This window comes from Trifolium pratense, linkage group LG2 (genome assembly GCF_020283565.1).
Source record: "Trifolium pratense cultivar HEN17-A07 linkage group LG2, ARS_RC_1.1, whole genome shotgun sequence".
NCBI classification, from domain to species: domain Eukaryota; kingdom Viridiplantae; phylum Streptophyta; class Magnoliopsida; order Fabales; family Fabaceae; genus Trifolium; species Trifolium pratense.
In genome coordinates, this window is record NC_060060.1 from 46976890 (window position 1) to 47041625 (window position 64736).

Sequence of the window (64736 nt, forward strand, 5' to 3'; positions counted from 1 at the left end):
TCCCTTCAATTTGTCTCATCAATTGCAATGCGACCCCCATTTTGCACAAGCCATTGATCAAGGTGGCATAACTAACTTGATTCAAGTGAAATGCATGTGCAACCAATGGTCATGAAAGTGAAAGCTCTCTTGACCTTACCGTTAAGACACATACCTTTGACAAGTGTAGTCAATGTTATGGTATTCGGCTGATGATTCCAATTGGTTAGAAAGGTAAATAGCAGTGGGGTAATGTTTACTCTTAACAAGGGAAGTTAAAATCTTGCCAAACTCTACAATGGATGGGGATGGATTCATACGAAGCATGCAATTGAATGAAAAAACGGAATCATGAATAATAAAATGATGCATAGAATGAGAGAGAGGTTGTGAGAGTGAGTGAAAATTGGAGTAAGAATTGTAAACGACATTTTCTCAGATTTGGTTCTTCGCTTCTGAGATTTCAAGTGTGTTGTCTATAGTTGTCACATCACATGGTAACCTAGAAAAGCAACTAGTTACTTGTTAAAAAAAAAAAACAAAAGCAACTGGTTATTACGTAGTACTATATCTTAGTTTGAAGATGTGCGAAAACTAGGTTTGAGTTCGACCCTCAGCTCATTGTAAATAAAAAAAAAATTAATATGAGCTTAAGTCACTAGATTTGGTCTAGTGGTGAGGGATTTAGGTAGTATGCAAGAGGTTCTATGTTGGATCCTCGTTGCCAACATTGTAAACCAAAAAAAAATTAATAATTAGTATGAGCTTAGCTCAGTTGGTAGGGACATCGCATATATTATGCAGGAGCCGCTGAGGTTCGAATCCGGGACACTCCACTCCACTTATTCAATGTGGAAGTTCAAGTCACTAAGCTATTAGGAAAAAAAATTAGTATAAAGTTTTTACCAAAAAAAATAGTAAAGTTTATTAATTTGTTCTTATCAATTTTAATAATATTTTAATTAATAACTAGTTTAAAGATATGTGCATTTGCACAGGTCCATTGATTTTAATTCGATATTTAAGTTTATTATTATATTAATGTAGAAAATTTATTTAGAATAAAATATTTAAATCTACTACTAATCTATTATCTATTACTAATATATTTAAATCGATTACCACCAAAGTTACTAAATTATCCTTATTACTTTTAATCACGTTGCAAGTTTTATATTCTTCATTGTAATTTCACTAAAAGAATATATAAAAAAATATAGAAATATGATATGCTTAAAAATAGGAACAAAACATAGTATAGATAGTAACAAAACAGAACAATCTATACATAAAAATAGGAAGAAAAAAACAATAAAAAAATTATAGAAATTTTAGTCAATAAAAAAATTATGGAAAGTTTAGTCAAATAAAAAAAATTATAGAAAAAATAAGAAGAAACCGAATAAAAATAGGAATATAGAAATAAAAAAAAAATACTCTATAAAAAAAAACATAAACAATATTTTTCATCAAAAAAAGAAAAGAAACATAAACAATTACTACAAAGTTTACTACTTAACCATTAATGATAATGCAATAAAGTTAATTACTATCAAACTTACTAAATTACCCAAGATATATAATAAAATTTTTAATTTTTAATTAAAAATATACATTGGACCGTTATTTGTACTGAAACATAAAAAATTTAATAAATAAGTTTACAACAAATAATAAACACAATAATTCTACTTATATTTTAACAATATTATATAACAAATTTTAAATAAATTTTCTACATTAATATGGTGAGAAACTCAAATATTGAATAAAAGTCAACGGACTCGTGCATACCCGTGCGAATGCACGGGTCTTTATACTAGTTTGTTATAAAATACCGTTGGATAAAAGTGAAACTATTGTGTTATTTTTTCTAAAACTTATTTATCCGGTTTTTTATGTTTTAGTAACAAATAATGGTCCCGTATATATCTATTACTAATATATTAAAATCAATTATGTCAACAAAAAAAATATTAAAATCGATTACTACGAAAGTTACTAATTTATCCTTATTACTTTTAACCACGTTGCAAGTTTTATATTCTTATTTCACTAAAAAAAATATAGAAATAATATAAAATAAACACAAAAAAAAAATTGTATGCTTAAAAATAGAAACAAAACAGAACAATTTATACTCATAAAAATATCTTTTCTTTAAGTTTCAAGTTAAAAGTTTCAAGTTGGTCCCTTAAGTTTGGTCCTAGTCATGTTTCATGTCATTTTCTTTTAAGTAAAAAAAAAAACAAAATTAAATGATAAGAGACCAACATGAAACCTAAAATAAACATAAGAGACCAACATGAAACTTAAAATAAACATAAGAGACCAATTTAAAACCTAAAATAAACAGATGGACTAACTATTGCAACGGAAGAAAATATAAGGAACCAACTTAATTAAAATTTTTAAAAGATAAGGGACCAACTTAAAACATAAAATAAAGATAAGGGACCAAAGGTGTAACTAAACTTTTATATTAAACTTTTTATTTTTGACTTAATTACAATTTTATATTTTATATTAAACTTTTTATTTTTGACTTAATTACAATTTTGATCCCATTATTTTTTCATTCATAAAATTGATTTCCCTATTTTAAAATCACACACTTTTGGTCCCTTATACACTGTTCAAACTGTTATCCAATAAAATAATGTCTTATTCCACGTCACCCCATTAAACGGATTTACTGTTAACGCTCTTCCTTCTCCGTTAATCTCTAGACTAGATAAAAACACTGTTACCTTATCGTAAAAGTGTTAAAAACTTTAGCAATGTTGTGAATAATAATATGTAATGAATGTCCATTATTGTGTAGGTTTTCTTGTCCCCTAAATGTGTCCTATAAATAGGACCCCTTTGTTACAATGTAAAGCACACCTTGAATAGAATAATACAATACTCTATTCCTTTCTCCCCTTCATCTCTTTTCTCCTCTATTCTTGTTATTCTTTCTAATGTTTAGAAATAGTTCATAACACGTTATCAGCACGATAGTCTCTCCTCTTTCATGAAAGGTATAGCAACCATGGGAAGTGACAATTTTATTTTATGTATGATTTTTATTCTATTTTTCAGACCATATTTTTTTTCTTCTTTTTTTTATATTGATTTACAGCCTACGATCCAGAAGTATCGTGGTGAAATTTTTAAAATATGAATCCTGAAGATTCATAGTATGATGAAATTTTAAAATATGAATCCTGAAGATTCATAGATATAAGTAAAATGAACATCTGAAAGATTGGATAAATAACTGATTTGATATGTTATACAGTTCTTGAACAATTTAAAAATCAATTTGTATTTCCCACGAATTCCTGAAGAATTCATTATGGATACATCTTTGAAGGATCGTACAATTAGATCTATTATATATATTCTTGAAGAACTTAAAAATTCAAATTTTGTTCTCCATGAAATCTTGATGAATTCAATTGTGACACATCCCTGAAGGATGTAGAAAATATTTGATAAGATCTATTATAGAGTTCTTGAAAAACTCATGAAGAATTCAATGTTATATGCATCCCTGAAGGATTGCATAAATAATTAATTTTACATTATAACGATGCTATATAGTTCTTGAAGAAATTCCTCTATATTATTCTTTATGAATTCCAGAAGAATTCAATATACATGTTATCCCTGAAGGATAGCTTTATCATTTTTAGTACCAATTTTATATTTCTATAATTCATGTGTATTGCTCATGATCTATACATGAGATGTTGTTGATAAATAATTTGAATTTAGTGTTTATCATATTGAAAGGTATAAACAATCAAACATATAATCGTATGACTATTTATTTTTCATGTACGTTACCTATCAAATGACTATGTTGTTATGGTTTAGCATCATCATAAGCTATTATGGTTTTAACTTTCAAACTTCATGTATGTTACCTATAATTATTTTTCTTCAAGACCAATAATTTAATTCCTTTAAGAAATAATATAATAATATATTAATAGTTATATGTTGTAGCAATTCCTTTAAACAATTTCCTTATTAGTTTTGTCACCATCTAATGTATAAACATACTATAAGAAATTCTATTTAACTTTGTTAACTATGCTTATATCTAATTTGCTTGATTTTATTATTTGATGATATTATCAATAAAAAATGAATGAAAAATTATTTCCAGAAATGAATGAACTCCGACCCACTGATGTTACTCCGTTCCCAGAAGTGAATGTAGCAACACATAATTACCATGGACAAAATTGTGGTCATGGTCGTGGTAATAGTCATGGCTGTGTTAATTTTAAAAGTTCGGCTTCTCACTAGAAGTGAAAAAATGACAAGAATAAAAAAAAAAAGAGGCCGAAAAAGTGGGCAAATTAGCAAAACTAATGAAAATATATGTGATAGTTCCCGAAGAACTAAGAAGAAAAAGGGAAAACCTTAATATTGAAGTCTTTTTGAATGATTGCTCAAAGAATAAAATTTTCTTGAAGAAATTATGAAGATTATTGTGATCATTATATGAAGATCACTTGTGATATAGTTCTTGAAAAGCTAAAGCTTTAATATTAGCGCATCTTTGATGGATTGCTCAAAGAATATGGATTTTCTTAACCAATATTATGAAAGATTATAAAATTGTGTTTTTCTCTAGCCATTCTGAATAGAGATTTGTTGTTGAGTTCCTGAAGAACTAATTATTTTTACAACATGATTAAAGTCCATATGATCTATTTTATCTTAGTATAAATTTGACCAAAATTAAAAGAACAATTATGTATGTGTCTTGAATATGCTCCTGAAGTAGCAAACTTATGAAAATAATTTCAAAAATATTTGATGAATCATATTTTAGATTGGTACAATTTCAATAATTATCAATTGAAATGTGAAAGTTTTTACATGATAATTCGACTTTATTTCTCGATGTACAACTTAGTAAGATCTCTATCTATCTATTTAATATTTTACTATGAGGTATACTATTATTATTCCCTATGAAATATATGCCTAAGAAAAAAGTTACATTTAGCTTTTTATACATTAAATTTTGAATTTATTTTATGGTGATTATGTTTTCTTAAGCTTTGAATACAATTATTTTTTTAATTACTTATAATTACAATTCGGTTACAGTTTGTAAATATAAACTGATTTTAATTATTCCGGTTACATATTTAAATCAATTGATTGATTTTAATTTTAAAAATATTTTAATTCTTACTATATTTCAATTTCTAATTCTACTGAAATCCACATAAAATTTTTTTGTTAAACTTTATTTTTACTCTTTTAATTCTCATACAAATAAATTATTACTATTTTTTTATTGTGTTCCACCGAAAAGATTTTTTTGTAGAAACATATTTGTTTAGCTTGAAAATATTCATCGATACTACTATTCATGAAAAGTTAAATTTTATATTTGGTAGTACGAAAATTATTGAAGACTCCAGAAGAGTCAATGCATTGTTATATCGAGAAATAAAGTTACGCTTTGCCAATGTATAGTATATTTTTAAGTCTTAAAGAAATTTTTTATGTTTGAAGGATATTCGCATAAATGAATATCATATTGAAACAAGAAACGACGGAGATATTTTATCTCTATATTACGAGACATATTATCAATTTTTGTCTCTAGTTTGTGGTGTACTTATGATATTAGTGCAACTTAAGCACATGTTCAAGTAAACCAGAAGTTTACAAATAAATCATATTAATTTGGTCATTGGCAAGATCAGTTGGGTCATTTCTGGTCTATTATGATGCGAAAAATTTCTATGGATATGTATTGAATGGCCAGAAGTTCATTCAATCTAATAATTTTTATGTGTTACTAGTTCCCAAAGGAAGTTGATAAATTAAGTAAATGAGCATCTTTTATTTTTTAGAATATATATAAGGTGATATTTGTAAATCAATACACCGATCATGTGGACCAATTAGATTTCTAAAATTTGAATTGATGATCAACCAAATGGTCACATGTATGTTTGTTATAAACTCACAACCAAAAGTTTGTGAAATTATTTTTAAGAGATCATTTTATATATATTATTCTAGAAAGTATTTGATAAATATCACATATTAATTGAAATTTATACCGAACATCTTGTGAAATATGTTCATACAAACAAAAAAATAATGGACCTGAAGATCCATTCTAAGTTATAGTTGGGAACACTCAAACATGTATGTTGAGATATTGAATAGCATCATGCCAACAAATTATTATATACATAAGCTCTCCCCTAATTTATTTGAATTTTAGTTTATAAACCTAATTTCCCATAAAAACATTTTTGGATGTGTTGGGTACGTCTCAATTGCTCCAATATAATGCATTTAAATGGGTAGTAAAAGAATATTGGGAAAATAATTTTTATATGAATCTCTAAAGTGAGCCAATAATTGGAGATTTTTCACAGCTCTATAGGCTGATTATCAATTGGTGAATTAGTTTTCCCAATATTAGGGGGAGATAATAAGCAGCTAAAAATATGAACTAGAAGTTCAATTGAAATGTTTTGAAATAAATTAATAATTGTTATTTTGATCCTCTTAGAAATCAATATGAACCAGAAGTTCAAAAGATAACTCATTTGCAAAGTTTATGAAATCAAACAACAGCTGCTAATGCTCCAATAAAAATGAATGTCCCTGTTGGACAATCTAATATTGCAAATGATTCTTAACCACGCGTGAAGCATGGTAAGCAAATCGGTTCCAAAGATAAAAATCCTCAAATAAGAAAAGGAGCTAAAAACAAAGATGACCCGAGTGAGGATATGAAAATAGTATTTGACTACATAATTAATTTTCCAGTTCCGGAAGAACTTATCAGGTACCTGTAATTTACGAAAATATAGAGATCTCGACAAACTATGTCATGAATGGAATACGATGGAACCGAGATGAAGTCAACGTTGACAATATTTTTGCACATAATAAAGCGCTATATGTGATAGAAGACAATGAGGATCACGTATCAAAGTCTATTAAAGATTATAGACAATGAAATTATTGATAGACACGATTGATACAATATTAAAGTAGCTTTGCAAAGCGAAATGTTTTTGGACCAGTAGTCCATTTCATCTGCAGATGGAGATAAATCGACATGAATAAGTTTTCAAGAGAAAAATAATGAAAACAAAATATTTAGAGTTTGAATTGTTATTCAAGTATATTGATAAATGTCTATCATTGAGTTTCAAGAAGCATATTCACCTGAAGTGAATTCAAAAATTAATTAAGTTGAGTAGCATATGAAATACTCAATTCATGTGAAATATGTGTTTTAACGTATTTGACTGGCTCACTTGATAATGATGATCCTTGAAGGATTTAGTTATATTTGACAATGAATTTTTTATATCTGAGGCTTATATTAATGATAAAATATCATCTAGACTCCTGAAGAGCTTATGAGATATTCTCATTTAAATTTATAATTTAAGTAAGATTATATAGCAAAAGTGTTAAAATAGTTTGACATTGACAAATCTAATTTGTTGTATACTAAAAAATGGTTGCAATGTCATTTGATGTGCCATGTCTCAAGAAAATGATGAACAATTTAAATTGGTCTTGAAGTACCATATCTTAATTCAATTAAGCACACTAATATATTTGCTATAATTTCGTAGCATTTTTATTTTTGCCTATTCATCCAACCCAAATATTGAAGTAAAGCAAAACATACAATTATTTATACTTTAGAGAAACAACAATATCATCCAATCATGTGAAGATTTCAGCACTACATCAAGCAAAGTTGAGAAGACATTTTTGTCGAGGTCTGTAATTCAACATATACAAGAAACTTGATGTTTTTATTACAAAAGGATGGTTCATGCAACAATTCAATATGAAGATAATATCGGACACACTGCTAATTTGGAGAAGAACATAATAAAGAAAATATGTCAAATCTTTCAACAAAATCAACTTCAAGCAAATCTTTTGAGGAACTAGCACCGAAGATTATTTGGTTTTTTCATCTCATATATAACTGTTTTTATGAGGGGGAGACATAAATATATATGTTCTGCACTCTTTTTCCCTTCACCATGGTTTTGTCCCACTGGGTTTTCCTGGTAAGGTTTTTAACGAGGCAGTTCACATATAAAGGATGATATGTACTCTTTTTCCTTCACTAGGATTTTTTTTTTTTTCAATGGTTTTTTCTCTAGTAAGGTTTTAACGAGGCATATCCTTAATGAACATTCAAGGGGGAGTGTTGTGAATAATAATATGTAATGAATGTCCATTATTGTGTAGGTTTTCTTGTCCCCTAAATGTGTCCTATAAATAGGACCCCTTTGTTACAATGTAAAGCACACCTTGAATAGAATAATACAATACTCTATTCCTTTCTCCCCTTCATCTCTTTTCTCCTCTATTCTTGTTATTCTTTCTAATGTTTAGAAATAGTTCATAACAAGCAATACTTAATTATTAAATTGAAAGATCATCTGCAGAATTTAATAGGAAAACTACAACCACGTTGGTTGATTTCCTCTTGTATAACTAAAACAAGAGTTAATTTAGTATATAAATAAATGCAAGAAAAGTAAAAAAGGAACATAATCAATTTAAGCATGATAAGATCTAATTAGCTAAATCAATGGTTGGAAATAAAAAGAGAGCTTAAAGCCAACATATATGCAAAAGGGTCGATGGGTTATTTTGTGGTAATTCTAAAGGTTTTGATCAGTTGATGATTTATCATTAGAACAATAGACCTACGAGATTCGATGGTTCTCATTTAGACAAAAATATCCAATGGTTCACATTTAGACAAAAATAACCGTTGATGTTAAAAGTTAACAGCAGAGACTAACTTGACTAATCCAAAACATTTTTTTTTCTTTGAAACTTAAAATTTATTTAAAAGACCAAAATATTAATTAAGCTTAAATTAAATCACCATTTTTAAGTATAAAAATCTGATGGAGGGGACCAAAACTAAGTGACTTTAAAATAGGGGACCAATTTTATGAATAAGTAAAAATAGAGGGATCAAAACTGTAATTAAGCTTTTATTTTACTGCGTCCTTATAATTTTAACATTTAATAAAAAATAACAATTTGTAATTTGCATATTTAATAACCGATCCAAATTAAACTACACTAAACTAGATCAAATTTGATTAGTTTTTTTAAGTAGTCATATAAAACCGAACCACGAATAATTTTATTTTTTGATTGGACGAGTTTTTGCCTAAAAAATTATCCAACATGTACTGCTGACATGCCTAATTAATATATTCATGACAACTTAAAATAAGTTTCTCGATTTCATGCGAGATGCATGAATCGATTTCCACAAACTCAAAGTTTCATTTTTTTAGTGCATTACATCGTGCTTTTTCATTTAAACCCTTTTTTTATGTAAAGTCAGGGGCGGAGCTCCCTTAGAGCTAGGCAGGGCCGCGACTCATCCCAAAATTTCCGATTTTAATAGGTATATATGCTGAAATATTTTTGCCAGAGGCCATGGTTGTGTTATACTCCCTCTGTCTAAAAATATAAGAACTCAATCACCACTGCACACATGTCAATGCATAATTTTGATTACGAATATCTTTAATTCTCTATTAGTAAAAATTATAGAAATTTGATATTTTAAAAATATTCATCGAAACAAATCAAACAAGATCTTATATGATAATATTTATATTTATATATTTTTAGCAAAATAAGGTCAAAACAAAACATATGAATAGTACATTTAGTCAAATGAGTTCTTATAAAATGAGACATATTATATTATGTTCACTATAGACCCAAGCAATTTGCGCATTCTGGCGGTGGAAGCCGCTTATATATTCGTTGGGGTTAGGGGTTCGAATCCTCCTTTTAAAATTTCTTTTGCATTTTTGCTACATTAATTAATATCCTAAAGCATGTCATACCTGGTTTGTAAGCTTGAGTATGACACCAACCATTATTATCCATTATTATCCCACAATCAACATATAATATTTTTTTTCTTTTTAGTGTTGATCAAAATATAATTTTAATAGTCAAAATTTACTCTAAAATTAAAATTTTATTTATATTCTACATAAGTAAAATTTTAAAGTAATCTAAAATAATTTGATGTGATTGAGATCTATTAAAATTAACGGTATTTCAATAAAAATGCATAAACATTTAATCTTAGTGATTCTCAATAACATATTAAATTTGTGTAAAATTTAACACAAATGATTTATATAATATAAAATTTGTATTCATTAAAGCGCTATTGAGTAGTATAATATATTACACCATATATATATATATATATATATATATATATATATATGACTCCCATAAAAAAAATTCAAACTCGTAACGGCCCACCCCGAGATTTTTGCCTAGCTCCGCCACTGACGCAAAGCATTCTCGTAATAGTTTTCCTCGAAGATTCATTCGATGCATTTCATGTAAGAAGCTCATCTAGATCACACTTTTTTATACTCATTTCTTAGTGTGAGGTTGAAAAATGGGAACTGTGAACATTTTCTTCGTTGAATATTCATATGTAAAAGTGTGGATCTTTTCATTCCTAAAGTGAGGAAAATTTAGGGTTTAGTTGGTTTTCTCAATTTAAGAAGAGTTTTCTTCAACTTGAGGTATTAGGTTTTCGATCTGGAGATTGTTTTCTTAAGTTTTTTGGTTTTTGGGGTTTCTCTTGAAGATATGTTGTTCTTCAAAGTATAACAAGACCCTCGAGAATTTTTATTTTTCACATTGATTAATAGTGAAAGAAACTGTTACACAAACTGTGTGAGATTGAGAAAGGGAAACTTTTCTTCGTTGAGTATTCATATGAAAAAGTGTGGATCTTTTCATTCTTAAAACAAAGAAACGTTAAGGTTTAGTTGGTTATCTCAATTTAAGAGGGGTTTTTTCAATTTGAGGTTTTTGGTTTTCGACTTAAAGATTGTGTTCTCCAAATTTTAGATTTTTTAGGTTTCTCTTGAAAATAGGTTGTTCTTCAATAAGACTCTCGAGGATCCTTAATTTTCACATTAATTATTAGTGAATGAAACTATTAAACAAATTGTGTGAGATTGGGAAAGGGAAAGTGGAAATTGTTTCTTCGTTGAGTATTCATATGAAAGTGTGTGGATCTTTTCATTCCTAAAGCGAGAAAACTTTAGGGTTTAGTTGGTTTTCTCGATTTAAGAGGGGCGTTCTTCCATTTGTGGTTTTGAAATTTATTTATTCAAATATTTGGTTTTTCAGGTTTCTCTCGAAGATAGATTGTTCTTCAAAGTGTAATAAGACCCTCGATGATTCTTTATTTTTCACATTAATTAATAGTGAATGAAACTCTTACACAAATTGTGTGAGGACTGGATGCAGATTACACGAGAAGATATGTGATCGAATCAATATAAAAATACCGGTGTGATCTTCTTCAACCCCCCTCTCTTTAAATTTTTGCATTTTATAGTTTTCATGATGTCTTTATTTTGATATTTGTCTGAAGTGTGATCATTGATTTGTTACAAAAGTTCAATCATTCATAGTTGTATGATTCATGTTCAATGACATACTATAAATTAGATTAGCGGCTTTTATTTTTCTGTCACAATTTAAATTTCTCAATTGTATAATTAGATTTTAAAACTACATATCTCACTAGTATTTTTTTGATGCAACATATCACTCTACTCTAGTATGAATATCTCACTAGTATTTTTTTGATGCAACATATCACTCTAGTATGAAAACATATCATGTTATTAAAATCATGATACCGATATTTTTGGTAGGCAATCAAAGGAATGAAACATTACTTTCCCTAATGATTTGTTGGGGTTGGCTTATTTTTGAGCCGTGGGTCGGCTTGCTAGGGAATGAGAATGAATTCTGGAATTGGATCAATTATAGGATGTGAGAACTCATATTTGGGGAAAAATTATTCGGTTTGTTTCAAGTGTGAGTGATTAAGTTTCACATCGACCATGAATGAGAAAATATTGAATTTATAAGAGATGTGACTCATTAACCCAATGCCTTAAAGTTTTTGGTGGAAATGTGACGTCTCTCTTGGAACATTTGACCCGATATTTCTACGAGATCTCCAAACTCCTCCAACATATAACTTTCAAGTAATTATAGATCAACATGTAAATAATTATAGATGAAAATGTAAATATCCACCACCATTGTGTTAAATAGAAATATAAAATTATTGAAACTCATGTATATTGTAGTTATCGTTAGTATGACGTGTATATTCACTGTTGATCTGCAACTAATTAGAGAAGAAAAAGTATTTTTCAGGATCTTGATACAAGATGTATGACATATATTTACATGTTTTAATATATCTCATGAATAGAGAAAATAGAACATGCACTGACAATACAATATAGTTTTATATTATCATTTGAATTTTATCAGATATTTTCGAAATAACATAAAAAAACAAAACAGAATATAATTCGATGTAAAGAGTTTCTCCCCCTATGGAAAGGAAGAAGAAGAGTTTCTTTCTCCCCAACAAAAAATCTTCTTAAAATAGAAATAGAAATTAACACAAAAATCTAGCCTTCTTAAAATAGAATTAAACAAACCTAGCCCAATAGAAAACCGCCACGTACACAAAATCAATATCCTTAGCGTAAAACTTCGAATCTATCACCGACTAAGCTAACAGAGATTAACACTGTCGACACGTACCCTAATTTCAACCGGTCATAACCGGTTAACATGAAGTCATAAAACCGGTAAAAAACAGTCACATATGTTTTCATTACCAGTAACTACTATATATACCACTCTCTCTCATTACAATCACATTCTCTTTACTTTCTCTCACTGTTTTTCATTTTTAATTATTTTATTATTATTATTATTATTTGTTCATTTTGTTTTCAGAAAGCGACGTTTTTCGCTTTTTTCAGCTCAAGGTTTCGATGTAAGTAGCTAACAAATTTGGTTTCATTCTTATTTGTTTGTTCAATTTTACAATCATTGTGCTTGTTGATCGTGTTAAACATTTTTTGTTAAGTGAAATTGTTGATGTTGTTGGTTGGTTTATGAGTTTAAAGGTTGTTTTTTTAGTTGTTTGATGATGATTTGGGATTGAATTGGTTAGATTTTGGGATTATAAGTTTTGGAAATGGGAATTGGGGTTTTTGTTATTTGATTTTGGGTTTTAGGGTTTTGAATGTGTGTGTGAATAATTGAGATAGTTGGATTTCTGGTAATGGTTTTATTTTAATTTTGTTTGAGATTGTTGGCTTGAGAATTGTTGTAATTAGGGTTTGTTGAATGAAATTGTTTGATTGTGAATTTGTGATTTTCCTTTTGTTTCAAAGTGTTGTTAATTATTGTTCAATTTTGATGTTTTTGAAAAAATGGGTATATTGTTCAAAATCAGATATATATATGTTTGTATTTATTTATTTGAGTTTTAATTAGGGTTTGTTAAATGAAATTGTTTGATTGTGTGAATCAGTGATTTTCCTTCTGTTTCAAAGTGTTGTTATTTATTGTTCAATTTTGATGTGTATTTTTTTAAAAGATGTGTATATTGTTCTTAAGCAGATATATATGTTTGTATTTATTGATTAGAGTAAACTAGTTAGTTTTTGATAATTGGGTGAATTAGTTTTAGATCAACTGTGTATATTTCTCTGTTTTGTTTGATCTTTATTAATAGTTTGTACTGAGTTGAGGAGAAAATAACAATTTTGAGCATTTGGTTGCAAATGTGTTTGTAGGTTTGTGAGAAAGGTTGTAATACATCAGTGGATTTAATCCTCAATCTGCATGTTACGTTGAACTTGTCTATTGTTTGAGGATATTTTGAATACCAAGTCTGGCTTACGATAGCTACCTTGATTCCAATCACCAAGGGGGCATACCTCCCATGGCACCTTCTCGGGTAGCAGGAGGTTTAGCCCAATCATCATCAAGTTCTGGAATTTTCTTTCAAGGAGAGGGGCAGTCACATAATTTAGTCAACTCTCACTTGAGCTCATCTTTAGTCAACTCATCTAACACTGTTCCTGGAACTGGTCATTCCAACCTTGGTCCAGTTTCTGGGGATATGAATAACGCAATTTTGAATAGTGTGGCAAACTCAGCACCAAGTGTTGGAGCTAGTTCTTTAGTCACAGATGCAAATTCTGCACTCTCTGGTGACCGCCATATGCAAAGAAGTGCTAGCATTAATGGTGACTCATACTTAAGATTACCTGCATCACCTTTGTCATTCACATCAAATAATATTAGCATTTCTGGGTCACCTGCAATGGATGGTTCCTCTGTAGTACAGCAGAATTCTCATCAAGATCAGAATGCTCAACAATTGCAGCAGAATCAACAGAAGCTGCAGGGTGCTTCAAGTACTATGCATTTGCCTGCCTCTCAAACTGGCTCATCTTCGCACCAAATGGGTGCACAAGTAGCAGGATCTTTCATTCAAGATCCAAATAATATATCCCACTTGCTGAAAAAACGTAGGGTGGATATCAAACAAGAAGATATAATGCAACAACAGGTAATACAGCAGCTTCTTCAGAGACAAGACCCTACGCAATTCCAAAGTCGCAGTCCACAGTTACAGGCTATGTTTCAGCAACAGCATAGGCTTAAGCAACAACATATCTTTCAGTCATTGCCGCAGGCCCAGCGAATACAATTGCTGCAGCAGCAACAACAGCAGCAGCAGCAACAACAACAACAAATGCAGAGGCAGCAAATACAACAACAAATGATGCAGCCCTCAGCTGGTGTTAAGCGTCCACCTGATAGTGGTGTTGGAGGTGTATGTGCCCGTCGATTGATGCAGTACCTCTATCATCAAAGACAGCGACCAAGTGTGAGTTTTGTTTATTTGCTGCATGTGAACACTTGTTTGCACGATTTCTTTTGTCTATGCAGCACCAATGCTATATGATTTATAGATGTTCAAATCTGTTTTAGATGCTATATATCATGTGTTTATATGAAGTTTTGTTTCAAGCATCTGTCCTTCTATATGAGGCATTAGTATAATTTATCTTAACACATTTTTAATGTTTTGTTACTACTGAAATCTTGGTTAGGTACATAACTAAAATTCAATTGATCTGTTTTCTCAGGATAATAGTATTGCATATTGGAGGAAATTTGTGGCTGAATATTACTCTCCCCGTGCAAAGCAACGGTGGTGCTTGGCATTATATAGTAATGTTGGACACCATACAGCTGGCGTTTTACCGCAAGCAACTACGGTCAGTTTCTGCACTTCTGTTTAATCCCTTATACATTGTTCCTTGAATAGGATAATGCTGTAATGTTTGCTAATGGTAAATCTTGAATTCAAAGTTTTTATAGATTGGATTAGGTTATCATCATGTAATTGTTGGTAACTTCTAAGGATACCTGTATACGAGAGTTATGCCAAAAATTATGCTTAGTATTTTTGTTGTTTCTCGTTTTTGCTCTTTTCGTCTGTTGTGGTATTCCTGACTCCTTGACATGTTGATAATCTGATATTGATATTTATTTTTTCAGCATGCTTGGCAATGTGATATATGTGGAACTAAATCTGGAAGAAGGGGATTTGGTAAGGAACTGTACATATTATTTTTTTCTATCAACTGTGATTATGGATGTTTCTTTATTTCTGATAATGCTAGTCTAATAATATCTGCATTCTGGATTTGTTTAACAGAAGCGACTTATGATATACTACCCAGACTTAACGTAGTCAAATTTGGTGGTGGCGTGATCGATGAACTTCTGTTTTTGGACTTGCCGCGTGAAATAAGATTTTCTTCTGGTTTGATGATGTTAGAATATACAAAAGCAGTTCAAGAGTGTGTGTATGAGCAGCTCCGCGTTGTTCGTGAGGGTCAGCTTCGTATTGTATTTACTCAAGACCTGAAGGTTATAGATCTTAACTGTATCTAAACATATTTACTTTTTGATTCTTTTGTTTGTATTATTGACAACTGGGATTCTTGATAATTTGCAGATATTTTCTTGGGATTTCTGTGTAAGGCGCCATGAAGAACTTCTTCCTCGAAAGTTAGTTGCACCACAGGTATATGATTTTGCATGTTATGTTGGGTGTAAGATGGTGCAAGTTAACTGAATATATTTCTGTGAAGTAGCTCGCCATTTGCCACCACTTTCTCTGTCCTGTGCTATTAGATATATATTCTTGATGAAACATTGTGCTATGAGATTTAAAATGAACCAATAACCATAACCATTCATGATTGCTCCAAATATTTTGCCAAGCATCTATAACTATATTGGAAATCTCCCTGAGGTGGAAAGTGCTACCCACCTTAACCAGGAAGAACTATAAATGATGGAGCTTCTTCTGAAACTCTTGGAGGCACTGAGCACTCGTGTCATCTTTCTTTGTCACCTACTTTATGAAGATAATCTTACACTAACTACATAATTATATCTATTTAATTGGAATGATAGTGTAGAGGTATTATTTTTTAATATAGGTCTTATAATTTTAACTTTTTACAGGTCAACCAATTAGTTCAAGTAGCGCAAAAATGCCAAAGTACAATTTCTGAAAGTGGGTCAGATGGGGTTTCTCAGCATGACTTGCAAACAAACAGCAACATGTAAGTTAATTCATGGTTGTTCCTCACTGATTTACGTATTTAGGAAAGATTCTTGCTCAGGTTCACCATTTTTCTTAATTGCATGATTTATATGAAGATGTTGTCATCTATGTTTAATAATGCATTCTGTTTTTTTTTTGCAAGAGAATCGGATAAGTAGCCACCGAAAACTATTGTTTCTCCATTTTATAATTTGTTCTTTACAGAATTAATTTTGTTTTATAGTACATGCAAATGTGTTTGAAGTCATACAGGGTCAACTAATAGGAATAATGGATTTATTGTTACTTTTATTAATATATAGTTTGTGTTCTTGAGTCAGGTTTGTAGAGGTGAACTACTAAAATGTTACTGAACTAAGGTTTAAGATAATTTTTCTTTTGCATCAGGGTCCTAACTGCTGGGCGTCAGCTTGCAAAGAGTTTGGAGCTACAATCACTAAACGACTTGGGCTTTTCAAAAAGATTTGTGAGAACTTTGCAGGTAAACTGTTAAATTGTATTTCACCGGGAAACCTTGATATTTTTTTTGTTTATATAATATTTAATCAAAGCCTTCTTTTATGTTTTCACAGATTTCTGAGGTTTGCAATAGCATGAAAGATCTAATCGATATCTGTTTTGATCACAATGTCGGAGCAATTGGTAATTTTTGTTGTTTTTATTATTTGTTCTCAATTATATTAAGTTTTAGGTGTTTGGAAATTTGATGCTAATTAGCAATAGCCTTTGTTGCTTTCATGTTTATTAACATTACATTTTCCTGCAGAGAGTTTGAAAAATTATTCTCAATTTTCAACCTCGTCAAAGCACCAAATGCAAAAGATGCAGGAGATGGAACAGGCAGCAAATGCTCAAGGTCTCCCACCTGATCGAAACACACTTAATAAACTGATGACATTGAATCCTGGATCTAACAATCTTATAAACAACAATCACAATATGGGCAATCGTGGTACTTTGTCTGGGCCATCACAAGCTGCTATGGCAATGTCCAATTACCAGAATCTTCTCATGAGACAAAACTCGATGAATTCAAGCCCCAGTTCACTTCATCGAGAAGGGTCCCCTTTTAATAACTCGATCCAGAGTCCCTCATCAGCTTCTTTGCAAGGTGCTGGTGCTGCTGCTATAATCCCAGGCTCTATGCAGAATTCACCTCACAACAGTAGTGGTGGTTTCTCAAACCAACATCTAGCCTCACAACAGCAGCGGCAGCAGCAGCAGCAGCAGCAACAACACCACCTTCAACAGCGCTCGTTAAGTGCAAATAATTTACCTCAACAAAATCACTCGCAGGGACCTCAAGGAAATCAATCACTGCAACAACAGATGATCCAGCAACTACTGCAGGATATGTCAAATAACAACGGGGGAGTGCAACAACAGTCTCATAGTGGACCCATTGTAAGTGGGAATATGGCAAAGAATAATTTGGGTTTTGGGGGACAAACTCCACCCACAGCTGGAGGAGGCTCTGCCAGTGGTCCAGCAAATAATGGACCTGTTTCAAGGAGTAATAGCTTCAAAGCTTCTTCAAACAGCGACTCTTCTGCAGCAGCTGGTGGAGGCGGCAACAATGGATTCAACCAGAGAGCATCTGATATGCAGCAAAATCTTGCTTTGCAAGATGTGGCTTCGGAATTTGGCCATGAGTTTGCGGATAACCCCTTCTTTAACAGTGATCTTGACGATAACATGGGTTTTAACTGGAAGACATGACTGACTCGACTCGTCACTGTGATTGGTATTTCTTGTTCAATTGTTTTATCTTATCTTATTATATTATCTTTGTACAGAGGATACTTAGTTTCTGCCTTTTTTTGTGCTCATTTTCTTGATGGAACTTGTCATGACTGTTACTCCAGTAGGTGTTTTAGAGGGATTTTATTTGAGGGTTGTTTTTTCCTGGCCTGCAAGTGTAAACTATCAGTACTTTAACCCGTGCAACGCATGGAGAGATAATTGTTGTTTGGTTGTATACTTATTGCCTTTTCATATTGAAAAGTTGGTGATGTAGACATAAAATTTTGTGGAATACTATATAATTGTAACTGTCGTTATTTAAGAGCATTTGAATGTTAGCAACAAAAGGTAGCATTTTGATTTTAAATCATTAATGAATGATTTTGCTAATTGCATATATCATGAATGCTTGCATTCTAGCCTCTGCAAGTAATAAGGATGTGATAATAATATCCCTTTTGTGACTCAATCAATTCTCACCCTTGGCAGCCGCAGTCATACAAAGTATTTGGCAGATTCTTCAACTGATAACTTTTGATAATATAAATCTTTAGCATAGGCATGATAATAAAACCCATATCCGTGGGTACCTGCCTGTCCGCCCTGATTTTGACGGGGAAAATCCGAGTGACTAAGTTTGGGTTTTGGTTATTAACTCTCTAGTTCACGCCTTCTCGGGGAAGGGTCCTTGAATTACTAAGCTTATTGTGTATTTTGAATGGTTAGTTAGTCTATTACGTATATTGGTCCCTTTGGATTCCTCATGTGGCCTCCACATGCAACATATTTTTTTAGCAATGCTGATGATTTTGCTTTAACGTTGAGTCTTTTAAGTGGATTTAAGTGGGCCCCATGTGAATTTTTTTTTCTTTTCAAATTGGGACCATGTGTACAATTTAACATTTAAACATATATTTATTTAAGATTAAAATATTTTAAATTTGTTCACATAGATCTTTTACGAACAATGCTCACTTCTTTTTCAAACAAGACCGAAATGTACTGAAAACCATATATATATATGCTTACAAAAATTGGTGTCAATTTTCCTTTTACCTGAACTCTTTCAAAATATTTTTCATTTTTTTACTTCCACTTTTTGACAATATATAAATGAAAACCATATGTAAATGCACTTTTATCCTCTATTTTGTTTAAAATGTACTTTCAATCTCCTCATTTTTTTTTCATTACATTCAATCTCTTAATTTTTAAAAATATTTTTTCGGTCCCTCTATTATACAACTATTGGGATTTATTTTGTTCCCCACAAATTTTTGATGAAATGACACTCTCATTAACGACGTGGTGTTTAAGAGACATTAGTGACTGGATAAAATGTTTTCGTCATCACCACTTTATTTGCATGCCATTTATATTACTTAATAATTATGTTTGATATTTTTATTCTCTAAATGACTTTCTCATCAATTTGATTCTTAAACTATTAAAATCAACAAAAAGGTACATAAATTATTCTCCTCCAATTATATAGTCCTTATACTATTAAAATCAACTAAAATGTCCTTAAATTATTCTCTCATTTAACTATTTGGATTGTGCAAAAAACATCACAACAATTTATCACTTATTTGAAATAAAATGAGTTGTTTATCAAACATAAATAATATAAATGACATGAAAAGAAAGTGATAACCAAAATACTATTTCATTCAAGTCACCAATGTTAGTTAACTACCATGTCGTTAATGAGAGTGTCATCTCATAAAAAATGGCGGGGATAATAAAAAATGGCTGAATGCATGGAAGTTGCGAGTAGGTTCAAAATTGACATTGATGTATGTGACTTAATGGAAAGTGGGTGCGGGAAACATGTCTTAAATCAAAGTATATGTGCAACTGCAGATATTAATTCGGGAAGTAATTGAAATTTAAATGGTTAATCTTTCAAACATACTATGTTTTTTCCACATTAATCTTTCAACTGTGATTTCTTTTAAGTGCTTAATTTAGAGAGGGATGTCTCATACTTCCAAGGTCTTGTGTGACCATAATTTATTGATTTGTAATGTCAAGACTCTAAATGTTACGAGGCCATCATTTTTTTTGTTACTGAATTCTGCAAAATTCATATTTGTTGTGTTCAACTGTTAATTGATTAACTGCATATTTATAATCTATTAGTAGGTGTGTTTGTTATCATGTTTTCGTGACCCCAGATGTGCGGTGAAGCAGAAGCCAGATTTTCTAACTTCAGAAATTCCCGTTAGAGATACATTGGGACGCGATATTTTATATAAAAGCCAATCCAAACATAGGCTAGATCTTGACCAAAAAAAGATAGGTTCATGCTAACTAGTGCCCCGTGCCTCGGGGCACTAGTTAAGGATACAAAAGAGGTAACTTATAATCATGTAGGTGATTAGTTAATCAATTAGATTGGTAGATTAATTGATTAGACGTAGTAAGAAAAAACTTAAAGTGATACGAAGAATATGGAATTTTCCAGGGAAATCTTGAAATGAATTATAAAAAACTACAGTCTAGGATTAAAATTAAAAGGCATAACTCAAGAACTAAAATTCCAGAACTAGCAAAATTGGCGAGCTAGGAGATATTCAAAGAAAACATATAAAGTGAATAAAGAAAGTTAAAAATGGTTTATGATCATTGTAAGAGCAACATCAATCTTATTAAAAATACCTTTGTTTATTTTGTTCTCTAACTAATGTGTGTGGAGAAAATCTAATTGAGAAAGAAGAAATCACCTTGTGTGCAAAACAGGTTCTTCGACTAAGATTAACTACAACTAAATGGCGATCGGTACTTCTTACCTATATTAGGTTATATAAACTAATTGCCTTTATTTTATGACATTGGCTACTACTATTGACCAGATTTCATGAGCATCAAAGGTGAACAAATATAAGCCAAAGAAATCAACTGTTGGTGAATAATAATATCCATGGCATAACCCAAAAGTTGGTGTCATTAAGTATTAAATTTTATTTAAACAAATTCAAAATGTAATTGATGGTATAGTGAATCCAAATCAATAATGTTCACCAAAAAAGAGTCAATAGTAATCAATAATGCAATTTAAAATTATGTTCCCGAAGTACTAATTATTTGAGGCTCTCGGCTCCCCCAAAAACAAGCAATTACACTCCCGTTCCTCGTGCTCGTGAGGGAAATATAATAAGTTGTACCTTCCAAATTGATGAACCCTCACAGTAAATTCTGGAGAAATTACTGTCCGTGCAACAACTTCAACATGGGAGGCACTGCACCATAGTAATCAAATTTATCATTGTTGAAAAACATATAAGCAAACACGAAAAGTGTGATATGATACTAAGAGTGTGTTTGATACATAAAGTCCAGCAATATAATGCAAAGAACAACATTTGTTCCTGTATATTATTTAGCATACACACAAAGCAGAAGCAAAATAAAATGAAATTTACAACAATACCTTTTCTTCTATATAATATTATTGTGTAATTATGAGAATGAAGGAGGGAGAAGAAAGATATGAGAAAGAGTGTAGTTATCGAGTAAAACTCAATGTTGATATTTTTGTCTATGTAGTTAACTAGTTATCGAGTAAAAAATTTAGAGTTTTTCCTCTATCTCACCTATATAAGAATTATAGTTTTGTCCTATGAAGTCCCTCATTTCTTAAAAGAAAAACAAACTAACACTAAGAAACGTAGACAAGCCACTAAAAAAAATTAATTTGGATAAATTTCTCAACAAACACTTACAAGAAAAGAAAAATTGAAAATATCTTGCAATGACAATGAGTGTTTTAAATAATAGCTTCTCACAGTTCTCACGTAAGTTAAAATAGCTTTTTATCCAAACGGGCATTAGTTCAGTGTGTGCATGCGGGAGGAAGAGAGAGGATTTGTGAAACATACCAACTATACCACCATGTAATCCCTGAGTTGTAAAAATTATCCACTTTTTCTTTTTGACCTGTACCAAACAGCTCCACTAGCAAAACACCTCCAATACACAGAACAGGTTTAGGTAGCTTGAATGTTTGCAACTTATTTTCCTGTATAACGTCACCAATGCATTTCACATTTCATAAACACGCATAGAATACGTTATGCTAAAAAATGCAGTTCAAAATGGATAAATTTCAAATCCAAGCTTGTTATATTCAGAAGGTCCCACGAGGGTTCACCAAACCACACCTAAAGTACGTCTACATAGCATAGAAATTAGTCCCCGAGGGGAGTTTGGTGGAATAGAACAATTCTGTGTATGTGTGTGTATGTGCGCACCTGCGCAACAAATAAACTGTAAGGTTTAGTCTTTGAGTTTAATATTTAAATTATATATAGTGAGTACGAATGTTTGTGTATGTGCGCGCGCGCCTGTGTAGGGGGATTCTGTGTGTGTGTGTGCGCCTGTGTAGGGGGTTTCTGTGTCTGTACTAGGATACCTATCATGGATACTTTTGGCGGATACCTATAGATACTCTCAATGCTCTATTAAAACCAATTACCATTATCCAAAAAAACTGCATGTCAACTGTCAAGTCTCATTTTAGTATTAAAAAAACTAGATGATGATATTTAGAATGAAGGGAAAATAAATTCAACCCAAAACAAGAATTACATGTATAAATGGATAACGACTAGAAAGAAAAACAAATTAGATTAATCACAAACACTTTTTAAGTCATTTGAAATGATAAAAGGAGAATATGCAAAACATATATGTTCATAGTGCGACTCACCTGAGACATTGGAAATATCGGTGAAGTATATGTCCATCTGAATTTCTCACCAAAAGTCAACGACTTATCTAAGCCAGTAGTTTTTCTTTTACGAAGCATATCTAAGCCAGTCATTGATTCTATTTCCTTGCCACGTCTCCGATAACCCAATCTAAATCGGACAGCCTTAGTTGAATACAAGTGCAAGCCATTACCATAATATGCTGACAGCAATCACAAATTTTGTTAGCTGAAGAAAAAGTACAGGATCATCAACATCAATTATTTTTCAGTATAAATTGATATACAATTCACAGGGCTAACCTAGGAATGGTTGGACATTAATATCCGTAACAAGACATAAATTTGAACACAGCCGATACACTAAAGCCTCATATGATTGGCATAATAATGATACTTCCATGCAATGTGACATGCAATTGTTCTTCCTAGGAGTGAAACCAAAAGCTAGGTTCGCATAGAGTTTATGATTTTTCTTAAGACACCCCCATTTTGTATAATAATGGTAACGCATGTCCCTATCAGGTTCAATCACGAATCTTTCAATTCTAGGAACAACACCAGATACCTCAGGAATCATTTTCAAGCATAGTTGCTTGCAGAGGCCATTCTCAATAACTGCAAAATATTTAGATTTCATAATTTACCATTTGAACAGAAAATAAAGCTAAAGAACATTGAGCAAATCAACGGCTTGTAAATTATCAAATGAGAAAGAAACAAGTGAAATATTTTTACAGAACAAGCCAATAAAGCATTAGAGAAGTTTAACTTTTAGAAGTAAGCCATCACAATTCACAAACTTAATATAACATACATAAAAACTTTCCAAGTAAATAAGCGTTTAAAAAATAAAGAATCATATAATAAAATCATAGCACTGCAAGTAATAAAACTCAAATAGCTTACCAAAATGTTCCCAAGAACTACAAACAGCTGAGGCACGAACAAGGTCACCAGGATTATCCAAACAGGAGAAAACCTTTATTGACAAGTCAGGTCCGAGACATTGGATAAAATCCATGTTGGTTCTCAAGTATCAGAGACTGATTGCAAGCAAAAGTAGTCTTTTAATAACTGCTGAACAGCTACAGCTCAAAGCTGACTATTGTGATATAAAAAAACACAAACTAAAAAACTTGACAAACTTGACACTCCATAGATTAATTTTTTAGGATTTGAAGGAAAATTGCATATTACTGAGTTGAATTCAATTTCTTCTTTTTAAAAAAAAAGGAAATAGACTTCTTATGATTAAATGACCGAAAAATAAAAGATAACAAATGTTGAAAACTTTGGCAATCCCTAAAACATGATCAGAAGATATCACCAGAGGAAAATTATAAACCTAATAAAATTGCCACTTGAGAAATCATGAAACCAAAGAACGAAAAATAAAATAAGGGCAACGAATACGATCGTAGACGTAAAATGGTTGTCAAATACGGCTAATGTGGGTGCAAACCATGACATCATGGGTACAAACACAGTCACAGGCAGCATTTTAAATAAATATTTTGCATTGATGACCAAATCAATCTAAATCTAAATCCAAATACAGAGATACGGAAGAGAGACATTCAACGGAGAAGGAAATTCATGCTTGCATCCAGAAAACGTAAAGCTACAATGTTGCACACAGAAACTATGAACACACATATTGCTACGCATCGACAGGAAAAAGAGATGTGTACTTAAACGGATGAAAGATGAAAAGGAATTACCTTTAAGCAAAGAGAACCTGAATGATAAGAGAAGAAACCCTAGAAAGTGAGAGAGCAAACAGAAGCAGATGAATGACAAAGGATTTAGAACTATAGTGTCTTAAGGGCAAAGAATGCTTCTAGATGGATGACGTATCCCTCACAAATACAATTGGTGGTTTTTTTTCTTTACCTTTTTATGTAATTTATCTGAAAAGATGCAATGGACATAGATATGAGCAGCGTACAATGTACGCGGTGTACTACTTTTAATTTATATATTCCTTGAATGGGCAGCGTAAAATGTGTGCGATGTATCCATACAAAAATCTTGTAATTATCGTTGGATCTTAATTTTTACACGTTTTATTTACTGGCAGTTCATATATGTCTATCTCTTAATCATCGCCGGATAAAAATTTTGTTGAATTTTGTATCCATAGACGGTCCATATTCAATATATGCACTAGGAAATTAGGACCATATTGCCTTTCCCAACTCCTATATTCCGGCCACATCTCCTCCAAAAGTTTTGAACGCCCTTGTCTGCAGCGATTTGCACTCCATTTGTCACAACCTCTCAGTTATGTCTTGAACCTCTGACGGTCTTAATCCTCATTGCCTTAATCATAAAAAAAAATCATTTAACGTGTCGCAGCCTCTCTTTTTATCTACCTCCCATCTCCTCTGCCCTACCCTTTTTCAATCTAAACCGCTTCTTACCCCCATAACACACCCTTTTTTTGGTTGGAGAATTCATTTTTCGTCATTGTTTTGTATGAACTCTGGATTCAATAACCGCCATTGCTCAATATAGCCCCCATTCACCACTTACAATGTAGTGATCAGTATTATAATCTCTCTTCTTAGAAAACATTTTCATGACTGGTTCATTCTTTAAAATTTCATATTTTTTTAAATAACAAATTTATAAAGTGATCAAATTAATTTACTCAAAGAATGGAAACTTGATCTAGTAAGTAACTCCCTTATCAAACCCACCTACAAATGTACAACCGCAATCCGCATAGAAAATGTTTATCAAAACATTAATATTAGTATGTATGCTAGAAACCACAAGCCAGTAACCCTCAAGAACACTAAACTATTACAACAACCCTAGTCTCATGTTACCTTTAAAACGACAAGTAATCAGAACGGAAATACACTAATAAAACACTAACTAATTTAACCAAGACATTGGCGACGAATCGTTTGAGAGAACCCGAGTTCGATTCCTTGTGGCAACAATTCTTAGTCGGATTTTACTTACCTCATGGCCGAACTCTGAATTACTAAGGCTCCCTTTCCCCAAGAACTAGAGGGTTAATACCAAAAAAACAAAAACCCTAACTAATTCTCTCTCTTGAAGGATAAACTCATAAAATCCATAATAACAAACTTAATAACACACAAACACCTTTCATTTACTTTGTGTGGTAGTGATGGAGGTAGTATTAGTTTAATGCAATAGAAGCAACAAATTCTTAAAACAAAAATGAAAACAAATAAAAGCAGAATTTTTATGAATTTTATATCCATGCAAGCTAATAGATACAATGATACCTAAAATCAGTGGAAACGATCATCTTCCCTTCTCTGCTATGCTTTAGGCCATGCAATGCTTTATCTTTGTTACCCTTCTTCAATTCCAGTACTCTCATTTTGTTCCAATTTGCATTTCCTCGCATTGCTTACTCTTTCTGTTGTTTGAGATTCCTCTTTCTCCATGTCACGCGATCTCATTTCATCTCTATTCATTCACCCCTTGTCTCTCATTTGTGCTGTGTTGGGTGCGTTTAGATTACAAATAATAGTATAGGATTAGAGGATTATTTAAGTATATCTAAAGACATAAATATTGAATAAGCAATCGAAATATGATATGTTTAGATTGAATTATTTTTGAGCTTATTAAAGATAGTTCATGTAAACTAAGATATTGAGCTTAAGTGATCAATGAGTTCTTCCTAGAACCAATTGTTCGGAAGAATCCGAGTTTTGAGAATAATTTTTTGTCAAACTCTGCATTACCAGCCCCCTTGTCTGGGAAGCAAAGGTTAAAAAAAAAAAAAAAAGACGATAGTCTACGTAAATAAATAATATTTTATGTTATTTCATGAGTTCTCATTAACGAAAATTGTACACTCATATGCTGTATTTTTATAAACTATCTTGACAATCTTATAAATAATACATTAAGATTTAGTCTGATTTCTGTAAAACACTCTCAAATATGACTCTGACTTATAAATATTTTAAAAAGGTCTTTGACTCTATTAAAATCAAGTTGATACCTATATTAGCTACTTACTGTTAATTAAGTCTCTATATTTTACAACTTAGTATCAATTTGTTTAGAAAATAGAAGTTGTCTCAGCCAACCTCTGCTCTTAATCCAAATTTATATTCTTACTACTATCTTAAGACAAACCAAAAACTATCAATGCATGAACAACTTGACCTGCCTAACCGTGTCTTAGGCAAAAAATGATACATCAATTTCTTTTCTCTCCTAAATTGTCTCTTATTTCTTTCAAACAATGTAAAATTTCAGGCTCAATATATGCATGCCTATTCAGTTTCTAAAAAACACACTCAATAGTGAACACTAATGCAAAGCATTTAATATATTTTGTTAACCATAAAATTTAATAGAAATCTAATACTACCCACCATCAAATTTTGAAGAGATGAAGTTGTGATTTATTTTGCTCTAGGGTTACATGTAATTTAATCTAAAAGTGGTGTCATGTTTCAACTGATAATTGTATTCATCAATGCTACCATCACTAGAAGTCTTAAAAACTTACCATTAGCACAAAACAAGTTATCAGTTCAAGCTATCAGACAGTGTTTCAACAATCTTATCTCAATGATAACAGAGAACATGTCGACAAGTCAAGAATATAGAGATGTTTGGCACAAGGTTGAGGTGAATTGTTATCTACAAAAACCAGATCACAAGTTTTTTTTTTCCTTTACAAAACTCGGGATCCGGCCTAAGGACAAACTAATATGAGGGGACCAATCCCACCGTCCACTTGCGAGGGACCCATTTAAAGTCAGAGCTTTCTGTATACATTACGCCAAATGTCAATTGAGAATTGAAGCACTTGAGTTTACAGTTTAGCAAAAGGTTAACATTTTTATTTTACATTGTGTTGACTATTGTAATAGTTAAGATCAAATTCAATACAAAGGGTACTTGAGTAAAAAAAAAAAAACTTCAAATTCCTCCAATTTGGAGGGGAGTTAAAACTAAACATTGACTTGGGAGGGATTTTGCTTCCCTTTGTCTCGCTCCCCTCCAAATATTGACAATTTTAGTGCATGTTAGGATTGGCAGTGAGTTTGGCAGAATCACCATATGATTTTGGGAAAATTTACAATTTAGTGCTTCAACAAAACCAAAATGTTACCGTTATTTTGTCAAATTCACTGTGATTTCACTCACGCACTTAATATAACTTGCATAAATATTTTTAAATGAATAAGCATTTGAATACACATTTTGACATTATAGATTCCTAGAGAAGCGTGTAATAGAAATCAAATGGCTTACCAAATCGGTTCCAAGTTCTAGAAATATATGATGCTTTTATCCTCCTAAATTTTTTCATTTCATTTATAGTCTCTGATGTTAGTTCGACTAACAATTGACCAATAGAGTCCACGTTGCAGCTCCACTTGGACTAGAGTGTGACTTTGCTTCATATACTATCCTCCATTTTATGTACATTTATGCGAGAGATGATAGATTAACGAGATTCATTTAATAAGTGGATCCCACTAATGAGTCCCACTAGTCTTTTATTTGTGTCTAATTCTCTCATAAATAGACAACAAATGGAGGATAGTAAATAGAGCAAAGCCAAACTCCACGGACTATTTAAACCATTTTGGCCGTGCCCCCTAGACCATTTTAACATAAAATGGTCCAGATACATGGTTTATTCAATGAACCTAGAAAGTTGTTTTTTGCTTATATTTAGAACCAGAGTAGTATCAAACAAAGAAATCAACTGTTGGCGAATATCCATGGCATAACCCACAAATTGGTATCATCAGGTATCAAATTTTATTTAAACAAATTCAAAATGTAATTGATGGCATAGTGAATCCAAATCAATAATATTCACCAAAAGAGTTGATAATAACCATATAATGCCATTTAAAATTATGTTCCCAAAGTACTACTAATTCTTTGAAAGTTCAATTGTAAAAATAATTTAGTTCAACTACATTTTTCAGACACTTAATTAATGATGCTCCCCCAAAAACAAGCAATTACACTCCCATTCATCGTGCTCGTGAGGGATATATAATAAGCTGTACCTTCCAAATTGATGAATCCTCACAATAAATTCTGGAGAAACTGCTTTTCCAACAACTTCAAAAGGGGATAAACTGAATGTGATATCATACAAAGAGTCAGCAATAGAATGCAAAGAACAACATTTGCTCCTGTATATTATTTAGCAGACACACAAAGCAGAAGCAAAATAAAATGAAATATACAACAATACCTTTTCTTCTAATTCTATATAATATTATTGTATAAATACTATTGTGTAATTATGAGAGAGAGAGAGAGAGAGAGAGAATGAAGGAGGGAGAAGAAAGATATGAGAAAGAGCATAGTTATCGAGTAAAACTGAATGTTAAAATTTTTGTCTATGTAGTTATCGTGTAAAAAGTTTAGAGTTTTTCCTCTATCTCACCTATATATAAGATTTATAGTTTGTCCTATGAAGTCCCTCATTTCTTAAAAGAAAAACAAACTAACACTAAGAAACGTAGACAAGCCACTAAAAAAATAAATTAATTTGGATAAACTTCTCAACAAACTCTTACAAAATAAGAAAAATTGAAAATATCTTGAAATGACTACGAGTGTTTTAAATAATAGCTTCTCACAGTTGTCATGTAAGTTAAAATAGCTTTTACATCTCAATTGTTTAACAAACTTTCTCGTTGAAGTTGAACAAAAATGGCTATCAAATTATAAGGGCTTTTCTGTGAGTATAAAGAACCAAGTAATTCTCTTAACTGAAAAACCCTCATGAGTTATAAACTAGTGAGGACAGTAAATAAGTTGTGACATTGATATAAGAAAAAGAACTTCAAAAGAAAGAATGTCGAGAGTAGATTATGGAATATTATTAAACCATTATCTGTTCTTAAACTAGTTGTCATCTTTAAAAAGACTAATTGTCAAAAATAATATGTTGAACTTCAACCAAAACCCTTGATATGTCTCATGAGCGAACTGTCGACATAGTGGACTGATGAAAAGGAAAGTGAGTAACTTCTCAATTTCATTTAAATTGGCAGTAATGGTCTTCACTCTTCAGTCAATTTTTTTTATCCAAACGTCATTAGTTCAGTGTGTGCATGTGGGAGGAAGAGAGAGGATTTGAGAAAAATACCGATCAAACCATCTAATCCATGAGTAGAGAAAATTATCCACATTTTCTTGTTGACGTCTAACAAACAGCTCCACTAGCACCGCGCCTCCAATACACAGAACAGGTTCAGGTAGCTTGAATGTTTGCAACTTATTTTCCTGTATAATGTCACCAATGCATTTCAAATTTCATAAACACGCATAGAATACATTATACTAATAAATGCAGTTCAAAAGCGATAAATTTCAAATCCCAGCTTGTTATATTCAGAAGGTCGCGTGAGGTTTCACCAATTAACACCTAAAGTACGCCTACATAGCATTGAAATTAGTCCCTGAGGGGAGTTTGGTCGAATAGAACAATTCTGTGTATGTATGTATGTGCGCGTGCCTGCGCAACTAATAAACTGTAAGATATAGTCTTTGAGTTTAATATTTAAAATTATATATCGTGAATATGACTGTGTGTGTGTGTGTACTAGGATACCTACAGAGGGAAAATAAATTCAAACCAAAACAAGAATTGCATGTATAAATGGATAACACCTAGAAAGAAAGAAACAAATTAGATTAATCGCAAACACTTTTTAAGTCATTTGAAATGATAAAAGGAGAATATGCAAAACCTGTATGTTCATAGTCCAACTCACCTGAGACATTGGAAATATCGGTGAAGTATATCTCCATTCGTATTTCCTACAAAAAGTCAATGAATCATCAACAGCAGTCATTGATTCTATTTCCTCACCGCGTCTCCGATAACCCAATCTAATCCGGATAGCCTTAGTTGTATACATGGGCAAGCCACTATCATAATATGCTGACAGCAATCACAAATTTTGTTAGCTGAAGAAAAAGTACAGGATCATCAACATCAAATATTTTTCAGTTTAAATTGATATATAATTCACAGAGCTAACCTTGGAATGGTTGGACATTAATCTCCGTAACAAGACATAAATTTGAACACAGCCGATACACCAAAGTCTCGTGTGGTGGGTCATTTTCAGTTTCGTCCCTTGGCTCCAATGTATTTGCAATTCCTTTAATGAAGTGTTCGATGCAATTTTTCTTCATAGGAGTGAAACCAAAAGCTAGGTGCGCATAGAGTTTATGATTTCTCTTAAGACAGTCCCATTTTGTATAATAATGCTTACGCTTGTCGCTATCAGGTTCAATCATGTAGTACTCAATGCTAGGAACAACACCAGATACCTCAGGAATCATTTTCAAGCATAGTTGCTTGCAGAGGCCATTCTCAATAACTGCAAAATATTTAGATTTCATAATTTTATCATTTGAACAGAAAATAAAGCTAAAGAACATTGAGCAAATCAACGACTTGTATATTATCAAATGAGGAAGAAACAAATGACATATTTTTACAGGACAAGCCAATAAAGCATTAGAGAAGTTTAACTTTTAGAAGTAAGCCATCACAATTCACAAACTTAATATAACATACATAAAAACTTTCCAACTAAATAAGCCTTTAGAAAATAATCACATAATAAAATCATAGCACTGCAAGTAATAAAACTCAAATATCATACCAAAATGTTCCCAGGAGCTACAAACAGCTGAGACACGAACAAGGTCACCAGGATCATCCAAACAGGAGAACACCTTTATTGACAAGTCAGGTCCGAGCCATTGGATAAAATCCATGCTGGTTTTCATACTAGACATATTCTGAAGTATCAGAGCCTGATTGCAAGCAGACGTAGTCTATTAATAACTGCAGAACAGCTACAGCTCAAAGCTGACAATAGTGATATCAAAAAACACAAACTAAAAAACTTGACAAACTTGGCCATTTTGAAGATAAATTCTGCAAGCACTCCATAGATTAATTTTTTAGGATTTCAAGGAAAATTGCACATTAATGAATTGAAATCAGTTTCTTCTTTAAAAAGAAACGGAACGAAAAATAAAAAATAACAAAAGTTGAAAACTTTGGCAATCCCTAAAACAAGATTAGCAGATATCACCTGAGGAAAATTATAAACCTAATAAAATTGTGTCACTTGAGAAATCACGAAACCAAAGAACGAAAAATAAAATAAGGGCGGTCAAATACGGCTGATGTGGGTTCAAACCATGGCATCGTGGGTACAAACACAGTCACAAGCAGTATTTTCAATAAATATTTTGCATTGATGACCAAATCAACCTAAATCTAAATCCAAATACAAAGATACGGAAGAGAGACATTCAACGGAGAAGGAAATTCATGCATGCATCCAGAAAACGTAAAGCTACAATGTTGCACACAGAAACTATGAACACACATATTGCTACGCATCGACAGGAAAAAGAGATGTGTACATAAACAGATGAAAGATGAAAAGGAATTACCTTTCAGCAAAGAGAGTCTGAATGATAAGAGAAGAAACCCGAGAAAGTGAGAGAGCAAACGGAAGCAGATGAATGACAAAGGATTTAGAATTGTAGTGTCTTAAGGGCAACAAATTCTTCTAGATCGATGACGTATCCCTCACAAAAACAACTGGTGGTTTTTTTTCTCTACTTTTTTATGTACTTTATCAGAAAAAATGTAATGGACATAGATATGGGCAGCGTACATTGTACGCGGTGTACTACTTTTAATTTATATATTCCTTGAATGGGCAGCGTACAATGTACGCGATGTATCGATGCACAATCTTGTAATTATCATTGGATCTTAATTTTTCATTTTTTATTTAGTGGCGGTACATATATTTCTATCTCTTAATCATCGTCGCATAGAAATTTTGTTGAATTTGTATTCATAGACATATTCAATATATGGACTATGGAATTAGGACCATATCGCCTTTCCCAATTCCTCCTCTATTCACCTCTAATTCCGGCCACATCTTCTCCAAAAGTATTGAACACCCTTGTCTGCAGTGATTTATGCTCAGCCATTTGTCGCAATCTCTCAGTTATGTCTTGAACCTCTGACGATCTTGCCTTAATCATAAAAAATTTGCACTTAAAAACGTGTCGCATCCTCTCTTTATCTACCTCCCATCTCTTCTGCCCTACCCTATGTCAATCCAAACCACTTCTTACCGCATAAGACACACCCTTTTTTGGTTGGAGAATTCATTTTTCGTCATTGTTTTGTATGAACTTTGGATTCAATAACCGCCATTGCTCAATATAGCCCCCATTCACACTTACAATGTAGAGATCAGTATTATAATCTCTCTTCTTAGAAAACATTTTCATGATTGGTTCATTCTTTAAAATTTCATATATTTTTTTAAAATGACCAATTTATAACGTGATTAAATTAATTTACTCAAAGATGGAAACTTGATCTAGTAACTCCCTCATCAAACCTACCTACAAAAGTAGAACCCCAAACACACTTAACATTAATTAGACACCAAACATCCTCATAGAAAATGTTTATCAAAACAGCAATAATATTAGAATAAAGTCTGACTTTAATTGGGGCCTCCGCAAGTGGGCGGTGGGATTGGTCCCCTTGGATTAGTCGGTCCTAAGGCCGGATACCAAGTTTTCAAAAAAATAAAATAATATTAGAATGTATGTATGTTAGAAACCACAAGCCAGTAACCCTCAAGAACACTAAAATTTTACAACAACCCTAGTCTCATGTTATCTTAAAAACGACAAGTAATCAGAACAAAAATACACTAATAAAACACTAATTAATCCTCTCTCTTGAAGGATAAACTCATAAAATCAATACCAACTACTAACAAATTTAATAACACAAAAAACTTTCTTAGTTCCCTTGATTTACATAAAATGATCTTATATTACCCAAGAGCACTTAGATGAAATGGCGCAAGTCTCTTCTAGCTTAACCAAGGTCTTGGACTTGATCCCTGACTTGGGCATGCAGTAGTGTTAAAACTAATGTAAATGGGCATAAATTAAGGTACTCTCCCTCAAATGGAGTACTTGTGCATCATAGGTTAAAACTCTTAACGAGAGTTTGCCCCTCATTTGCCTCCCACTAAGGATTAGTCTCTGCCCAGAGGATACGCCGATTACACCAAAAAAAAATCCTATATTTAGGTAGGGAGGTAATATTAATTTAATGTAATAGAAGCAACAAATTCTCAAACAAACAACAAAATACTTAAAAAATGAAAACATATAGAAGGAAATTATATATATACAATGATACCTAAAATCAGTGGAATCGAAGGAGAATTTGTATGAATTATACCTAAAATCAGTGGAATCGATCATCTTCCCTTCTCTGATGTGCTTTGGGCACAGGCAATGCTTTATCTCTGTATCCCTTCTTCGATTCCAGTATTCTCATGTTTGTTCCAATATGCATTTCCTCGCATCGCTCACTCTTTCTGTTGGGCGATTCCTCTTTCGCCATTTTTGTTCCAAAAATATTCATTCACCCCTTGTCTCTCTCTTTTCTGCTGCATTTAGAACGGTGTGTCATGTCAACATTTCCTAACAAATTTCTAAAAACATAAATATTGAATAAGCAATTGAATTAGTATAAGGTTGGAATGATTTTTTTTGTCAGAAAATTAAATGTTACAAGTTCCGCATTGGCTAGAGATATGACATAGATAGCCTTTATAAGTGTAGTGCAAACCTCAACTCTCAAGATAGCTTTTGTGGTGAGTATAAGTCTCTCAAATTCTAATAAGGTACCGGAGCTTATCCTAGATCCATTTGTTGTTTTTTGCGGAGACCTCTTGTTCAGTTCTGGATGTGAGGAGTGTGTTAGAAGTATCACATTGGCTAGAGATATGGCATAGATAGTCTTTATAAGTGTAGTGCAAACATCAACTCTCAAGCTAGCTTTTGTGGTTGAGTATATGCCTCTCAAATTCTAATATTAAATATGATAACTTTTTTAACCAAACGATCTTAATTCATATCATTAACCAATAAATGTTTAATACATGAGGTAATAATCTCAAATTTATGGAAATTAGCCCAAACATTGGCCGCCCTAACAAAGTTAACCTCAAACATGACATAAGAAGATGACAAACATAACCTCAAAGTTTACGTAAGAAAATGTTATAAGAAGAATAATGTCGTTAACAATTAAACTAAATTTCGAATTTCCTCGTGTTCTCGAACGGATAGCATCAACCAACAACTTTGAGTCAGTTTTAAATTGAACTTGCTCAAATCCACGTTGGATAGCCTCTTTCATAGCATGTAATAGTGCACATTCTTCGTCTTTCACTATGGAATAAAAAGGTTGCTGTCATTGAGTCAAGTCGGCCACAAATTGAACTTGCTTCCATTAAATATGATAGTTTGAAATATGATTTTTTGTGTTTTTTTTTACATAAGTTTTATTGGAAAATGTAAAAATATATATATATATATATATATATATATATATATATATATATATATATATATATATATATATATATTGGTTATTGATTATAAGAAAAAGAAGAGAGAGTAAATTAAATGCAACACACAACATAAAAAAAAACATAACAATAATACCGGTAAAGGAAAGGAAAGAAAGTTGTGATGTAGCCTGGACTCGCGGTGGTGCAATCGACTAATTTAGAGTCGTGATGCCACCATCTAATGTCGGTGGTTCAACGGTTGTTCTGCCGATCGACCCCAACTAGGGTAGCTTCACCGTATGCCGTCAGTCAATGTCAATTCCGACGACGGAGGAACAAAGTGGAAACAACAAAAAGCGGCGAAAGTCGTGCTTGCATAACGGTGCAAAAGCATATATTCAATCTTCTGGTTTGTGGCCGCCACCAAAGCAGGGAAATGAAATGCCATGACTATTGGCTTCAATTGCCTTGCATTTAGATCCAAAATGGATTGTTGATCTCTGTGTTATGTATTGTTGAAAGTTTCCCACGATCCGGACTCACCAGGATCTGATTCGGTCTCCTATGTTCGACAGGATAAGTGCGTAGATACTTCGTGTTGACGGTAGTAGTCGTTTGTCATGCTAATGTGTTCGCGCTCGTGGTACTTAGTTCCGTTGATAGTGCCTCCCTCGATCTGGCTTTCAATTGGTTTTAGGTTGCTACCCGGACTCATCAAGATCTGATTCAGTCTGCTTATGTTCGATAGGGCTAGGTGCGTACTCCGTGTTGGCGGTAATAGTCGTTCGTTGTGCTAATGGGTTCGCGCTCATGTTGCTCAGTTCGATTGATTGAACATCCCTCGATCTGGCTTTCAATTTGTTCTGGGTTGTGGATTTTCAACAAGACTAGTTTTGTCAGAGGTTGATACTTTAATATTCGTATATCATTCATTGATTTCGGACAGTTTCGCTTGAAAAAGCTTCATCGCTTGCTGCTACAGCAGGGAGTAGTGGCACGTGGATCTATTTCGTGTTGACGTGGGTTCATTCGCCTCAATCTTTTAAAGCTTCTATTTTGTCTATTACGATTAATTAGAAGTTAGGCTGATTCAATTTGTGCTGATTTATATATTTGTACACCCGTTTGGGTCGAACTGCACTTTGCTGTGTAAGGTTTATGTCCCCCTAGTTTTTATGTATTTTTTTTCTTTTTTATTATTACATATGAGACTATGGCAGACGATGAGGATCTTAGGTGTGCCTTAATTGGTATTTCTAAAATTCCTTTGATACCCGCTATTCTCTTAATTTATAAAAAAAAAAAAAAAAAAAGATAAATGCAATTTGCATTAAATTTCATGAGAATAAGTAAAAGTAAACCTTGAAAATGATAAAAGTAAATTGCTTTTGCTTATAATTTGGGACAAGAAAAAATGGTTTTTTTATGCCAATTTCTCTCCCGACCCCCCGCCTTTCTTTTCTACCACCTGAATTTCCATTTTTGCCCTTGGGGGTACTTCGGTTTGTACGAACCGAAATTTTGTGTTCCAATTTTTTTTCCAGATTTCCTACATAAATTCAGCATCAGACCCTCAACTTCCACAATTTATTTGAAATACTAAACGATGTCCGATTTTAGTAAACGACCACTCGTTGGAAAGCTTAGGATGTCAAGATTACAAATATAATTTTTATTTTGAGGGTTAACTATCCAATTGGTTCAGTTTAACCAAATAATGGGTACTGGTACAGAAACAGAACAGAAACTTTTCTCAAACTTGTAGGTAGATTTTCTCATACTATACTTAATGAAATTTAACAATTCCAGTGTCAATCCTGTAGTAACTTTTATCTTCTTTACACTAGATTAAAAATCATTAGCATACGACTTATATTCAGAGAGATATGCTAAATTTACCACAGGTAGCTCTACACGAATTTTCACATAAATCTTTCTTCTTTTCTTAACACTGATGTTATTTCGGTTTATATAAACCGGAATTTTTTTTCCATGTTTAAAAATTTTGGGTTGTAGAATTTTAGGGGTATAAAAGAAACCCTGTGGTCGGGAGAGAAAACGTCAAAGGATTGTAAATAAAATTTTATTTAAATTCATAAATTTTCAATAAAAACAAATTGTATCTTCACAAAAAATTTAGTTTGCAAATATGTCTCTTATTTTATAAAAATCTTAAAAGGTTTCTGACTCTATTAACCGGGTAGAAATACCGAAATTGTTAGTGTCACACGTCATAACCGGTAGTTTGAAATCCCGGTCCTCCACTTTGTGTGTGTGTGAGTTTTCAATGGTTTTGTCATTTCGTTTGTAGAAAAAAAAAGAATTATTATGCTTAACTATTTTAATACAAATTAAGTCTCTATATCTTATAACTTAATATCAATTTGGTCCATAAATTTATCCACTTATTCTCGATTTAGTCCTTAATATTTTTTCTAAGGACTAATATGAATAAAATTTAACAAATCGGAGACTTTTTAAAATATTTATTTATAAAGTTGGAGACATATTTAAAAGTACCTTACAAAATTGGGGACTTTATTTGATGGTTTCCTTTATGGAACTATTTAAGAAAACTTATGAAGATATTTTCAACTTCACCTTTGAATTATCGGCACTCTTTGAATTATTGAGTTAAAGATGTTTTCAATTTATCTTATTAAACTTTGAAAAATAACTTATGAATATAATTTGAGATTGTTTTTTCTTTTTTAACATAACAAATTGACAAAATTATTGTAAACTTATGCATATGAGCGAGCGAGTTGGGGTTCGAACCTCACGTCCGACTTAATAATTTTGACATTTTTTTGTCAGGTAAACTACAAATTATAGACTATCTTTTGTTATAAAAATAGTTTATACACGAACACTTATATAGTACTCCTCTTTTTCTTTTTAAGTGTTGTTTTAGTATAAAATTCCAACCAAGATAATGAATTGTTGGAGTTTTTTCAAAAAAAAAATTAATGTAGTTGTAGAGAAAGAAAGAATTAATTTTATGGAAAATATGAAGCATGAGTTATTGAGAGAATAAGGGTATAATTGACTAATTGTAACTTTAAATTATTAAAATGACAGTTAAGTAGAAGAAAAAATTCTTTTAAAACAACACTTAAAAAAACCGAAGAGAGTAAATATTTATACGAAAATTGTTTAGCTATAATGTTTATCAAAATATTGTTATGAATATATTAGTAGATGTCCATTAGTCTTGGCCCATATTCATTGACCCGTATATTATCCTATAAATAGAGCATATGATACAATGTGACATGCACCTTGAATAGAACAATACAAGAGTCTATTCTCTCTTCTCTCTTTCATCTCTATTCTTCCATATTATTGTTCATGCTTAGAAATTGTTCATAACACGTTATCAGCACGATAGTCTCTCCTCTTTCAAAAAAGGTATAACAACAATGGGAATTGACAATTTTATTTTATGTATGAATCTTTTTTTATTCTATTTTTTCAGATCATTTTGTTCTTCTCGTTTTTTTTATATTGATTCACAAACTTACGATCCAGAAGTATCGTGGTGAAATTTTTGAAATATGAATCCTGAAGATTCATAGTATGATGAAATTTTAAAATATGAATCCTGAAGATTCATAAGCATACGCTTCTAAAAGTACCGTAAAATATCTTTTAAAATATGAATCTTGAAGATTCATAAGCATAAGCTTCTAAAAGTACCGTACAATATCTTTTAAAATATGAATCCTGAAGATTCATAGATATAAGTAAAATGAACATCAATCCCTGAAGGATTGGATAAATAACTGATTTGATCTGTTATACAGTTCTTGAACAATTTAAAAATCAATTTGTATTCCCCACGAATTCCTGAAAAATTCATTACGGATGCATCTTTGAAGGATCGTGCAATTAGATCTATTATATATGTTCTTGAAGAACTTAAAAATTCAAATTTTATTCTCCATAAAATCTTGATGAATTCAATTGTGACACATCCCTGAAGGATGTAGAAAATATCTGATAAGATCTATTATAGAGTTCTTGAAAAACTCATGAAGAATTCAATGTTATATATGCATCCCTGAAGGATTGCATAAAGAATTATTTTTACATTATAACGATATTATATATATAGTTCCCGAAGAACTTAAAAGAAAATATTAAATTATTTCTTATGAATTCCAGAAGAATTCAATATACATACATCCTTAAAGGATAACTTTATCAAATTTTTTTAGAGTCATAGCAAGTTGTAATTTTTATTGGATTTATTTATTTACCGTAATAATAATAATAATCAAAACTAAACATACATATATCATGCGCCAATTTTTCTTATAAAATACTTCTTTGTATATTGCTCATGATCTATGCATATCATGTTGTTGTTAAGTAAAAATTTAATTTGGTGCAGATCATATTTATTTTTAACAAGCGAGCACATAACATATAATCATATGCCAATTTTTTTCAAATAAGTTACTAATTAATCTTATTCATAACATAGGTTACATTATAATTATTATTAAGTTACTATTTAATTTGTATTATAAATTTTTAGTACGTTACATTACATTAGTATTAATAAAAATAATTGGAATTAATTTTTTTATTTGACTGTGTTTATTATGCTTATCTAAGTATTTGCTTAATTTTATTATTTGATGATAGTATATATCAATGATAATTGAATGAAAAATCATTCCCAGAAGTGAATAAAGTCTGACCCACTGATGTTACTCCATTCCCGGAAGTGAATGTAGCAACACACGATTACCATGGACAAAATTGTGGCCATGGTCGTGGTAATAGTCATGGCTGTGTTAATTTTAAAATTTCAGCTTCTCACTAGAAGTGAAGAAAAAAAAATGAAAAAAATAGAGTAAAAAGTGGGCAAATTAGTTCCCGAAGTACTAAAGAAGAAAAAGGGAAAATCCAATTGAATGCACAAGGAATAAATTATTCTTAATCATTATGAAGATCACTTGTGATATAGTTCTTGAAGAACTAATGCTTTAATAATAATGATCTCCGATGGATTACTCAAAGAATATGGATTTCCCAAACCATTGTTAATGAAAAAATTATTTGTATAGTTCTTGAAGAACTTAAAATTCAATATTAAAGCATTTCTTGTAGTATCGCTCAAGAACAATTTTTCATAATCAATGTTTATGAATATTGGTGGTATAATTCTTGAAGAACTAATATTTTAATATAATATCCCTAAAGATATAGTTCTTGAATAAGCAAAAATTTAATATCAAGTATTCTAGAAGGATTGGAAAATTGTAATTTTCCATAGCCATTGTTGATAGAGATATATTGTTAAGTTCCTGAAGAACTTATAAAAGTTTACAACATGATTACAATCTATATGATATATTTGATCTTGGTATAAGATAGACCAAAATTAAAGGAAATCAATAGAAAAATTATTTATGCCTCTTGAATATGCTCTTGAAGTAGCAACTTTGAAAAAAAAAAAAGTTCAAGAATATTTTGTATATCCATTGTTGGATAGATATTATTGATATATTAAACTCATGATTGAATGCATGGTTCATACGTTTTTTTTCCTCTCATAATATATGATTATTCTTTGCTCTTAAAAAAAAAAACAAATTATTCTTTGCAAACATAAACTGACTTTAATTATTCGGTTACATATTTAAATCAATTGATTGATTTGAATTTTAAAATCTTTTAATTGTTACTATATTTTAATTTCTAATTCTACTGAAATCCACATAAACATTATTTTGTTATACTTTATTTTTACTCTTTTAATTCTCATACAAAGAAATTATTACTATTTTTTTATTGTGTTCCACCGAAAAGATTTTTTTGTAAAAACATATTTGTTTAGCTTGAAAATATTCATTGATTCTACTATTATTCATGAAAAATTAAATTTTATATTTGGTAGTACGAAAATTATTGAAGGCTCCAGAATAGTCAATGCATTGTTATATCGAGAAACGAAGTTGCACTTTGCTAATGTATTTTATATTTTAAGTCTTAAAGAAATTTGTTACCGAAGGATATTCACATAAATGAATATCATATTGAAACAAGAAACGACGGAGATATTTTATCTCTATATTACGAGACATATTATCAACTTTTGTCTCTAGTTTGTGGTGTACTTATGATATTAGTGCAACTTAAGCACATGTCCAAGTAAACCAGAAGTTTACAAATAAATCATATTATTTTTGTCATTGGCAAGATCAGTTGGGTCATTTCTGGTCTATTATGATGCGAAAATTTTTTTTATGGATATGTATTGAATGGCCAGAAGTTCATCCAATCTAACACTTTTTGTGTATTACTAGTTCCATAAGAAAATTGATAAATTTAGTAAACGAGCGTCTCTTATTTTATATATAAGGTGATATTTATAAATCAATACACCGATCATGTGGACCAATTAAATTTCTATAATTTTAATTGATGCATCAACTAAATGGTCACATGTATGTTAGTTATCAACTCACAACCAAAAGTTTGTGAGATTATTTTTGAGAGCTCATGAGATTATTTTTGAGAGCTCATTTTATATATATATATATATATATATATATATATATATATATATATATATATATATGGGGTTTTCTAACTTAGACCCTAGTTAGGTCTAAGTTAGCAAGGTGCACCTTTTGAGTTGGACAAAAATACCCATTTTTTTTTTTGAAACAATAGAGCAACTGGGGCATGTATGTAATTTGCATCATAAAATAGCGCGCCCCCCAAAATAGCGCGCCCCCCATGCAACAACAACAACTATTACATTTTTTAAATTTCTTCCAAATTTCGACCTCATTTTACGTGCGAATCGAACGCCGATTTCAAAAACTAATACCGGAAACCTTTGTAAAATTGAAAAACGATCAAAATCCATATAAGGAACGTCGAGTTTCGTTGAGTATTGAGGGAGATCGAACCGGGTCAAAAACCGGGTCGCGCGACCCGTTTCTGCATAAAACGGGTGGGGGGGACGATGAACAGTGCGCGTCGCCCACGCCCACTCTCACCGGAGGCGCGTGGGGGTGCGTGCGGCCTCAGGGAGGCTCCATGTTTTTTTATTTTTTCATAATAAAATAGTAGATAATACTCTGGAAATTTTGGTATATTGTATGAAATTTTTGGAGACCTGAAACTATTTTTAGTTAATTAAATGATTAAAAAGGTAATTAAAAATATTATAATTCCATAAAAAATTTCCAAAATTTTATGTAAAGTACTATGAATTATTTAGAACCCTCTTGTGTACCTCACTCTCCCTAGTTCAAGTCATGAAATTATTTTCACAAATTCCGCTGATTATTTAAAACCATTTAACAAATAATAATAATAATTTCATAGATTTGTACTCTGAAACCAATTGTTTTTTTATTTGTTTATAATAAAATATTAGATAATATTCTGGAACTTTTGGTATATTTTATGAAATTTTTGGAGACCTGAAACTATTTTTCGTTAATTAAATGAGATAAAACGGTAATTAAAAACTATTGTTTGCTTCTGAAACCATTTAGCTGGTACTATGGTTTCAGAGAGTTGTACTTTGAAACCATTTTACTGGTAGAATGGTTTCATTGAGTTGATTCTTAGTTATTTGCTTATGAAACCATTTAGCCGGTAGAATGGTTTCAGAGAGTTATATTCTGAAACCATTTTGCTGGTATAATGGTTTCAGTGAGTTGATTGAGTGGTGCGTGTTAAATTACAACACACAAGTAACGTACTTAGTACGATACACATAATTTAAAATGCAATAGAACATATAAATAACGAGATTAAGGAAGTGAAAAATTATGTTTATATATTACTATGAAACCATTTAGCTGGAAGAATGGTTTCAGAGAGTTATACTGTGAAACCATTCTAGCAGTAAAATGGTTTCAGAAGCAAACAATTAAGAATCAACTCCCCTGAAACCATTCTATCAGTGAAATGGTTTCAAAGTACAACGCTCTGAAACCATTGTACCAGCTAAATGGTTTCAGAATGGTTTCAGAAGCAAACAATTAAGAAATTACTCACTGAAACCATTCTACCAGTAAAATGGTTTCAGAGAGTTATACTGTGAAACCATTCTACCAGCTAAATGGTTTCACAGTATTATATAAAGATAATTAAAGGTAGTGAAAAATTGAGTTTTTTTTTTGTGTCCAAATCAAACGAACCAAGTCTCTATTTGTAGACAAAAAAAAATTATGAATTTTGGTATAAAAATAAAAAAATAAAAAATTAATTTACAACGAAATAATTGAGTTTAAAGTATTAAATGAAAAAAAAACACGCCAACCACCCAGCAGTTGACACGTGTCCTGCTTTTTTTAAAATAAAATTTTCTCTCTCCAGGCGCAGTTCTAGTGTGGTGCACGCGCTGGCTTATCATGGAGCTGGATGATCTAGACTGTCTGATTGATCCGACAGCCATGATAAGATCATCTCTTGGCCGTCTGATGGAAATCAACGGTCTGTAACGGTGGTCCTGCGGTAGGCGCGCGACACTGGATCAGCGCCAATATGTTTTTTTTTTTTTTTTTATAAAAAGAAAGGGTATTTTTGTCCAACTCAAAAGGTGCACCTTGCTAATTTAGACCCAACTGGATCTAAATTAGCAGCCCCCTATATATATATATATATATATATATATATATATATATATATATATTATTCTAGAAAGTATTTGATAAGTATCATATGTTAATTGAAATTTATACCGAACATCTTGTAGAATATGTTCATACAAACAAAAATAATAATGGACTTGAAGATCCATTGTTTAGACGTCTAAAGTTAATTACATGATCGATACTTATGAGATCAATACTTCTAAGTTCTATTTTATATTTTGGGAACATTTAAATATATATGTTGAGATATTGATTCGCTCAAGCCAATAAGTTATAATACGAAAGTCTTCCCCTTAACTTGCAATTAAGTTTAGTTTTATACTCTAATATTTTTCATATAAGCATTTTTGGATGTGTTGGTATGTTCCAATTGCTCCAATATAATGCAATACGATGAATTATTAAAGAATATTGGGAAAGTTTATTTGATATGACTCTTCATCCCTTATAAATTATATTGAGCCAATAATTAGGGACTTGTTTATAGCCCAGAAGGAAAATATTCAAGTGATGATGAATTAGTTTTCCCAATATTAGGGGGAGGGAATAAGCAGCTGAAAAATATGAACCAGAAGTTTAAATGAATCACTTGAAATAAATAGTTATTATTATCTCATCTTGATCCTCATATAAAATAGATTGAACCAGATGTTCAAAAGATATATCATTTGCAAAATTTATGAAATCAACTATCAGCTGCTAATGCTCCAATCAAAATGGATGTTCGTGTTGGACAATCTTATATTGCAAACTAGCATGACACCCGTGCGTCCGCACGGGAGTCGCGGCGTTGCCGCTCCTCATTTGGTAAGATGAAATTTATTGGAAAGTAGATTAAAATATAAAAGAAAAATAGAAGGGATATAATATTTGGTAAAAAAAATAGAAAAAGAACAATGGTAAAATTACCACCAAAAAACTTTAGGTCTCCATATTAATATAGTAATATAAATATAGATAATGTAAAAATTATGAAAAAAAAATAGGCTACCTTATTAATATATTAGTAAAAACATAGGTCTTGTAAAAATCACCAAAAAACTTATGTCAATGTATTAATATATGAGTATAAATATAGTCACGTAAAAATTATTAAAAAATAGGCAATGGTATGTGAAAATATAGGTCTCACAACAATCATCAAAATAATTAGGTCACCGTATTAAATATGAGTATAACCTGTAAATTTGTAAAAAAAAATAAAAATAGTCAACTTAATTTTTATTTTATTTTTGTTACAAACAACTTAATTAATATATAATTAAAAGAATAAGTCCCGTAAAACCACACCAACAAAAAAGTTTCCATATTAATATATGAGTATAAATATAACCCTATAATATATACACAAAATACCCATGAAAGTTTATCTAATGTACCCCCTCAAATAGCCCTCTTTATCCAAAACGATATAAGACCTGTCTGAGGTTTTTGTTTCTCTTTTATAATAAAGTTTTTGTTTCAAAAAAAATAAATAAATATAGGTCCTGCAAATGTTATAAAAGATGGGCAAGCTTATTAATATGAGTAAAACACATAGGTTCCCATGTACCCAAAAAAAAAACACATAGGTTCCCAGAAATCACACAAAAGATTAGGTTCTCATATTAATATATGATTATAAATATAGCTCTAAAAAAAATAGTAAAAAATTTAAAACTAAAATTTATTTGGAAAAGTGCAAAAAATAGGAATTTATTGGTGAATTAAGATGAGGGTATAATAGGAAGATAATGTGCAAAAATCCACTTTCTTAATTTAGTGTTATCATTCTAACTGAACACTTATAAAAATACAGAAGGAGTAAAATATTAAAAAGGAATTAACCACCTCAAGAAAAATTTTAAAATATTGAAATTATTTACTAACTTTCAAATATGACACAAAATACCCATGAAAGTGATGATGTGTCAAATTATTAAGTAGGGGTAACATGAGATTTTCACATGTATCTTATTTTCTTAGGTCCTTTGTAATATATATATATATATATGAGTATGAATATAGTCCCGTAAAAATTATTAAAAAATGGGCGATCTTATTAATATGTTAGTGAAAATATAAGTATTAAATATGAGTATAAAGTTAGGTCACCGTATTAAATATGAGTATAAAGTTAGGTTCTACATAAATTAGTAAAGATCAGGAAACCTTATTAATAAGAGGATAAATATAGGTCACGCACAATTCACACAAAATATTATGTCTCCGTATAAATATATGAGTATAACTCGTATAATTATAAAAAAAAAATTATTAATATAGGAGCAAAAATATAAGGCCCGTAGATATAACAAAAAAAAGAGGTTCCCGTATTAATATGAATATAGCCCGTAAAATTATTAAAAAAAATAGACAACATAATATATTAGTAAAAGCACAAGTTCTTTGAGAATCACAAAAAATAGTAGATTTTCGTATTAATATATGAGTATAAATATAGGTCTCACAAAAAATAGTAAAAAACTGACAACTTCATTAATAAGAGTAAAAACATAGGTCTCGCATAAATCCCACAAAAAATTAGATCCTTGTATTAATATATGAGTATAAATAATGCCATGTAGAAATTATGAAGAATGAACAACTTTATTAATATATGAAAAAAAAATATCGTAGAAATCAGAAAAACAATAGGTTCTCCCATTAATATCTGAGTATAAATTTAGGTCCAACATAAATTATTAAAAATCAGGAAACCACCTCAAAAAAATATTAAAATATTGAAATTTAGTTATTAAAATATCTGACCAATGTATTGATGACACAAAATATTAAAATATTAAAATGGAAGTAATCACCTCAAAAAAAAACATTAAATATTGAAATTAGTTATTAACTTTCAAATATGACACAAAATCTACTATATAAGAAAAGAAAGTACCTATGAAATTCCTAATTTACCCCTTTTTCATTTTTTGACACATAATCAATTCAGGGTTATTTTGTGTCTTTATTAAAAAAACGTTAGTAGAAAAATGCTAAAAAATTTCTTAGTAGAAATCGAACCCTTAACCTTTTACTTACAATTCTTATTAGATTTACCACTAAGCCATATGAATTAATTTGTTATATTTTTGGAACCAACATATAATCAACATGAGTTAAGTTAAAAGAAGAAAGGGGAAGTGTTTATTTATTTTTTCTTTTTTATAATAAGAGAGTAAAATTCATGTACAAATAAAAGGAGAGATTCAATGAAATTCTTTATTTCAACGTCATAAGTGCATTATACCAAATAAGACAACAAATGTATGGTTTTTTTTTTTTACAATATAGAGATACATGGTGTTGTTTCCATTTATTTATGATATTTTATTTGAGTTCAACCATTTCTTTAGTGTAATTTTATCATTTATTGTTTATGTTTCGTTATTTTAGATTCACTCAACTTGATTTATGGACTTCAATCCAATATTTAATTAAGTTAATTTTCAATTTGTAGTTCAACTCAATAAATTTAATTAATTTAATACAAGAATATGGTGGGAGAAAAACTGAAAAACTCCCGTAAAAATCCTTGAAAATGATTATGTGTCAAAAAATGAAATAGGAGCAAATTAGTGATTTCATATGTATCTTCTTTTTATATATTGTAGATGAATTTTAACCACTCTGTAGCGTGGTAGGTCGGTCGGTTCCAAAGATAAAAATCCTCAAATAAGAAAAGGAGCTAAAAAGAAAGATGACCCAAGTGAGGATATGAAAAAGATTATTTGACATAATTAATTTTCTAGTTCCAGAAGAACTTATCAGGTACCTGAAATTTATGAAAATAAAGAGATCTCGACAAATTATGTCATGAATGGAATCCGATGAAACCGAAAGAAAATCAACGTTGACGGTGTTTATTTATATAATATAGCGCTATATATGATAAGAAATAACGAGGATCATAAATCAAAGTCTATTAAGGATTATAGACAATGAAATGATTGACTAAATAGATAGACGTAATTGATACAAAATTAAACTAGCTTTGCAAAGCAGAACATTTTTGGACCAATAGTCCATTCCATCTGCAGATGGAAATAATTCGATATGAATAAATTTTCAAGAGAAAAATAATGAAAATAAAATATTTAGAGTTTGAATTGTTATTCAAGTATATTGATAAATGTCTATCATTGATTTTCAATAAGCATATTCACCTAAAGTGAATTCCAAAACTTCTTTGTAATTAATTAAGTTGAGTAGCATATGAAATACTCAATTTATGTGAAATATGTGTTTTAACGTATTTGACTGGCTCACTGGATAATGATGATTATATGAAAATCCCAGAAGGATTTAATTTTCGTAAGACACATATATATTGGAGAGGTGACTTAATAAACATGAATAAGTCTTCTTATATACTCGAGCAACATCTATATGCATGTTGTATAATATTCTTGTTGCATTTTGGTTCTAATGGGGACAAATACATTGCTAACCTATTATTTGTTGTCAATATATCATCAAGTATATATTTTTGGTTTAGATATGCAGGTTATTTGTCTAATCCTTATAAGGGTACCGATCACAAACAAGTTGTTTGGTCATTACATGAGGAAGTACAATCACCCATGGAGATATGTGAACCAAACTATAATAACAATCTCATGAAATAAAATGATGCGGAAAGTTTAGCACTATATGAAATAGATCAAGAATGTGATTTGTTTGAAGTACGCTATTCAACAGATACAAGGGGTTGTGATTTTTCTTATAAAGGGTTTTTGCTACAATTCAACATGAAGATCATATTACAAACACTGCTAATTTGAAGAATATAATAACAAAGATATAAGATTGTCAACATGTCATCACCAATTGTCAAAGCTTTGGAGCAACTAATATTGAAGATTATTTGACATTTTTCTTCTTAGATATATTTGTATTTATCAGGGGGAGTTATAAATATGTTTTGCACTCTTTTTCCCTTCACCATGGTTTTATCCCACTAGGTTTTCCTGGTAAGGTTTTTAATGAGGCAGTTCACACACAAAATACTATGTACTCTTTTTCCTTCACTAGGATTTTTTCTCAATAGGTTTTTCTCTAGTAAGGTTTTAATGAGGCATATCCTCAATGGACATCTAAGGGGGAGTGTTATGAATGATGTTTTCTCTTCGGGCCCCCGTGTTTCTTTTATACCCCCAAATATTCCAATTTTGCCCTTGATAAAAACTTCGGTTCGCAGAAACCGAATTTTTTTTAGTACAAATTCAGAGTAAAATTCGGTTTTTATAAACCGAAATTTGTTTTCAAGGCAAAAAAAAACTTCGGTTTCTATAAACCGAAGTTTTTACAAGGGCAAAATTGGAAATTCAGGGGGTATAAAAGAAACACGGGGGGCCCGAAGAGAAAATATCGTTATGAATATATTAGTAAATGTCCATTAGTCTTGACCCATATTCATTGACCCATATATTATCCTATAAATAGAGCATATGATACAATGTGACATGCACCTTGAATAGAACAATACAAGAGTCTATTCTCTCTTCTCTCTTTCATCTCTATTCTTCCATATTATTGTTCATGCTTAGAAATTGTTCATAACAAATATGACCTTTTATTATAAGAAAACAACTTTTTGGGAGTTTTTTTTTTTTTTTTAACGGCTAAATTTTATTAATATCGCAAATGAGCGCAAGACGAGCACATTGCGTAAAACAAACACAAACGAACACATTACAAGAAAGAAAATAAGCTAAAACAACTCCAAAATCCACCGATACCCATAGCGGACCCTTACACCAAAACCCTCAACCTGCCCACCCAACTCAAATTGCATCACCACAATAACAATCAATCCTACTCGAACACTAAACCACATGGAACCAGCCACAACCAAAGCACCCGACATGGTAGAGACTGCTGGGCACCACAAGCCAAAATCAATTGAATATCAAACCCAAACCTGCTCAAAAGAGAACCACTATCCGACTGCGGCGCAAAAGCAGTCACAATGGAACACCAAAGTCAAACACCAACAACAAAGAACAACATCCAGAATCCAAAAACAAAACACAAAAGCAGCGATGTAAAGGGCTAAAATTGCAGCGAAGAAATGTTTTGAATAGAGGATGAGAGATTCCACGGTGGTTCTATTGAGAGGGAAAGAGAAGATATACACAAACAAGATATACACGAACACTTAAAAAGAAAAAGAGGGAGTCCTATATAAGTGTTCGTGTATAAACTTTTTGGGAGTTGTTAGACCATTTACCTTCAAATTTATTATTCATCTTTTTTTTTACGAATATATTCAAACCAAATTATTTTACATATCAACTCTTTCTTTTCTTTTTTCTTTTTCCAAAATCAACTTAAAATTAGTTTTTATTATCACACAACCAAACACAAACAAAATAGAAATTGTCTCGAGTCTAACCACCGGACTATTGGAAAAAAAAAGTGTTTTCTTGTTTTGAGGAAAAAGAAAATAGAATAAGTCTATTCTACCAAAAAAAAAAAGAAAATAGAATAAGTCTCAGCCAAACCATCTTAAGACAAACCAAAAGCTGTCAATACATGAACAACTTGACTTGCCTAACAAAATGATATATCAATTTCTTTTCTCTCCTAAGTTGTCTCTTATTTCTTTCAAACAATGTAAATTTTCAGGCTCAATATATGCATGCCTCTTCAGTTTCTAAAAAACACACTCAATAGTGAACACTAATGCAAAGCATTTAATATATTTTGTTAACCATAAAATTTAATAGAAATCTTTTTTTTTTTGGTAAAAAATTTAATAGAAATCTAATACTACCCACCATCAAATTTTGAATATATTTTGTTAACCATAAAATTTAATAGAAATCTAATACTACCCACCATCAAATTTTGAAGAGATGAAGTTGTGATGTATTTTGCTCTAGAATTACATGTATGGTGTCAAGTTTCAACTGATAATTGTAACCATCAATGCTACCATCAATAGAAGTCTCAAAAACTTACCATTAGCACAAAACAAGTTATCAGTTCAAGCTATCAGACATTGTTTCAACAATCTCATCTCGATGATAACAGAGAACTTGTCGACAAGTCAAGACTATAGAGATGTTTGGCACAAGGTTGAGGTGGCTTGTTATCTACAAAAACCAGATCACAAGTACATACATTTTTCCAAATGTCAATTGAGAATTGAGGCACTTGATTCCTTAAAGTTTTTTAGTCATCAACAACAATATCCCCAAAACCAGAACCAAACAGTGCATCATGAAAAGTATCACATCCAACTTCGTTATGCTCGAGGTTAATGACCACAGGCGTGAGTGATTGTTGGAGTCACTTCTTGACGATGATGCTGAATATATACAATTATCAGGAGGACAGTATTTCAAGGTGTATTTTCCTGATGGTTGGTAAGTTTTAACATCAAATGCCTGTAAAATTGGTAGTCCTACTACTTGAACATGGGAGATGCTGCACCATACAGGGAAGTGTCAAAAAAGAACATAAAAAAATGGCCAAACGCCATTAATTGAATTCATTGTTGCGGTCGTGGATGCGGTTACAGTCGCACACGCAATTGAAGATCACACCACAATTGCGGTGCGATGCGGAGGCTACCACAACAGCAACATTGCATCCGCAATTGCGGATGCGGATTGCAATTTGAAACCATGTGAGAGTATGAGAGAAACAAACCCAATGTAGTAATAGAGTCCTTGCTGTTGAACTCTTCCACGCAGCTCCACTAGTAACACACCTCCAATGCCCAGAGCAGGTTCGGGTAGCGTAAATTCTTGCAGCTGGTTTTCCTGTACAATGGATAGGAAAGTTCAATTCAACCCACAACAATAATTACAAAAAATAAATGAATGAATAATGCTCAGAAAACAAAACAAACCTGTAACATTTGATAATAAGGGGAAGTGTATGTCCATACAAATTGAGTTGTATCCCCCACCATGTTACTAGTAGCAATACCATGAGCTATAGCACTCTCTAATTTTATATGGTGTCTCGGATGGCCAATTCTGAATCGGATAGTGTAAGCTGAATATATAGGGGAGCCATCTTGAAAATATGCTGACAATTAAATATAGATTCTTTGTCAGCTAAAGCACAAGTTTAGGATCCTTAATATTAATTTTCAATTCAACATTTATTTGCCGTTAAAAAAAAAAAAATTCAACATAGGTCTTGTTTGGATAAACAGATTAAGTAAGCATTTGTAGCATTAACGGTTATCATATAACTACTTATTTAAAAGCTATTTAACAAAAGAAAAAATAAAGTCAAACTATTTTTATATATGTTGTAACTGTAAGATTTTGTCATAAGCTATCATGGAGAGCTTATGGAAATAAGTTGAAAGCAATTTATATACATGTCATAAGTTGTTTATAAAAACTCTCCAAACAGTCTCACAAATGTATATGTCAGTAAATAAGTACAAATAAGGCAATCGAAACAAGCCGATAATATACAAAATTCATCAATTTATCTACAAGCTAACCTTGGAATGGTTGGACACGAATCTTTGTGATAAGACATATTTTGGAACATAGCTTATAAACCAAAGATTCGGGAACCCCAGGTGAGCTCTGCCCTTCACTTAACCAGTATGATGCCCTATTTTCAGTTCTATCCCCGGGCTCCAATGTATTCACAATGCTTTCTTCTGGATAATTATTAGTGCTGGATGCAGCAATGGCTTTTGAAATGCAGTTTTTCACATAAGGTTTTAATTCAAAAGCCATGACAGCATAAGCTTTATGTTCTCTTTTAAGACACTCCCAATTTGCACAGTTGTCAAGCATGTTGGTTACAGGTTCAATCATCATGTTGTCCACCTCAACACTATCAACAACATCAGATATTTCAGGAAACATTTCGAAGAAAAGTTGCTTGCAGAGGCCATTTTCAATAACTGCAAAATATTTAGAGAGAAGAATATTACCATTTGACAAACAAACTAAACCAATGAGCATCAAGCTACTCAATCTGTTTTAAATCAAACTCGGAAGAAAAAAATCGGTGAAACCAAATTTACAGTACGATATACTGTTAGAGAAGTTAAATTTAGAGTCTGTTTGGTTCAACGGAGAGTACGGACTTTAAAATCTTTGTGTTTGGTTCGACGAGAGGAGGGGAGGGAATTTAATAATGGAACGAAAGTGTAAAATTACATTTTCATTATTGTAATATTTAAGATCACATTCAATACAAGGGTACTTAAGTAAAAAAATACTCTCTCCTCCAAATCCCTCCAATTTGGAGGGAAGTTAAAACTAAACATTGACTTGGGAGGGATTTTGCTTCCATTTGTCTCCCTCCTATCCAAATAATACTGATAAATTTCGTGCATATTAGGATTGGCAGTCAGTTTGGCAGAATCACAGCGTGATGTTGGCAAAATTTACAATTTGGTACTTGAACAAAACCAAAATGTTACCGTTATTTTGTCAAATTCATTGTGATTCCACACATGCACTTAGTATAACTTACATAAAAACTTCCCAAATGAATAAGCATTTGATTAAGCAAATAAAAAGATACACATTATATGATCCTGACAAAGCAAAGGGTGTAATAGAAATCAAATGGCTTACCAAATCGGTTCCAACTTCTAGAAACAGAAGATACACGAACAAGGTCACAAGGGTGATCCAAATAGCTGAGAACCTTAATTGACATATCAGGTCCAAGCCATTGAATGAAATCCATTTTGGTTTTCACTTCAGATATCTTCCCAAATATCATAGTTTGACAGCAAGCAAAAGTTGTTTTTCAATAACTGCAAAATAGCTAAAGCTCAACTCCACCCACCAATAATACTATTATCAGAAAGGTGAACACTCCGGTACCCTGGAGTTTAGTTGGGTACTGGTACTAGGCAAAATCTAATGTCATGTCATATTTTCATATTGTATTAATCTATATTCAAATTTGTCGTCTCAGCTTAGCTCAGTTGGCAGGACATTGTATTATATATGCAAGTGGCCGAGGTTCGAACCCCGGTCACCCCATTATCTACTTTATGGATGAAATTTCTAGCCACCAGACTACTTAACAAAAAAAAAAATTTCAAATTTTAAATGAATTTTGCCTAGAGAGCACCAATACGGCGGTACCCAACAAAACAGCACAGTACCTAAGAATTCAGCTATCATAAAACAAAGTTGAGGAATGCAAGGAAAATTGCACACTACCGAGTTAAATTTTTCTTTTACAACTAACAACATGATTATGGAAAAATTTATGAAACGTTAAAAAATGATCACTTTCCCAAATGCAAAAAGAAAACCCTAAAAAAAAAAAGGGAATTCCATTCGGAAATGACATTGTTGACAAAATAGAACTACTACACAAAAATAAAGGAGAGAAACAAAAGAGAAGTGCAGTTTAGAAGGTAGAAAAGGAATTACTATTACCTTTCAGTAGAGAGAGAGAGATGAATAGAAGAAGCAGCTTACTGAAATTTGAAATTGGTGTGTGTGTATTTAACAAAGTAAAGAGTGCGCCAGAAGATGATGACTCATCCCTTGTTTTTTCTACATGTCATTTTATTTTTATTTTAGAAAAGTAAGCACTTAGATAGAGAAATGGTAAGGATTAAGGATCTTGGTTTCCTTAAGCATGTGGTCAAGAGTTTGATTTATGGCTCATACATGCCGAGAAAATTCAGTTGGAAGAGGAAAACCCATCTTAAAAAATTAGAAATGATTTTTCATATATATGGTTGAAAAAATATTAAAGTTTGTTGAAATAGAAAATTAAATAACTCTCAACTATGACTCATTTTCTTTAAACAATTATGCTGAAGAAATTTTTTGTTCTTTAATATGGTCGACTCAGAGGGAAGATTATTAAAAGTCTTATTTTTTTTTATTTATTTTATTGGACTTTACTCCAAAGGGAGTCATTCCATAAATTCTCGAAGGCTTGAGGAGACCCCAAACTTAAGAGGGGATTTGGAAATAGTTTTCAACCAGCAATAGACGCGCCTCAGTTAGTACCTCATTAGCTGGGTCATTGTCCTAAGCGCAAAGATAAAAAAAGTTTTATATTAGATCTTCAACAAAAACTTATTTTTTATTAAGCAAAAATACCTCATAAAAGACTTGATGTAGTAATTTTATTTTAGTTTTTTGGAGTCACCATGATATAGGTATGAAGTTTTTACCGCCGTTAATTATGACTACTCTTCGACTATGAATACGTGGGATACACAAGATAGATTATGCCCTCCCAATCGAATCTCATGTAAACCCTAAACCCTGACCACTTAGACCAATTTATTATTCATCTCCCTCTTTGCTCCTCCCTCTACACAAGTTTATGACCTCAAATTAAAGTTTGCGTCTTTTCTCACATCTCAAAATCAAGTTTATCATCTTAATCTTTTCTAAGAATTTATCGGAGAAAATCTGAAACGTGTTGGTGAAGAATTTGTAACAATGCTAAACCAATTTGTGTCGTTTGTACCCAAGTTTTATTTTGAGCTTAAATGTATTAGTTCAAATTATTTGAAATTAGTTTGGGTTTTTAAAATTTGAAAACCGGTTTTTGTGCACACACATACTCATCTTATTTTGTTCATTTGGTATAAGTGCAGTCAATGATCTTTTTCCCTAAAATATATATTGATTTTTATTCATGGAAGATACAAAAAGATGATGATATAATAACCATTTTTAACATTTAAAACGTGAACAATTCCATATATATACACATGAGCAGATGTCATCATAAAATTTTATGCCAATAAAGACACAAAATAAATTACAAGAAATCACTCTCTACAACATTAATAACTTCAAGTCTTCAATAGCTAGCACTATTTTTCACATTTCTAATTCTAATTTCTTAACATACTCCGTCCGTCCCAAAAAATATAAACAAAAATTTATCAATAAAATTGGATGTATTTAGTTCAAGTCTTTAACAAAATACATCAAGTTTATTTGACCTATTTTTACTTAAATTTTGGAACAGAGGGAATACAAGTTAGCAATAACACTCACACCTACACAAAAGTAGGGGCACTCATCACACAAGATCCAAGGTTGTTTGGTCCCAATATCCAACATTTTTTCTTAACAAACCCTTTTCCCCTATGTCTTAATTTATCCGAAAAATCTTAAATAGTAATAAACAAAAAAATTGCACAAAGACCTACTTTTTCTCTTACAAAAGTGCTTAATTTGAAAAAACAATATTGAATACTTACAAAAGTGCTTAATTTTAGCTAAAATTGTTTCAACTTATATGCTAACTCCTTTGGACAAATTACTGCCCCATCTATGCAAAGACCACCTTTGGTGTGTGTGCAATCTATTTGGGCCAAAGAAAACTTGATGTTTATGGGCCCATTAGCCTTCTCACTGACAAAGTCTCCAACATGGTAATAAGCCCATTCTCCAGGCCCATTCATATAACACTGAGAGAGTGAATTCTGACCGTCAGATGTAGAAAGTTGGAATCTAACAGGTTTGATGTCCCAACCATGTACTTGTTCAATATTGCACACTCTTCTACCCAATCTCTTTGTGGTCTTGCCCAATTGAAGCTTGAAAAATATGCTATAGTTCCCTTTTGGAAACTCAAATTCTAACTCTCCTAATACTTCAACCCACCACATTTGTTGAAGATATGCAACACTTTTAAACCTGCATGTTCAAAAACAATTACCATGGTCATTAAACACTTTATTTATCTTTAAAACATTGAACATATCAGCAAAAAATTAATCTTCAAAATAATTTACCCCTCATATCAAAATAAGTGATTTACTTGACCATTTTATACGTATTAAAATAAGTGTATAAATAAAAGAGAGAAAATAATATTTTTATTAAAATAATTTTAATAAGCGTATTTACAATTATTATCGTAAGCAATACTAAAAAATATAATTAATATTTTATTAAAAATTATAAAGGTCAATTAGTTTGAAACAAATTCCATTTTAAATAGGCCACTCATTTTGAAATAGTGGAAGTAATATAATTCTCTATTATTAAGTAATGATTATTAATCAAGACCACTATTTCTTACAAATAGGTCATTTTCAATGTGCTACTTGATTGCACTTTTGTTCTTTAATTATCTTGTAGATAGGAATGGCTGACTAGGATAAACTAGTTGGCAAAAGGATTTTAACAATTAATAATTGAATACTTTTATTTAAAAAGAAGACCTTTTTAACTATTGTAACAATTTATATGTACAAGTTGCTTGCACTTTTGTTCTTTATTAGTTTTTTTTACCTTTAATATATGAATGGCTGACTAAGCTAGGGAAAAAAGTATAATAGAATATATGTTAAAGCAAATTGTCAATAGGATTTTATTAAAACTAGAGTGCCACTTGTCGACATTTGAATTGAGATAAGAGCATTTGTTTATTTTTGAGATAAAAACAAAAAGAATAACAAGGAATCAAGAAATATAAGTTTTCTTATTTTTATTTTATTTTATTTTTCCCTTCATTAAAATTAATAGGGTTTAATAATTTTTACTCCTGTGATATTAACAAATTTTGTTTTACGTTCCTACAATATATATATTTTTTTTGTGAAGAATTTATTAGAGCTGTAAAAAGGGCCTTAAGGGGCCGGCCCTTTAAGGGGCGGACCCACTTATTCCTGATTATTAATTTTATTTAAATTTTAAACACAATTTTTTTAGGGTGCCGATCGTGGACAGTGCTGATTGAAGAAAACGAGAATAAGTTCACGACACTAGAAAAATTATTTAAAATTTAAATAAAATTAATAATCAGGAATAAGTGGGTCCGCCCCTTAAAGGGCCGGCCCCTTAAGGCCCTTTTTACAGCTCTAGAATTTATCCTTTTGTTCTTTCACTAAATATGTTGGATTAAAATTCCTTCTTTTTGCCCTGTAACATTAGCGAATTTTAATTTATCACCTTCACTAAACATATCATGTCATCATTTATGAGAAATTATAAGTCAAAATATTCCATGAGAGACTAAAAGTATGAAATCTCGACATTATATATATGGGATACTAAAAAAACAACAAATCATAAAAGTATTTACAACTAGAGTCTCACCTTGATTCCTCATTAGAAATATAGTTCCAATATCTTCTATCATCTATTCCAGTTATCTTGAAAGATTTTGATGAAATGAACAAACAAACTTGTCCACTAGATCTATCAAGCCAAGCTTCCTACAACAATCACCACAAACAAACAAATTAAAACTTTTTCAAAGCAATTAATATAAAAGCAAGGTTTAAAATATTTTTTGCAACAACAATTATATCCGCAACAATAAGATTTTTGATGCATGCGATCACATGTTGCAATCACAATTGACAGTTGATTTTTTTGTAATATTAAAGTTATCCATTGAAAAAATTGAAATAAAGTTATATATCCATCTCTTATGCTGACTATGCAACACTAATCTTTTTTCTTTTTCTTTTTTTAACGAGAAATCTAAGATATTAATCTATTTTTTCCCTCTCTTTTAAATTTTTATTTTCCGCGTGGTTGTCTATCAGCCCTTGGATTAGTTAAAGGACAAATGACTGAATAAAACGAGTTGAAGAAGATCTATCTCCGTAAGAGTTTGACTATGCAAAAACAAAGAATATGATTCATATCCCACATGAGAGAATTGTAAAATGAACATTAATACCACCGTGATTGATGATAATTTTTTCTTCCTCAATTTTTTTTTATTTAAAAATAAGACAAAATTGAAAAGAAAATAAGAGAAACACAATTTGGTTAATTGAAAATAAACATATATTAATGCTGCAAATAGATCTATTACTATAATCAAGAATTTTGAGTTAATTACTTACTTTTGTACCATCATCAAAGAAATTGGGTTGACATAGTTTAGCATAGATCTCTTTCTTGGTCATAGAACAAAGTTTTTCTTCACCAAGAATTTTTTTTACAAGAAACTTGTAACTTTGTGGCAACTTAGATTCCCAAACATAGTCATCAGAAGAAGCTCTATGAAAAGTTTTGTTAACTCTAGCCAATTTACAAATCTCTTTAGGATCCAATCTCATCATCATGGAAGAGATGCAACTTTCTGGAATATCATCAAGACAAGTCTTTGAATAAGAAAGATATCCCTCATGATCATCATTGGTAGAAATACCAGCCCCCATATCAATAAAAAAAAAAAATTGAATTTTTTCAATTAATGAAGTTGAAGAATTAAGAGATGGAAATTAGAAGGGTTGGTTGGTGGTATAGCTATGAAAAATTGAGAGAGAAGGTGCTTCTATAAAGGGTAGTTGTTGCACAAAATAAACACAATTTTTTTGCTTTAAAGAAAGACACAAACTAGTGTGGTAGGGATCTTGTGGGAAAAAGGCATAAAAGGAAATTTCTAATTGGGTCCATATTGTTTAGTTGCTAACCGAAAAAAGAATTTATAATTGAAGTGGACGTGTAAATGAGTATGCATGGAATTTAATATGTGGTATTTGTGAGGTATTAATTATTGGATTGTATCTTTTTTATATATATATTTAAATTACTCATTTGTGGATATTATGGGCCCTTTCTTCCCCTCCACGTATACATGATGTATTTCTTCTTCCTTTCTTTTTTAGAAAACATTGTTCTTGTGGATATATATCACAAGTTGTCATATTGATTGACAATCTTCCCCTACCAATTTCATTTCAATCATTTTTAACAAATTAAGTTTCAAATGTTAGAGTGAAAAAGACTTGAAATTATATATAGTGCTTAATTAATTTTGGTAAAAAAAAGTGAGAAATTATAAAATTGCATAGAATTCAACTCAGATAAACAGTTGAGTTATCTATCTATTCTTTAACCGTCAAGAAATAATATTAATATTAAAAAGCTTGATGGTCAAGGCAACTAATTTGGAATCACTCTCAATACACAAATAAAGTCACATATTAAATTCAACTCAGATAAACAGTTGAGTTATCTATCTACTCTTAATGTTGTGTTATGCTTTTGAGTGTGTCTCTTGATTGATTATCAAATATGATCTTCTACCCCTTCTTGCTCAAGCCTCGATGAATAGGCATACAATGACAACTCTCACGAGAAGAGTTACCGTCATCTTAAAATTCATCAAGTCATTTGTCCATATGTCCTAAGGCATATATTTATAAAGAAAGTGGAAATTAAATGGGGCCTATCCATTGTGAGAACTTTTGTTGAGGAGTCTGCTGCAAATACTCGAATAAGAAGAAGTTGAAGACGAACATGATGATGATGCACATAAATTCCAAAGCGTGTGTATCACACTAAGTTTCAGGTTCGATTTGTCCCACCAGTTTATGCAAATTGGATGCAAAAGGGTTAACTGGCGAATCCCCTTCAGGATACTTTGAAAACCATGATATGAATTGCACACTCATATAAAAAATATTGATCAATGATAGTTTACAGAATAAAGTTCCTTCGATTACTCTCGTGCACCGGAGAAAAATGAAATAACTTAGAAATATTTTAGACAAAATTGTGACTCATGAATATGATTCTTGTTTTTCTGTCTCATGGGTATCTCTATTTATAGAGACACTCGTATCATTTGATGAAGGGAAATAATCCTTGAAAAATATCATGCAATGTTAATATGAAAAAATGCTATGATTCACTGTTGTTCTCAAAAGACTTCAAGACTAAACCAAAATACATTTTGTTTTAAACTAACCATTACTACATTTCAAGTATATTTTGGAAATTCTCTCGTATCCATTCATGTAGGGTTGCAGTAGTTCTACCAACTAGTCACGAGGTATCAAATCATACTCTTTCATGAAGAGTTGAATTGTTCAACCGGTCATTAATTCATTCAACTATACACTACACTATTTAAGCACACTCACCATGATATGGATATTCCAAAACCAATCAAGTATAGCGGTCAAAATGGGCTAGCCCGAATGGACCGGCCCGCCAAGTCCAATATTTTCCCGGGCTTGAGTCTTGAAAATCCTAGCCCGAATTGTTTCCTGGCTTTATAGCCCGGCCCGATAAAACTCGATTAAAATATGGGCTAGCCAGAATGGGTCACGGGCGGCCCACAAGCCCGAATAAATTATAATTAAAAAAATTAAAAATAAATATAAATAATTTGTTTTGATCAATCGTTAGTTGGTTCAATGGTGATTGGCGCTGAACTTGGTAGGGAGGACCACTTGATGCCAGAACTGACCCCCGAACCAGATTAAACTGGTGGTGAAAACCAAAAATAAATAAATAAATAATTTGTTTTGGATGATTTGAACTTAGTTTGTATTATAAGAATTTCTTTTGTCGTCCTCCGAGTTTCTCAAATATCATCCGCTACTTAAGTAGCGGACGGTGTTTTTTGCTCAAATTTCTCATTTTTACTACTTAAGTAGCGGATGAGTAAAAATAGGGCACCCGAGAAACTCGTATGTAGCGGATAAGTAAAAATAGGGCACGCGAGAAACTCATAAGTAGCGAACGAGTAAAAATAGAGCGCGCAAGTAACTCATAAGTAGCATATGAGTAAAAATAGGGCGAGAAAGTCGTAGGTAGCGGATGAGTAAAAATACGACGTGCGAAAAACTCGTAAGTAGCAGATGAGTAAAAATAGGGCGTGAGAAACTTGTAGGTAGCAAATGAGTAAAAATAGGCCGCGCGAGAAACTTATAGATTGCGAATAAGTAAAAATACGGCACGCGAGAATTATTATATATATATATATATATATATATATATATATATATATATATATATATATATATATATATATATATATATATATATATATATATATATATATATATATATATATATAATATAAATGTATAATATATAAATTATATGTATAATATAAGTAGCGGATGAGTAAAAATAGGACGCGCGAGAATTATTGATCATATTTATGATGTTGAGTTTGAACACTAAGAGTAAAATAAAAAAATAAACCATTGCCCACCCAAAAGCCCGACAACCCGGGCCGGGCTCAGGCACTAATTTTGGTAGCCCTTTTTTATTTGGGCTTTTTAGCCCAGCCCGACGAAGCCCGACTGAGCCGGAATGGGTCGGGCCTCCCGTTTTGACAGCTCTACAATCAAGATAGGGTTGAATATGTTTTTGGTCCCTATAGTTTCACAGAATTTTCGTTTTGATCCCTGAAGTTTGTTTTCACACTATATAAGTCTCTACTCACAACAACAAGGAGGATACGTTCCAAATTAATAGTAACCAGAGCAATATACCTATTTAATTATCCATCACTGAATCAACCCCATAGTTCTTTAGCAGGAACATTTGACGCCCACCGTGAAGCCGCGGTAAAGATGATTTCCCGGTCGCTACTCTCCAACGATTCTTCCTTTGTATCTCCGATCTGAACTCCGTAAATCTCTCTATCTCACCTTCCGGTCGCAACCGTCATACCATTGTAGAAACTCTAGCACGACAAGTGACAACACAATCGCTCACGACGGATGAACGAAAAAGACAGAGTAAGATTGTGTTTATCGTTACCCACTCAGCCAATTCGTGAAATCTCGGTAGCAAGCAAACAATCATCTTCAATCCGGCGGAAAAAAAACTGAAAAAAAAAAACACCGGAAAAAAATTTTGAAATTTTTTTTTTTAAAAAATTGATTAGTGATGTAGCAAGCCAAAAAAATACACGTGGTAGTGCCACGTCACTGCCACGTCATCCTCCATTAAACTCATGTGGACGGTAGAGACTAAAATCATTGACTAATGAAATTTCAGGGACTAAAAAGTGTGAAAATAAATTTCAAGAACTAAAGCGAAAATTCTGTGAAACTATAGGAATCAAAAACATATTTAACCCATCAAGATATATGTCATATAACCAATTAATATTTAATAAATCGATGAAATACCAAAACATAAAAATACAATTTCTTACATTTTAACTATGGAAAAACAATAATATTATATGACTTAAAAACACTTTTTATATTTGATACAAAACATTTTCTTAAAAATGTTGTTTCCAGGATTCTAGATTCTGTATATCTACTTTATTGGATTCAGACAAACATATACCGTCGTCGTTAGTCATATATTAAAAAGACTGTCGTTAGTAATGGTTACATTTGTTTGTCTTTTATGAAACAAAAGTAATTAAAAATTTTCCTTCAAAAAAAAAAAGTAATTAAAATTTTGGACAAACTGTCGAGCTTAGTTCAATCGACAGAACAATGTATTATATATATAGGAAGTTGGAGTTCAAATTTCGGTCATTCCATTCACCTTAAAGATGAAATTTCTAGTCACTAGGCTATTTGACTAAAAAAAATTTGAACACACTATTATTTTAAGATTCATTCTTTGATACACATATTATGTGGATATGTATTAATATACAGCTTATTTGGATAATTGTGATTAGTCCACAAATAGTATTTAACATAATATGTATAACGAAGTGTTCATCTTATTTTAATTCTCAAATGTATAATTCATTGCCGCATTAGTCTCGTAGATATATTTCATAGGTTTTCTAAATTATTTTAACAAATCATAGTCATATAAGAGTTTTTTGTTTTTTTGGTCAAAAAGAGTATTTTTAAGAGTACTTTTTTATGAGAAATATATATGCTTAAATCACAACTCTCGATATTAAAAATATTAAAATAACAATGGAAGCCCGTGACAATACAAATAAAAAATATCTTCATAAAAAAATAAAGGAAAATGCTAAATAGTGTCCCCGGGGCACTGTTTAAGGAAGCAAATATAGTAATATGACATTGAATTTTGTGCGGTCAATGCCTCGAAAGTCTAAAAAGTATTATTTTCAATTTAAAAATTTTCTTTTTTTGTTTCCTTAACCAGTGCCCCTGGGGCACCGGTTAGCATAACCCAAAAATAAAAAATCAGCTACAAAATTAAAAACAAATGTTACTTTTTTCTATCTTTAAATATTTATAAAGACTCTTAGTCAAACTTTATTTATCTCGCAGCCGAACTCTGAATTATCGTATCCTCTTCTCTTGAGAGTCAGAGGATTAAAAAAAATTATAGTTATTTCAGTTTTTTTTATAAATAAATCTCACAAATTCAACACTATTTAATTAATCAACCATGTAGTATTAGGTTTGTTTATTTGAATTCAACACTTCACATGGCCCTTTCTATAATATATTTAATCTTCAATTTTAATTTGCAATGAGCTTTTGGATTGATTATTTGTATCCACTAGTTGTGAGGACCTCCTATTTTTTTTGTGAAGCAATGCTGAACTAATAATATACGTGGCAGTGAGTCGACATAAGTGCTGAATAGGCAATGGATATTGAGACCAATGAGGATAGGTTTCATTTCTCCATCACATAAAGCAAAAGGAATGATACATCAAATCAATAGGGATGACAACGGGTGTCTATGGGTGCAGATTTGACACTCATCAAACTCACACTCGAAATTATCACCCAAACTCAAACTCAAACCTAAAGATTGTCCGGGTGGCAAAACAACACTCACGCCTATACCCATTGAGTTCGGGTTTTTTCCACACAAATAATGCAAAATTGACATATAAAAAACATTGCAAAAATGGTTTTTTTTTTGTTTAATTATGGTTTTAGTTTTTTTTTTTTTTTGAAATTTTTTTTCCCACATTTTCAAATATACACTTAGTTTTATTGTATTTTTTTAAAATTAGACTAGTCATATATAGATTCCATGTCGATCCAAAGACTCACTAATGGTGTTGTTAAC

General features: G+C 31.2%; 5 protein-coding genes and 1 non-coding gene across 7 annotated transcripts; 1 reads left to right on the forward strand and 5 right to left on the reverse strand.

Moving 5' to 3' along the window:
* The first annotated feature begins 12725 nt into the window (after positions 1-12725).
* Positions 12726-18620, forward strand: LOC123905921 (probable transcriptional regulator SLK2). Of its 2 annotated transcripts, none has more exons than XM_045955726.1 (10): positions 12726-12886; positions 13695-14797; positions 15060-15191; positions 15475-15526; positions 15635-15849; positions 15938-16006; positions 16453-16553; positions 16943-17036; positions 17128-17197; positions 17322-18620. In XM_045955726.1, the coding sequence occupies exons 2-10, from the start codon at positions 13844-13846 to the stop codon at positions 18272-18274; spliced, it is 2640 nt and encodes an 879-aa protein (XP_045811682.1). In that variant the 5' UTR covers positions 12726-12886; positions 13695-13843; the 3' UTR covers positions 18275-18620. The 2 variants fall into 2 exon arrangements, with proteins under 2 accessions (XP_045811682.1, XP_045811683.1); XM_045955727.1 differs by lacking the exon at positions 12726-12886 and adding an exon at positions 12897-13019.
* Positions 18621-21315: 2695 nt separating this feature from the next.
* LOC123905922 (F-box protein At4g00755-like) lies at positions 21316-26370 on the reverse strand. The gene is made up of 6 exons (XM_045955728.1): positions 26282-26370; positions 23922-24058; positions 23316-23630; positions 23013-23215; positions 22183-22322; positions 21316-21543 (listed from the first exon to the last, which is right to left on the reverse strand). Exons 2-6 carry the CDS (start codon positions 24034-24036, stop codon positions 21381-21383), a joined length of 936 nt encoding a protein of 311 aa, XP_045811684.1. The 5' UTR covers positions 24037-24058; positions 26282-26370; the 3' UTR covers positions 21316-21380.
* LOC123905923 (F-box protein At4g00755-like) lies at positions 26364-34579 on the reverse strand. The gene is made up of 7 exons (XM_045955729.1): positions 34321-34579; positions 31679-31832; positions 31046-31390; positions 30776-30945; positions 30148-30284; positions 29054-29125; positions 26364-26499 (listed from the first exon to the last, which is right to left on the reverse strand). Exons 2-7 carry the CDS (start codon positions 31812-31814, stop codon positions 26469-26471), a joined length of 891 nt encoding a protein of 296 aa, XP_045811685.1. The 5' UTR covers positions 31815-31832; positions 34321-34579; the 3' UTR covers positions 26364-26468.
* Positions 34580-50310: 15731 nt separating this feature from the next.
* On the reverse strand, positions 50311-54583 carry LOC123905924 (F-box protein At4g00755-like). Its single transcript, XM_045955730.1, has 6 exons — positions 54450-54583; positions 53628-53812; positions 52532-52945; positions 51920-52101; positions 51718-51830; positions 50311-51492 (listed from the first exon to the last, which is right to left on the reverse strand). Exons 2-6 carry the CDS (start codon positions 53776-53778, stop codon positions 51228-51230), a joined length of 1125 nt encoding a protein of 374 aa, XP_045811686.1. The 5' UTR covers positions 53779-53812; positions 54450-54583; the 3' UTR covers positions 50311-51227.
* Positions 54584-54918: 335 nt separating this feature from the next.
* Positions 54919-55069, reverse strand: LOC123911929. Its single transcript, XR_006810796.1, has one exon. It is a non-coding gene; the product is annotated as a U4 spliceosomal RNA (small nuclear RNA).
* A 1045-nt stretch (positions 55070-56114) lies between these two features.
* LOC123905925 (F-box protein PP2-A13-like) lies at positions 56115-59416 on the reverse strand. Its single transcript, XM_045955731.1, has 3 exons — positions 58856-59416; positions 58095-58213; positions 56115-56687 (listed from the first exon to the last, which is right to left on the reverse strand). The coding sequence occupies exons 1-3, from the start codon at positions 59171-59173 to the stop codon at positions 56267-56269; spliced, it is 858 nt and encodes a 285-aa protein (XP_045811687.1). The 5' UTR covers positions 59174-59416; the 3' UTR covers positions 56115-56266.
* Between the last annotated feature and the right edge of the window lie 5320 nt (positions 59417-64736).

Excerpts from the sequence above, each read along its gene's own strand:
- LOC123905922 (XM_045955728.1), bottom strand. The coding sequence starts at position 24,036 with ATGGATTTTATCCAATGTCTCGGACCTGACTTGTCAATAAAGGTTTTC. Across the intron at positions 23,631-23,921 it reads TAGTTCTTGGGAACATTTTG|TTATTGAGAATGGCCTCTGC; the intron begins GTAAGCTATTTG and ends AATATTTTGCAG. Across the intron at positions 22,323-23,012 it reads CGATATTTCCAATGTCTCAG|GAAAATAAGTTGCAAACATT; the intron begins GTGAGTCGCACT and ends GACGTTATACAG.
- LOC123905921 (XM_045955726.1), top strand. The coding sequence starts at position 13,844 with ATGGCACCTTCTCGGGTAGCAGGAGGTTTAGCCCAATCATCATCAAGT. Across the intron at positions 15,527-15,634 it reads ATCTGGAAGAAGGGGATTTG|AAGCGACTTATGATATACTA; the intron begins GTAAGGAACTGT and ends TTTGTTTAACAG. Across the intron at positions 17,037-17,127 it reads GATTTGTGAGAACTTTGCAG|ATTTCTGAGGTTTGCAATAG; the intron begins GTAAACTGTTAA and ends ATGTTTTCACAG.
- LOC123905924 (XM_045955730.1), bottom strand. The coding sequence starts at position 53,778 with ATGATATTTGGGAAGATATCTGAAGTGAAAACCAAAATGGATTTCATT. Across the intron at positions 51,831-51,919 it reads CTTATTATCAAATGTTACAG|GAAAACCAGCTGCAAGAATT; the intron begins GTTTGTTTTGTT and ends TCCATTGTACAG. Across the intron at positions 51,493-51,717 it reads GGACTCTATTACTACATTGG|CATCTCCCATGTTCAAGTAG; the intron begins GTTTGTTTCTCT and ends TGTATGGTGCAG.
- LOC123905925 (XM_045955731.1), bottom strand. The coding sequence starts at position 59,173 with ATGGGGGCTGGTATTTCTACCAATGATGATCATGAGGGATATCTTTCT. Across the intron at positions 58,214-58,855 it reads TCTTTGATGATGGTACAAAA|GAAGCTTGGCTTGATAGATC; the intron begins GTAAGTAATTAA and ends TGATTGTTGTAG. Across the intron at positions 56,688-58,094 it reads ATTTCTAATGAGGAATCAAG|GTTTAAAAGTGTTGCATATC; the intron begins GTGAGACTCTAG and ends TTGAACATGCAG.
- LOC123905923 (XM_045955729.1), bottom strand. The coding sequence starts at position 31,814 with ATGTCTAGTATGAAAACCAGCATGGATTTTATCCAATGGCTCGGACCT. Across the intron at positions 31,391-31,678 it reads TAGCTCCTGGGAACATTTTG|TTATTGAGAATGGCCTCTGC; the intron begins GTATGATATTTG and ends AATATTTTGCAG. Across the intron at positions 30,285-30,775 it reads CGATATTTCCAATGTCTCAG|GAAAATAAGTTGCAAACATT; the intron begins GTGAGTTGGACT and ends GACATTATACAG.